This window comes from Taudactylus pleione, unplaced genomic scaffold (assembly GCF_031769625.1).
Source record: "Taudactylus pleione unplaced genomic scaffold, aTauple2 ptg000010l, whole genome shotgun sequence".
Classification (NCBI taxonomy): domain Eukaryota; kingdom Metazoa; phylum Chordata; class Amphibia; order Anura; family Myobatrachidae; genus Taudactylus; species Taudactylus pleione.
This window is the reverse complement of record NW_028284413.1, coordinates 11,283,828-11,355,916: the sequence shown is the minus strand read 5'-3', so window position 1 is coordinate 11,355,916 and position 72,089 is coordinate 11,283,828. Positions and strand designations below refer to the sequence as shown.

The window sequence follows — 72,089 nt, the reverse complement described above, 5'->3', positions numbered from 1 at the left end:
CTCCCTGAGACTCAGGCCATGTCAGAGTACATTACGGAAAACTTAAATAAAGGCTTCATTCGACCTTCCACGTCTCCAGCAGGGGCTGGATTTTTCTTCGTAAAAAAGAAAGATGGTGGCTTGCGCCCGTGTATTGACTACCGGGGTCTTAATGAAATAACTATTAAGAATCGCTACCCTCTTCCTCTCATTACAGAGTTATTTGATAGAGTCAAGGGAGCCACAGTTTTTTCCAAACTTGACCTAAGAGGAGCCTATAATTTAATTCGTATCCGTCCAGGCGATGAATGGAAAACGGCCTTCAACACCAGGGATGGGCACTACGAGTATCTCGTTATGCCCTTCGGCCTCTGTAATGCTCCGGCCGTCTTCCAGTTTTTTGTCAATGAAATCTTCCGGGACCTCTTGTACAAGTGTGTGGTCGTTTACTTAGATGACATTTTGATTTTTTCTCAAGACCTCCAAACTCATCAAGACCAGGTCAAACAAGTCCTTCTGAGGTTGCGGTCCAATCAACTGTTTTGCAAATTAGAGAAGTGTCTGTTTGAGGTCTCAAGTGTACCATTCCTAGATACATTATCTCCGGAACAGGCCTTCAAATGGATTCGTCAAAACTACAAGCCATTCTTGATTGGTCTCTTCCTTCTTCCTTAAAATCCATACAAAGATTCCTAGGATTTGGCAACTACTATCGCAAGTTTGTAAAAGGTTTCTCGACTCTGGTAGCTCCGATTACAGCCCTCACCCGCAAGGGAGCAGATCCAACTATATGGCCCGTCGAAGCTACCTCTGCATTTCAACTTCTTAAGCAAGCTTTCATCTCCGCTCCCATCTTAAAGCAACCAGACTCCACCCGGCCCTTTATCCTGGAGGTGGACGCATCCTCTGAAGGTGTCAGTGCAGTGCTCTCCCAGCGATTTAAAGATGAAAAACTTCATCCCTGTGGTTTCTTTTCCCGGAAGTTTTTGCCTGCAGAGAAGAACTACACCATTGGAGATCAAGAGTTACTCGCCATGAAACTAGCCCTCGAAGAATGGTGATATCTTCTAGAAGGAGCTCATTACCCCATTACCATTTTTACTGACCATAAGAACCTCCTTTATCTTAAATCTGCAAATTGCTTGAACCCTCGTCAAGCCCGGTGGGCAATGTTTTTCTCCAGATTTAACTTCAAAGTCTCCTATCGCCCCGGTTCACAAAACCTCAAAGCCGACGCACTCTCCCGTTCCATGACGAGCAACCCTGATCTACCCATGGAACAGCCCCAACCAATCTTGAATTCAGCTTTCTTCGCCTCTACCCAATTATCTTCTATACCCCCGGTTGGGAAGACTTTCGTCGCTCCGGAACTCCGCAAGAGGTTACTGCATTGGGCTCATGCTTCCCGGTTCTCTGGTCACCTGGGTATGGATAAAACCCTAGAATTTATCCAGCGGTCCTATTGATGGTCTTCGATGAAAAAGGACGTCAGGTCTTATGTGTCTTCATGCATCAAATGTGCCCAACACAAGATACCTCGGCGGGTTCCACACGGTCAACTCCAACCTCTTGCAATTCCATCTAAGCCATGGACTCACCTATCTATGGATTTCATCTCTGATCTTCCTCCATCTCGGGGCCACAACACAATTTGGGTTATCGTGGATCGTTTTTCTAAAATGGCTCATTTCGTACCACTTACTGGGCTTCCGTCTGCACCTCTACTCGCCCAGAGCTTTATAAAAGAGATCTTCAAGCTCCACGGCCTTCCTCAAGAGATCATCTCCGACAGGGGAGTACTGGTCGTAGCGAAGTTCTGGAGGTCACTCTGCTCAGCCCTTCAGGTAAAACTCAAATTTTCTACCGCTTATCATCCCCAGACCAACGGTCAGACCGAAAGGGTCAATCAAGACCTGGAACAGTTCCTGCGCACTTTTGTCTCCTCCTCCCAAGATGACTGGATTGAACTTCTTCCTTGGGCCGAATTTGCCCACAATAATCATTATCACATGTCCACCAGCTCAACTCCTTTTTTTACAGTTTTTGGTCAACATCCTCGAGTGCCAGATTTCCCTCTTCTTCCCACATTAGATGTGCCTGCGGCCAAAATGTCCCTTCAACGGTTCTCCAACATCTGGGAAAAGGTTCGTTCCTCTCTGACTAAAACGTCAGCCCGGTACAAGAGATTTGCTGACCGCCAAAGATGAGCGGTTCCAAATTTCCGACCTGGGGATATGGTCTGGCTCTCTACCCGAAACCGAAGACTCCGAGTACCCTCGATGAAATTTGCTCCGCGATTCATTGGTCCATTCCCAATCATCAAAGTCTTGAATCCTGTGGCTTACAAGTTAAAGCTTCCTCCATTTCTTCGCATTCCAAGTTCTTTCCATATTTATCTTTTAAAACCACTAGTCTTAAACCGATTTCAGAAGGTCCTGCCTAAAGCTTCTAGTGTTCAAACACAGCAGGGAGAGGAGTTCGAAGTTGACAGAATCTTAGATGCCCGTTGTCGATACAACCGTCTTCAATACCTCATCGACTGGAAGAATTATGGTCCGGAGGAACGAATCTGGATAAATGCCTCTGATGTCCATGCACCCCGTCTGGTCAAAGCGTTCCATGTGAAATTTCCTCATAAACCAAGGAAGTGTCCGGTGGCCACTCTTGAAGAAGGGGGTACTGTCACACGCCGGCCTGGAGACCCCAGAATCAGACCCCGTCGCTTACCTGTGCGGGCGCTGACCCGCTCTGTCTTCCGGCTCCCGCGCTGTATGCTCCTTCCTCTTCTCCCAAGGCAGTCTCCGCTGTTGTCCTCTGGAGGGTCCCGCTGCTGTGCTGCTCCCACGATGGCTCCTGCTGACCGCTGGTCCCCGCTGACTACCTCCAGGAAGCGCTGTCCTCTGGTCCATGGGCGCGGCCATCTTGGATTGCCCATGTGACCCCACTACCACCAATGAGGAGCCTTCTCCTTCTCTCTCAGCCTGTCAGCTCCCAGTGTCCACTATAAAAGGATCCCCAATGCTCACACAAGTTGCCAGTGCAACTAGTTTCTTAGTTTAGCTAAGCAAGCCTACCCACGGCTATCCAGCCGCTCCACGTAGCCACTCAGCTACCAACGTCTACCCACGGCTAACCAGCCGCTCCACGTAGCCACTCAGCTACCAACGTCTACCCACGGCTAACCAGCCGCTCCACGTAGCCACTCAGCTACCAACGTCTACCCACAGCTAACCAGCCGCTCCACGTAGCCACTCAGCTACCAACGTCTACCCATGGCTATCCAGCCGCTCCACGTAGCCACTCAGCTACCAACGTCTACCCACGGCTATCCAGCCGCTCCACGTAGCCACTCAGCTACCAACGTCTACCCACGGCTAACCAGCCGCTCCACGTAGCCACTCAGCTACCAACGTCTACCCACGGCTAACCAGCCGCTCCACGTAGCCGCTCAGCTACCAACGTCTACCCACGGGTAACCAGCCGCTCCACGTAGCCGCTCAGCTACCAACGTCTACCCACGGCTATCCAGCCGCTCCACGTAGCCACTCAGCTACCAACGTCTACCCACGGCTATCCAGCCGTTCCACGTAGCCACTCAGCTACCAACGTCTACCCACGGCTATCCAGCCGCTCCACGTAGCCACTCAGCTACCAACGTCTACCCACGGCTAACCAGCCGCTCCACGTAGCCACTCAGCTACCAACGTCTACCCACGGCTAACCAGCCGCTCCACGTAGCCGCTCAGCTACCAACGTCTACCCACGGCTAACCAGCCGCTCCACGTAGCCACTCAGCTACCAATGTCTACCCACGGCTATCCAGCCGCTCCACGTAGCCACTCAGCTACCAACGTCTACCCACGGCTATCCAGCCTCTCCAAGTATCCACTCAGCTACCAACGTCTACCCACGGCTATCCAGCCGCTCCACGTAGCCGCTCAGCTACCAACGTCTACCCACGGCTATCCAGCCGCTCCACGTAGCCGCTCAGCTACCAACGTCTACCCACGGCTATCCAGCCGCTCCACGTAGCCACTCAGCTACCAACGTCTACCCACGGCTATCCAGCCGCTCCACGTAGCCACTCAGCTACCAACGTCTACCCTCGGCTATCCAGCCGCTCCACGTAGCTTCCTAGCTACCTCGTTACTGCCGCATTCCTCAAACTCCTGTCAGTTCGCTGCACCCTCTCATGCGGAGAAACTTCATTAAGCCAAGTCTCCTCCAGCGAGCGTCTGCACCAAGTAATACAGATCCAAGGCCCAGTCCGGGAACACAGCTCCTAAATTCCACGCTTGTGACACAGAGTTTACATTGCCTGCTACATGCAGGCAAATATTTACTCAGATTAATATAATAGTATACTTTTTAACTCCCTTTCCTACCATCCCCACTCATGTATCCCTGATCAGGGTCTTGTTTTGGCTATGCACTGCAGCCTGCCCTGAAGCTGCTCAGAGCCTGCTCACACAGCAAGAGTAAATGGGTTCTGTTAAAGCCTTTGCAAGGAGGAGGAACCAAGGAAGCTGGTAGATGGCGTCTCTCCAGTCTGCGTATGTGCATTTTTATGTCAAAGGGTTGCACACTGAATACCCTTCCCATGGTCTAGCCACCAGGGGACCACCTGTGTGAAGGGCGCAAGGGACACCAAACCCTACCCATCCCCATGGTAGCCACTATGCTGAAACTAGTATGCATGGTAGCTAGTATGCTGCAATCACATACAATAACAGAGTACTGGACTGATTACTATTGTTTTATGTGATTCCAGCATACTAGCTGGGTAGGAGGGTGTTTCGTGGAGTTGTTAGAAGGAGCAGGACCTCGGACAGCTGCCAGCACTGGCTGTAACATATTTTTTTCCTGTACACACTGTCAGCTTCCAGCGGATCCTCTAGGACAATTTTCATGGGGGGGCCTGGAGCTGCAGCTCCAACCGCACCATTATTAATCCGACCCTACATCAATGCTGCTGTAAATAAATTAAAATAAGACTATACTACTATGTGTCACAGCACCGCGTCCCAGCCTGTGCCCAGATACGCCATCCTGACGCAAGTGGGTGGTTGTGACGTGGGTTTTACTCGAGCTGCCACCACGAAGGGTATTTAGAATAGCATTCTTGTGATCACCAGATACTTAAATCATACTTAATAATCCACAATTATTACACAGATGTACCATGGCCTCTCCAGGATCGTGAATTCATAGAGCGGAGAAAATTCTGATACATTTTTAGGATTGAGAAAATATCTCCAGGGTTAAGTTACAAAGAAAAACAGATAAATGAACAAGACAGAGATATAAATGCACAGATTGATGTCAAATAAAAGAAAAGGATAAGAAGTCAGAAGCCTAAATTGTCTTACTCTGAGGTTTAGGCAATCTGCGTGGAGGGAGACCACATTAGTCAGAAGATGGGAGCACTCTTAGCACAAAGCTACTTCCTTGTAGAGTGAACGCAGAGTAGTGTGGGTTGCTGATCTTTAAAGTTCCACACTAACCTTTCCCAAGATCTGTGAAAATGTAAATTAAAACGTCTCCTGGAACCCAATCATCGTATAACTCAATGGCTTAAAAGGTAATTTATGGCAGAAAAGCTGAAGTAACTAAGCTGATAAAATGACATTCTACCAGCCTTACCTGTTTGTGCACAGGGCTTGCACAAGGGCCCCCTACAGTGAAAATCAAACACTATTTCCAAGAAGCTTTGGCCACTTGCTTGAGCAGGTATCTTATGCAATGCAGACACTGAAACTAGCAATTCATACCAAACAGACAATCATGAACCATCGATCAGAACAAATTAAATAGACACTTAGGAGTAAATTTACTAAAGTGAGAGTTTTTAGAAGTGAGTTTTAGAAGAGATGTTGCCCATAGCAACCAGTCAGATTCTAGCTATTATCTTCTAGAAGGTGCTAGTTAAATGTTAAGTAGAATCTGATTGGTTGCTATGGGCAACATCTCTTCTAAAACTCACTTCTAAAAACTCTCACTTTAGTAAATTTACCCCTTAGCGTAAACTGATTAGGTAAACAGTCAAAAATCTTGATCAAAAGCAAGACAACACAATACAATACATATAAATGTATGAATACTATGAAAGAGTTCATACCAGAACAAAGCAGAATAATTAGTATGGTATATCAGCTCCAAACACATCACCCCAAAAAGACAAGTCCAGATCCTTGTAATCTTTCCAAAAGATTTCCACACAGGAGAAACTTCTTATAGTCCCACAGAACGTGTGGTAACCTGGACTTGTTTTTTTGGGGTGAAGTGTTTGGAGCTGAGATAACATACTATTCAGAGCATTCATACATTTACAAGTATTGTGTTATTTTGCTTTTGATCAAGACATTTGACTGTTTACCGTTTGTGCTGTCTATTTGATTTGTTCTGATTTGCATTCATTTTTGGGTAACTTTTAGGGACTACCCTCTGGCACTTGATAGCGGCAACTATTTTGAGGCGCAGGTACCTAGATTTTATTTTTATCTATTCATGAAACATACATTTTGGGGGAACTATAATAATACACATCAGGGTCACGACCAGGTTGTTACTCATAATACCGTTAGCACACTTTACCCAGGGCACACAGAAAGCATACAGTCATGACATGTGACTGAAGAATCGTCATAACACATGGCGATGGTCACACCTCCATCCTAAAAATGGCGCAGAGAGATGTCGATCATCCATTACTACTTCCTGTACCACGGCAACTACCTCGTCTCCTTGTCGGGAGAGTCCATCTGCATTCCCGTTCTCCATCCCCTTTTCGTGTTGAATGGTAAATGTGTACTGCTGCAGAATGAGACTCCATCTCAGCAATTTGTTCAACCTTGTTCAACCAGCTGAGTGGGTTATGGTCAGTAATTACAATAAAGTCTCTCCCATAGAGGTACGGCTGCAACTTTTGCAATGCCCACACAATAGCTAGGCATTTGTTTTCAATAGTGGCATATCATAGGCCACCTCTCGGGGAATAGGAAACAGCAGTTTCTTACTCAAGCAGAGGACTGGGTGCTCATTTCCCTGTCCATCTACTTAACTGAGGACAGCTCCTAGAGCGTAGTTAGAGGCATCAGTAAATTTTGGGGCTTGCAGCACAGGAGACTGAGCTAGGGTGGACTTCAGATGCACTGTACTATGGAGTAGGATCCTTGCCAGGCAGCCTGCATCTTGTTCTGCAGCAGTGGGTTTAGAACCAGGACCTTCTGCCCTACCTCCAGTATGCACTCTATCGCGTGGCAATTGTACCACCTCTTTTGTTTCACCTGCGCAGCTTTCATGTTACCCTGCGCCATCTCCATCAGAGATTGCAGCTTCTCTCTGAACTGTACTACATAGTGTACCACTGACTGTTCAGGGGCGGCTAGCTTACCCTCCCACTCTTGAATAGATGAAAAGAGAAAACAAGGATGTCCTCTTTGTTGGCGCACTAATAAATCCTTATAAAATATAACTTTTATTTTTATTATTAAAAAGATTAAAACTTCATGAAGTGAAATATGTTATAAATATCATCCATGTAAATTTAAAAATAAATTAAATAAATATGGCTTGGTTGTATGTGTCTCTATTATTAGTGGATCATAAATCATTTATTAACCACCAAAAGGATACCACCTAATTAGCTATATTATATTTTAGTCAGTTTAATTAGGAAAACTATTAAGCACTTTCTAATAAAATGACTGGTACACCACACTGGATGCTGCAACAGTTTCAATAACACAACAATCTCTTGAAAGGAAACAATGTTTCAGATTCTCTGTATATTGATTTTACCAGTGTACATGCCGTGAAACACCATGAAATAATACTGGTGTTACAATGATCAATGAGACCAGCATTCAATTACAAGTATGAAAGCTGCTTAAATGAAACATACTGCCTGATTAGCTGGGTTGTAATTTAATAAATTTAATTAGGAAACTGTTGAGCACTTTCAAATACAATAGTTGGTACACTCGACTGAATACTGCAATAATTTCAATATCACGACAATCTCTTTAAAAAGAAACAATATTGCGGATTCTCAGTATATTAATTTTACCAGTATACATACAATAAAACATCTCAGACAATATGTCTTAGCTTTACCCTCTTATGTCAAAGACACCACGGACGTTTTGACCAAATTACATGACTTAATTGTTACTCCTGGGACCTGGTTAGCTACCTATGATGTAGAAAGCCTCTATACCAGTATACATCACAAGAAAGGGATTGAGGCTGCAAAGTACTTTCTAGATATGAGTAGGGACCAGGAACTGAAGCCCTTCCTACTTACATTATTAGAGTTTGTATTAACTAAAAACTTCTTTACTTGTGAAGATAAATTCTACCTCCAGGTTAGAGGCACAGCTATGGGTACAGCTTGTGCACCCACCTATGCTGGCCTCTACCTGGGGTGGTGGGAAAGGGAACACGTTTTTGTGGAAGATCACGAGCAGTATACAGATCACATCCTAATATACTTACGGTATATAGATGATATTTTAGTACTTTGGGATGGTAAGATAAACTAAACAATAATGGTCTTAACTTAAAACTTACAGGGGAAACAAGCCAATCTTCAGTGCACTTTTTGGATTTGACTATTAATATCTTGGAGGATGGTTATATTACTACTGACATATATAGAAAACCGACTGCCACCAATAGTATTCTTCATTTCACAAGTTCCCATCTGCCAGCTACTTTAAAAGGTATACCTAAAGGCGAAATGCTGAGAACCAAAAGAAACTGCTCAGAAAATTATATTTATCATGAAAGAGAAGAACAACTTTGCAAGAGACTAATTCAGAGAGGATATAGCAACCGTTTGATTAAAAGAACTAGGCATGAGGTCAAGTATTACCACAGGAGTTCCCTATTGATCCCTAAAATAAAAACAAATAGGGAGGAACCAGTGAGGTATGTGGGGACATTTAATAACAAATGGCGAGATATAAATTAAATTCTACAAAAACATTGGCCAGTTTTGTTCACGGATTATGACCTGGCCACTTTGCTTCCCACTAAGATCCAAATGAGCTGCAGACGCTCGAAGAATCTCAAGGACATTTTGGTTCAGAGTCATTTAACATCTATCAAGAAGCCAATTTATCCCACTAATGGTTCATTCAGCTGTAAAAACAGTAAAGCATGCCAATATATGCACCTGATGAAATTCTATTATGATAATTCAGGGAAGAAATGGAACATCAATAATTACATTAATTGTAATTCGACTGGAATAGTTTATCAGTTAAAATGTCCTTGTGATATGAAATACGTCGGGAAAACGATCAGACCCTTAAAGGTGAGAATACTGGAGCATGTCAATATTATCAAAAACTCTAGTATTGACAAAGCCAAATTTAAAACCCTTACCCCGATGGCCAAACACTTTTTAAGATTTCATGAGGGAAACCCTAAGGGTTTACAAGTCTTCGGTATGAAACAGATCCAATTGGGTATAAGAGGAGGTGATCTGGATAAGGAATTTCTCAAATTTGAAACAAAAATGATCTTTTTGATGAAGTGTATTCACCACAATGGTCTTAATGAATTCAACAGTTTTTTGCCTTTTCTCTAATTAGATATTTAGAATTAAATTATTATAACTGCTTGGTAATTTATGATCTAGATAGTATGCACTATTTGCCCAGATACTTTTAATATTCTTGATTAATAGCTACACTTTTTTCTTATTTTTCTACATATATGTTATTATAACAATTGTAATTATTATTACTTAATTATATATTATGATATGCACTCTTTATAGATTGGGCAGTGTGTACTATTGGTATTGATATCTATTTATTTAAATGTATTTCTTAGTGTTCTTCCTTTTTAAATTTTTTAATCATGTTAGGTAACAGATATACATCTATCTTTTCCAATCCCCTTATGGCCCAATAATCCATATCTACATGGAAATTGGAGTAGTTGAATATATTAATCTTTATATATTACAGACTTTATCTATAATAGGAGGATAATATGAGCCCTGCTCGGGCTGGCGGGATTGGAAGTGACTGTTTTGAGTCACCCTCCTGTCAGTATGATCCCATGGTTGGATCTATTGGGGTGAGGGGATTGATGTAATGGCCACAGTTAGAATATGTCAGCCTCCGTGAACTCCGTGAAATCCAGTTATCGTAAGACAGTTTCATAACACATCGATCATTCAATGATATATTTAGTTTTATAATATTATAGTTAGTTTATAATTTTTATATAGATGTATCACTTCATTGATCACTTTATTTGCATTTCTTTTATAGTCACTTACATCAATTTTGATGTCATATCATTTTAACATATCCATTTATTCACTTTATTTGCTTCACACTTTGTATCATACTCCTTACCAGACACATTATTTTTTCACTCTATTCCAACAAAAATATTTTTAATTTTCACGTTTTTATTTAATTCACGTTTTATAATAGTTTTTGAGATTATTATTTTTTCTATATTTTAATCTCCACTGAACACGTTTGTCACGACGTGATCACTTTTTTATTCATATTATTTATCTAATCTAGCACATTATCACATATTGTGTTATGTTAAGTAGTCTGTTCTATTTTATTAATATAGCAGAATTTCTGTATCTATTGGTTTCTTTATCAGCTGATCAATAATGTTTGTCTATAGAATTCCGGAGAATATTATTACCGTTTACCACTCTTGAACTGCCTTTTTAAATTATTTATTGTATTGTCGATATTCTTAAGGATAATAATCACCATTTCTTTTATTACCCTTAGTTCTTGTAATATTCTATTGGAGGATGCTCACACGTGTGAGGATCTAGAATGAGAGATGAATGGCCATTCTCTCCAACACCTTCTATTGGCTAATGAAAGCATGTGATCTTAAGGGCCCTTATGATTGGTTCCTCTATGTGAATATTAGACAGCTTCACGGCAAACTCCGGTTGCCTTGACAAAACTCTAGTAGTGAGTGAAACGTATGTCGGCGGCGGAGAGTAGTTTTTACTACTCAGTATAGTGTTCTATAAATATATGTATATCTAAATGGTGAATGTAGCCATTTTCTCCACCAACACCTAAGCTGCACTGATTCATTTATGAACGCTGATCGTTGTACCTAAATATGACTTATGTGTGATACTAGTAGGGAGAGCTGCCTGTATTTCTGAACCTAGCAGGATAATTGCTGCAATATAATTGATTTATTTAGAGACAACAGCCTTCCTTTTCTACCTCACTGAGAGTATGACTGTTATATAAATACAATATATTTACTCTCTATGGTATAGCAATGGAGAAGCTGTATTTTTGTTAAGAGGCGTCTCAGAACATTATTAAACAGCACTGATATATAGGGTATTTATAAACCCATTAATGAGGCCATATATGTAACACACCCTAATTAAATTTTGGGTTTGGTTACTCTCTTGACATTTCACACAAGCATTATAACCGTTTGTGCATCGATTATCAGAACATAGGTACTACTATGTGGAGTCTCATGGGACACATATAGATAAATTTAATTTACTGGTTACTAATTTGAACCCATTATAGTGGTACTTACTTATAATCTATGTATACCAAAAACATTTTTTGTCTATTAAATATTGTTCTGATTCAATCTGATGGAGCTGTATGCTTCATTCTAAGCAGTCTCCACACCTGTGATTGAATCTTAGTGACCATTGCGACACCAGTGTTTTCTTATGGTGTTTTATTGTATGTATACTGGTAAAATTAATATACTGAGAATCCACAATATTGTTTCTTCTTAAAGAGATTGTCGTGATATTGAAATTATTGCAGTAGTCAGTCGAGTGTACCAACTATTGTATTTGAAAGTGCGCGACAGTTTCCTAATTAAATTTATTAAATTACAACCCAGCTAATCAGGCAGTATGTTTCATTTAAGCAGCTTTCATACTTGTAATTGAATGCTGGTCTCATTGATCATTGTAACACCAGTATTATTTCATGGTGTTTCACGGCATGTACACTGGTAAAATCAATATACAGAGAATCTGCAACATTGTTTCCTTTCAAGAGATTGTTGTGTTATTGAAACTGTTGCAGCATCCAGTGTGGTGTACCAGTCATTTTATTAGAAAGTGCTTAATAGTTTTCCTAATTAAACTGACTAAAATATAATATAGCTAATTAGGTGGTATCCTTTTGGTGGTTAATAAATGATTTATGATCCACTAATAATAGAGACACATACAACCAAGCCATATTTAGTTAATTTATTTTTAAATTTACATGGATGATATTTATAACATATTTCATTTCATGAAGTTTTGATCTTTTTAATAATAAAAATAAAAGTTATATTTTATAAGAATTTATTAGTGCGCCAACAAAGAGGACATCCTTGTTTTCTCTTTTCGTCTATTCAATCGTTTAGTGTCCTCAGGCAGCACCCCCAACCGCTTTATCAATAATACAATTGGTGATCTGTTATTTGGGGTTTATTATGAATTAAAGATTAATAAACATATTGACTTGTGCAGAAGTTTCCTATCCCCCATTTCCCTTTTATCATTTACCCTCATACTCTTCCCTGATCAAATCTAAATGGCCATGCACACTGCGCCCATATAGGAGTTCAAAGGGTGAGAATCCGGTTGATTCCTGCGGCACCTCACGGTATGCAAAGAGGAGGTATGGTAGGAACCACAGCCAGTCTCTTCCCTGGGACTCCACTAAGGTCAGCAGCATCTGTTTCAGGGTACTATTGAGGTATTCCACGAAACCATTGATATGTGGGTGGTATGGGGTCGTTATAAGGTGATAAACATGCATCTTTATACAGAGGCTCTGCATTAGGTTTGACATGAACTGGGTACCTTGGTCCATTAACATCTCTTTTGGGAACACCACCTTGGAAAAGATGGCTATAAGGGCATCAGCAACCTTATCTGTCTGGGTGCCACTGCTTTCAGATACCGGGTGGCATAATCTGCCACTGTCAAAATATATTTCTTCCCAGAGCTACTGGGAATAGCTAGGGGCACGACAACGTCTACAGCAACCCATTCAAAATGTTCTGAGATGACTGGCAAGGGCATGAAGGGAGCCCATTTCAAATCATCAGATTTCCCAACCACCTGGCATGCATGGCATGAACAACAGTAGTTAGCTATGACGGTCATCATGCCAGGCCAGTAGAAATTGTGTATTAACCGGGCCTTATTTCTGGCCACACCTAAATGTCCTGCCAGGGAAATTTCATGGGCCACCTTCATCGAGCCATCCTGTAATACTGTGGTACAACCAGTTGCCTCTCAGTAATTACATCTTAATGCCCACTGTTAATGTTTTTCTCTCTGTACAAAAGCCCTGTTCCCCAAAATATTCTATTTGGGTCACCTTCTGCACACACCTGATTAGCACGACCCCTTACAGACTCCAAAGTTGGGTCTGTGTTCTGACATGCTTCAAACAGACTCTGTTGCTCAGCGGAGGGCCGCAGACTGGGAGGCTGACTTACCTACTCAGCTCTCACAGGAGAGAAAGGGGGGGGGAGAAGGGGGATTGCCTTCCAGTGAGCTTTCTTCCACACCTGCAGGGCTTAATACACACTATTTCAGTGCTGCTGCCTCCAGGAGTTAATGTACATGCTTTCCTTAGTGTAGCACTGTGTGTAGACACTGGACCGGCATGTATTACTGGACAGGCGGCTGGCAGTTCAAATCCTGACAGCGCATGCCCGGCAGGGGTGAAGATCCTGACTGCTTCTAAAGGTAAGTAACCCTAATCTTTCCCCCCCTAACCCTCCTTTAGGGGTGCCTAACCCTAACCTCCCCCCAGTGCCTAAACCTAACCCCCCCTTCCCGCTGCCTAAGCCTAAGTCTCCCAGGAGGGTGTCTAACCCTAACCTCCCCCCTGGGGGTGCCTAACCTAAACCTAACCCTCCCGGGGGGGGTGCCTATCCCTAAGTCCCCCCCGGGAGCCCTAAACCTAACCCTCCCCCAGCACGGCTATCTGCGCCCGGCTTACCTTCGATGGGGGTGCCGGGTGTCGGGCTCCCGGCATAGGTAAAATGACAGGCGTCGGGATGCCGACGCCTGTCATTTGTACATTGCCGGGATTAGACAGTCGGGAAGCCAGAGGTTAGGATTGCATCCATCAGCTTCCCGTAGTCACTGCTAAAACCTTGGTTACAGGGCTGCTCATTACATTTATATTTTGCCCTGACTTTGTTACAGTTATGAGTTCATTGGCTAATGGTACATTACTCGGTTTTATGCTAGAACATGCATGATCACATCTTTCAGTCTCTGTCCTGGCAAGCTGAGTTATCAACAACATCTTCCACAGTGCATACTGACCCTTCATTACATACAGGCATCGGTGTTCGCTGTAGAGTAAAATGATTAACATGTGGCTTAACATCAGGGACAACATTATGGTCAATTACATACTGTATGTGGCATACATACTACCTAGATCTGTACCCAGCAATACAGTGGCAGGCAGGTGCGCAAGTACCCCAACATAACGGATTTCACAACCTGCCCCCAATAAACAAACCCCGGCTAGGGGTACCACAGAATGTACTCCGCCCACTCCCTGCACAGACATTGTTCTCCCAGGTAAAATGATCTCGGGGCATACTAAGTCTGGATGTATCAATGTCTCGTCAGCCCAGAGTCACGCATGCCAATTGTTACCTGGTCGTAGACTTGTACTTCTTGCATATTGCCTTGTGGTCGCTTCTGGGGTGCCCCAGCACAAAGGAAAGATGGTACAGACTCCCATGCTGGGCCTCCCATAGGAAGGGACGTTGACTTCTTCTTGGAGGGACAATTGGCACTGATGTGCCCCACCGTGTTGCAAATAAAACACCTGCTGGCCCTCCAGGACGCCTGTCCTTCCAGGCCGGCTGCCCGGACATCCCAAATGATTTATTTGCTGCCAGAGCCCTGGTCGCAATGTACAGCCAAGCTGGCCACTTCTTGCAACGACTTAGGGTCACGATTCATGACCAATTCTTTTACCTCCACGGGGCACAGTGTGGGGACTACTCCTGCAGAATGAGGTCTTTTAGTTTATCAAAGTCCGTTCCTTGCAATCCGTCAATCCACTGATGCAGCATGGTTGACAATTGCACTAACAGTCCAGCACAGGTGTCAGAGGGAGCCCGCTTTGAGTCTCTAAATTTCTGGCCAGTAAGCTTCCGGGGTGAGGTTAAATAGTTTTGCAGTGCTTCCTCAATGGCGCAGTAATCACCATCCAGTTCTTGGGGAAGGTTGGCAATGCCTCCAACACTTTCCCTTTCAGTCCTGGTGTTAAATAGCTGGCCCATACGCTGGGTTCCAGCATAACTTGTCTGCAAGTTCTTTCAAATCCACTCAGGAATGTATCAAGGTCGCCATCCTTCTTCAACACACAATGGTCGTGCTGGGGATTTTTCCTACCTGGTTCACAGATGGCGTTTTGGCCGCAGAGTTTGGCTAGCTCCAGCTGAAATTGCGTTCAGCCTGGCGCTCTGCAGCTACTCGGTCTGCCCTACACTCTGCAGCTTCAGCTTCCCTGTCAGCAGTCGCTTGGTAGTGCTGCACCAGCTGCATGGCTTTTGCTGGGTCTACTTCCTTCATATGCCTGATAGCAGTTTGAAGATAACTCTCCAGTGTAGACTCACTTAACCCAGCAGAGGTGTCTGACCCCCTCTGGGCATTCGTTGTAAAGTCCAGTACAGGCTGAGCCTTTTGCAGCAGGGTTGTCCATTGTCTGGCTACCTTCAGCAGTAAGATCCTGATCAGCCTCCGTGAGTGCTCGGATCAGTCACTGTTTGCTCTGGCTAGCCCAGGCAATGTTTCTTTCCATACACATGACCACAAGGTCATTCCTCCTCAGGTGCCGATACTCATTGTCATTCTGGACCTCATACTCTGAGCATACTCTTGTAAATTACGGTGCTGACTTTCTGAGGAAGCACACATTGCTAATTCAGTTAAGCTGTTACGATAAAAACAAAAAGATCAATCCCACCACGGCCACCAGTTTGTCACAGCACCGCTCCCCAGCCTCCACTCAGATACGCCAACCTGACGCAGGTAGGCGGTTGTGACGTGGGTTTTACTTGAACTGCCACCACGAGTATTAAGAATAGCGCTCTTGTGATCACCAGACACTTAAATCATACTTAAAAATCCACAATTATTACACAGATGTAGCATGGGCCTCTCCAGGCATGTGCATTCATAGAGCAGAGATAATGCTGATACATTTTTAGGATTTATTGAGAAAAGATCTCCAGGGTTAAGTTACAAAGAAAAACAGTTAAATAAACAAAACATACAGATATAAATGCAGAGATTGATTTCAAATAAAAAGATGTCAGAACCCTAAATTGTCTTACTCTGATGTTTAGACGATCTGCGTGTAGGGAGACCACGTTAGGCAGAAGATAGGAGCACTCCTAGCATGAAGCTACTCCCTAGTAGAGTGAACGCAGAGTAGTGTGGGTTGCTGATCCTTATAGTTCCACACTGCCCTCTCCCTCAGCAGCCCCCACCCTTTCCAGGATGAACAGGACTGTTCTTATGTTCTCCCAAGGTCTGTGTAGATGTAAATTAGAATGTCTCCAGGAACCTAAGCATCACATAACTAAATGGCTTAAGAGGTATGTTATGGCAGGAATGCTGAAGTAACTAAGCTGATAAAATGGTCTGTGCAATGGCTTGAACAAGAGCCCCCTATGGCGAAAAGCAAACACGATTTCCAAGGAAGGTTTGGCCACTTGGTTGAGCAGGTAGCTTATGCAATGCAGACACTAATGGTGGGTACACACTGACAGATATGTTGGCCGATCAATTGATCGGCAAATATATCTGGTACCAGTCTGCCAGTGTGTACAAACGATATGTCTGTGAACTACGTCGTTCACAGACATTTCGCGTCGGCTCTGTTGCACAGCTGATTCCCAATATATCTGCAGATATATTGGTGCATCGTGCAGTGTGTATGGCCAAGCTGCCGACGTACGATAGGTTGGCCGTTCAACGCGTCACCTGGGTGGGCCGGGTTATTCAGATTTCCTGGAGTCTGCCTGTGTGGGAGCAGCAGCAGCTTCTGCACTCTGCAGTGTGCATCAGCGTGGGACAGGATCTTGCTGTCAGCGTCCACCGGAGATCTGGGGGAAGGTGAGTACGTAGTTTACAGCCAAGGGGGCCGGGACGCTGTTGGAGGGGAAGCAGATGTCGTGAAGTCCGTTTAGGCTTTAGGGGGAGCCGTGACATGTGGTAGCCAACAGTGGGAGCAGTGAGTAACGTGCGGTAGTCACCAACCCTGCTCCCTGCCAGCAGGAGCTGCGACGTGGGTGAAGGGGTTGGGGGTGTGCCAGAGATTTGAGCTGGGGAGGCAGTGTAGGAGTTGAAGTGACATTCGGGAGGCCCGGTCAGAGAGAGCTGACAGCGGCAGTCGGTAAGTTGTGTGTCCTCCAATCAGCGTCACTGCTTAATCCACTAGTCACCACCAGCAACCCTGCTCCTGTGTCTGGGTGAGAACAAGTGTGAGCCCCTGCCAGCCAGAACTGTGAGCCGGGGTGTGTCTAGAGGACAAAGCGCCCCTTGCAATGAAAGGAACTGACACCCCGGTATGCAGTCGGGAAGCCGGCGGATCTAATCCCGATAGCTGGCTTCCCGACTGCTTAATCCTGGCGATGGTTAAATGACAGGCATCTAAATCTAGATGCCTGTCATTTTACTGACGCCGGGAGACCGGCGCTGGACCTCCCGATCGAAGGGACGCCGGGCGCTGAGCGCGGATACCCACGACGGGGGGGTTTAGTTTAGGGTTCCTGGGGGGGAACCCTAGGTTTAGGCTAGGGGAAGTGAGGGTTAGGCACCCCCGGGGGGAACTTAGGGTTAGGTTCACCCCCCGGGGGACTTAAGTTTAGGCGGCGAAGAAGGGGGCGTTAGGTTTAGGCACTTAGAGGGGGGATTAGGGTTAGGCACTGGGGGGGAAGATTAGGGTTAGGCATTAGGTTAGTCAATACTTACCTTAGGATAATCGGGAGTTCTTCCTCTGCCGGGAAGCTGCTGTCGGGATTCCAACCGCCGGGCATGGGTCCAGTGGTAAATCATACCGATTCCGGCAACCCACCCCCCCTCATATTTTCGAAATAATTATACTGTGAAGGGGCAGGGGGTCACTGATTGCAGCTGGATAGTCTCTGCTCTGGTCCACTTCTGTCAGGAGGGGGAGAGGAGCAGTCATCTGTATTATTATGCCCTACTCCTCATCTGTTACTATGCTTCCCCCATCTCTGCTACTGTGCCTCCTCCCTATCTCTGTTACTGTGCTTTTCCCCCCTCCTCCCCACCTCTGTTACTGTGCCTCCCCATTTGTTACTGTGCCTCCCCCTCCTTCTCCCTATCTGTTACTGTGCCTCCCCATCTGTTACTGTGCCTCCCCCTCCTTCGCCCTATCTGTTACTGTGCCTCCAACTCCTCCCCATCTGTTATTGTGCCTCCCTTCTCCTCCCCATCTCTGTTACTGTGCCTCCCTTCTCCTCCCCATCTCTGATACTGTGCCTCCCCCCTCCTACCCGTCTGTTATTGAGCTTCCCCCGTCCTCCTCCCCATCTGTTACTGTGAGTCCCCTTCCTCCTCCCCATCTCTGTTACTTACCTCCCCCTCCTCCTCCCCATCTCTGTTACTATGCCTCCCCCCTCCTCCCCATCTGTTATTGTGCTTCCCCCATCCTCCTCCCCATCTGTTACTGTGCCTCCCCCTCCTCCTCCCCATCTCTGTTACTGTGCCTCCCCCTCCTCCTCCCCATCTCTGTTACTATGCCTCCCCCTTAACACTTAGTAATTACTTGCACACTTCTATACTTTACACTGCACTGTCACTCTTTTTCCATTTTTCGTGTGATGCCCTGGGGGGGTCCTGCGCTGGACTTAATTTGGGGTGCTCTGCGCCCGGACGTGAACTGTTTAGCATAGGGACTGCTAGTGACAGTGAAGCCTTGACGAGGCCTAGCAGCATCCCATGTATTTGCAAATGCATGCAACTAATATCTCTGAAATTCTATTACCATATAGTGTTCATATATTGTTGCTGGTATGGTTCAGTGTGCTGAGGAACAATAGGGAGTTAAACCACCCTCTCTTTTCTACTTGGTATGACCCCTCCCTTTCATGCACCTGAAAAAGTACTACCAGATTGATTGAGCAGCTGCCATTTTTTTGTTTGTGGTTCTGAGATGCATGAATGAGCCAGCATTAGCAGGGCATGCTGGTTATAGTAGTGCTAGTTGGAGTTCCCAGGGGTGACTCCCAGGTAAGCTGGCTCTCAATTTGGATGCATTTATGTATGTGCCTTTATCATGAGGCCTTACATTTGCCAAAAAATATATATGTGCCTTTATTATGAGACTTTAATTGGCATACATTACATTTGGGGTGAGCGGTTGGGCCTAGGGCCCCCGTGGCTGCTCTGACTGGGCCTCCTGAGGGCATCACCACTTAATACACATAGTTACTTTTCACATCACCTTTTTATGTTTGTTTATTATTCATGTAATTTTTCACATATATTTTAACCCCTTAACACTTAGTAATTACTTGCACACTTCTATACTTTACACTGCACTGTCACTCTTTTTCAATTTTTTGTGTGATGCCCTGGGGGGGTCCGGGGCTGGACGTTATTTTGGGGTGCTCTGCACCCGGACGTGAACTGTTTAGTGTAGGGACTGCTAGTGACAGAGAATCCTTGACGAGGCCTAGCAGCATCCCATGTATTTGCAAATGCATGCAACTAATATCTCTGAAATTCTATTACCATATATTGTTGCTGGTATGGTTCAGTGTGCTGAGGAACAATAGGGGGTTAAACCCCCCTCTCTTTTCTACTTGGTTGGAGAAGCTCTCAGGTAACCCTTTTAGAAATTCTGTATTACAGAGACTGGACCTGTAAACAGATGAAGAAATTAGTATACTTTTTTTTTTAAACCCAGTCTTAATGCCCACTTCAAAATCTAAAAAAAATATTTTTGTGGAATAAAATATTCTCTTTAAAATGGCCGCCTGGGGGTTTCTCCGCTCAGTCTTGTAGTCATCACGTTCGTGTGCTGCAGTGTTGAAATATATATATATATATATATATATATATATATATATATATATATATGCAGCTATATTTATATATATATATATATATATATATATATATAAAAAGTGTTAATAGAAAATCTTTATGCATGTTAACATTTTTAGAGAGATGGGGGATGGACAGGGAGAGAGAAAGGAGGGGGGAACGGACAGGGAGAGAGGGGGGTGCATCCATGTTTGCATACTGTATAAATATAAATGACATTCAAATAAAACAATCTTAAATTACAATTCTATCTTGTTTGTTTTTTTAATTATCTGAAAGTACCGGATCTCTGGCAGATGTGTTTGGGCAGTACACAGGGAGGCCCAACACACTGTGGGGGGAGGGTGGAAGGAGGATGCAGGTACAGTACTGTGACTATCATGAGGCCTGGTCAGCGGTTATGCTAGGTACACACTTAACGATGACACGCCTACGTTTCACCGACCACTCTCCTGTCAACACCCCCAAACGGTCACTTCCTGTCAATCACTCTGCAATGGGTCTGGGTGGTCACTGCGATCACAGTGTGATTGCATTGGAGTCTTCGTGCACTGCGATGCAACAAGCGTCCGCCTTCGTGCGTAATCGCAGTTGCGATCCGTAATGAATCAGGCTCTATGACACAGGTGCTGATACAGCAGCAGAGGATAACAGGAGAATAGAGGCCTGTTTCCTTTCCCTGTGTGCTCTTTAATAGGCCAGCCCACTATGTAAATTACAAGAAGAGTTGGCACATTTCACAAAGACGATCTGCCAGGGTGTACGGAGTAAAAGATTAATTTGCCAATGTCCTCACAACAGATATATCTTTACATGGCAGTGACGGTTGTTCTGTGTGTATGAAAAACCAACATCTGCAGATATATCTTTCAGGTGTGTACCCAGCTTAAATGTAGCAATTCATGCCAAACAGACATTCATGAAATATACATTTTGGGGGAACTATAATAATACACATCATGGTCACGGCCAGGTTGTTACTCATAGTACAGTGAGCACACTTTACCCAGGGCTGTGCAGAAGGACTGGGCACCAAACAGTTAACATCTTGGCAGCCCAGCCCCCTCCATCTGGCTGTGGGCCTCCCACGTCCAGCCAGGCCAGTTTACGTTTGGTGCTGCACCCGACGCCGGTGGTACCAGCGCTGGCAACCTCGACCGGGAACTCCACTATCACAAAAAACCCAAGCAGCAGCCAGGTGCCATGGGGGATAAGGTAAGGCGGCTTCACCTGCTGTCTCTGGAGACTGCCAGCGGGTCTTCGACAACTGGTGGAGATGCTAAGTGGCCATTTTCATTGCACAGCCGGCTGCAGCTAGTCTCTGGAGAGCTGGGCTACTGTCTCCCTGTATACCTCACTTCCTGATCAGGTTGTACAGTTCTGCTCCTTCCAGCTGACTGGATCCAGTCCAGGATGGTCTCTGTATCCGATGCTGCACAGATGCACAGCGATAGGTTCCATCCACAGCCTCCAACCAAGAGCCAGCATGGACTGCCTCCCTGTTGCAGGTAATGTTACAGCTGGTTGACAGACAACCCACGCCACGCTCTTCCAATCCCTCCTATGGGGGCCCACCCTGCCACTGATCTGCAGTCTAATCTGCAGCCACACACTTTGGAACCTCCTTGAATGACTTCCTTCTACTAGTCAGTTCAGGGTTTGGCGCAGGTGTCCGCCTCCTTCCAGCAGATGTTGGATAAGGAAGGTGCTTCCAAATGCAGACTATCCAGGTGGGAACCCACTAGCCCTAGTCTGCTTATGCCTCGGAGGTTTCCTCAGAGCTTGAGGAGATAGGGTCCATTACCTCAAATGTGAAGACCTCCTCTATCAAGGAGGAATCCTCATCTCAAGTAGATGGGTGGTACCCCCATAGTTATGGGGTTACCACTTTAACTAGTTAGGGGATATAGTTACCCTGCAAGCCCCTGTTAGTTTTTTTTTTATAAGATCATATAGCACCTTTGGTCCCATGGGATAATACAGTGAACTTTTGCTGATCTTTCTCCCTCGGACCTTACTGTGCATGTGTAGACAGGAAGGTAGAAAGTGCCCCTTGGTCAGCAACCCATTTTTGGAGTGAAAATCCTGCCCCATTGATAGGCAGCCCTAGTGTCCAGGCAGAGATCCCTGTAGGTGGCCTGTTGCTGGGTTCCCCCTGTCCACTTATAGATGCCAGACTGACAGGGAGGAGAATATGGGAGAGTTTATAAAATACCATCCCCAGGGTAGTCAGAGCTGAGTCTGGGAGGAATTTCTGAAAAAAGGATTGTCTGTGAGGTGTTTCTGTGGAGTGTCCCTGGATGTGTACAAATAGGGGTGCAGTAACCCCTCTCATTTATCCTGGATTACAAATACTGCACCTGGTGCTGTCTGTAAGGAGTGTCAGTGGAGTGCCCTTGGAGCTGTAAACATAAGGATGTTATAACTTTTATGTTTGCCCTGGATTACAATTACCAGACTTCACATTAGCCCGGAAGGCTACCTATCCAATCTGCCAGGAGAGGTGCTCTGATGCTGGATGTGAGTCCCTGGAGGAAGCTTGCCTGGGGATTTGCATAGAGCACCCTGCTTTGGAAGAAGCCCCCTCTGAATAAAGGACTGCCTTCTTAAGTGTCTGTTATCAGGAGGCGCCGCATGTGGAAGTCTGCGCATGCTGGGAGAGAGGAGGAGCTGCCTGGGAAGGAGGTCTCATCGCTCCATCATCGCAGATGAAGCCCCAGCTGAGGAAAAGGTCCCGCCAGTGACAAAAACCCTGCTGGCACCCACACGGGCAAAAGAAATGACAGCCCCAGAGGAAGAGTGCTTCAGGACCCCTCCTGCTGCTGTGTTTGTTTGTCTGCCAGACAGAGCTCCTGTGGAAAGGGATTTTGCACCTGTTGCTCCTTGTAAAATACCTGCCGGAGGTCTGCAGCTGGGAACTCCGGTGCGGTGCCTAGCATCCCGGAGATCCCTGGACATCGTGGGAGGCTGAACAGCCACTGCCAGGGGTGAGATCATACCAGAACCTCCCTATACTCTGTCCCTCCACAGCTCTTATCTTCCCTCCATTAAGGCCCTGCCCCTCTGTACACTATCCTATCTGGGTCCCCTGGGTCTATTGCATTATCCTTTACCTTGTGGCTAACCATGATTAGGCTGGGAGACTAGGTTTTGTGTAAAAGCTGGGACCAGGGGTTAGTCTCCCACACAACTGGGTGTAGAAAGGGGTCATAGTGTCTTAAATTAGGTAAAGTGTGTGTGTAATGTTGAAATAGGGGGGAAGTAAATGATAGATCACCCCCTCTTTTCCCCAAGTATTGTATTGGTGGTCATTTTCTTTCCTGTGAACCTCTGGCTCATGCCCAGGAGGGGACGTGATCTATGGGTGTTGGCTCATGTCCGATGCCACCGTGGGTTGTCCTATGATTATTTTTAAACTAAATGCAATGCTATTGATGTGTATTTGCCTCTGTTTAGTGTTGGCCATTTGTGTCAATTAAGTGGTTGATAGTGGCCCTACGTGGCCCTTTATCTTTTATAGCACTCTGTAGAGCTGTTCACTGCTAGCTGTGTTATTATTGTCAATGCTGATTAATATTTTGCTTGCATGAAATGTTTGAATATTTACTGGTATTGGGGTTAATGTAAATTGTCTCTTATACACTGCTTGGCGCGGTATCCATTTCAAAGTCCATTCATGCTGATGTAATGTATATTACTTGTGCTGTCATCTCATTAGCAAAAGGTGCATGTTTACTGTGAATCTGTTACCTTGTCAATTTCTGTGGTGTAATGTACATTACTTGTTTTATTTAGCCCTGTGTAACCCCGGCTGGCAATTCTGGTGGTAGTAATTTGTGGCATAGGCGTTTAGGGAAACTGTGTTACATTATTGCTGCCGGTGAACTACTGCTAACAGCATAGCCTCAGTGTTGTCCTTATTTTTCTCAAGGCCCAAAAAACTGTATTACATTATTGCTGCTGGTGAACTACTGCTATCAGCATAGCCTCAGTGTTGTCCTTATTTTTTTCTTAAGGCCCAAAGACTGTGTAAATTATTGCAAGTTGCCGGTGAACTACTGCTACCAGCATAGCCTCAGTGTGATCCCTATTTTCTCAAGGCTCAAAGAGTGTGTTAAATTATTGCAAAGTTGGCGGTGAATTACTGCTATCTGCATAAACTGTTAGCCGTTTTCAGCTAGAGAACTACAAGTTCAAGCTTGGCCTGCATGTGTTTTCCCATGTTTTTTTAGCAAAAGTTGAAGCATTAGCACGGACTGTATATCAAAGCTATAGCCTGCTGGTGCATTACTGACCCGAACTCGACCTGCAGGTTTCAAGTACTGTTCTTTCTTTTGCTGGGAGTTAAAGTAAAGTCTGCAGATACTGTGGTTCTTGTTGTTTACACTCGCTTGCCAGCTGGGGTCACCGGTAGAGGACAGGGAGGTAATAAGCAAAGATCTAGATATTAAAAAGTGTAATTTATTTCTTTTAAATCTGTGAATGGTAAACATTTCCTGTGTAAAGTGTTAATCTTTGATTGGTTACAATAAAATTGTGTTGTACCTTCCTTTCGGTCAGGTCACTGTGTCTGCAAAAACAAAAGGGAACATTAGCAAACTTGCCTCTCTGTCACGGTGTGTCCTATATAAGCTACGAAGAACTCGGCCACCTAAGCATTTCTAAACACACCTGAACCCGGTGCTAGTGGTGCAGCAGTCAGTACATCACAGATGTAGCGGCCTTGATTAAGGCAAATTAAACAGGGAGCAGTATTTCAATTACTGCAATGGTGACCTATTGACCCTGTTCTTGTAATGTTTCCATATTTTACATATATCTTGTATAATAAACATTGCATACAAACTTGTCATTATTGTGTTAATACTTACTATGCCACTGAGAGCTATTTTATCCATGTATGCTGGTATACTGGGACATAAATGTCCCCTCATTTACATCCTCTTCCAGGTTGGTGACAAGTGCTTGAGGAAGCTCCTGGTCGGCCATAAATAACAGCAAATCAAAATACCAGAGTCCTAGCTCATCCCCTCATCTGCTCCGGCACCTGATCTTGTGTTCAGTTCTTTCTTGAACACGGGGCCTGATTCAGACCCAGTCGCAAGCGCTGAGCGCTCGCAACCAGGTCGATGGTGGCCCAGAGCGCATGCGCATGACGGAGCCGGCTCCGTCGTGCGCATGCGCGAGACCCGGATAGCGACGGGCAAACCGTCGCTCCGGGTCTCGCATCAAAGGGGGCATGCTGTCGATGTTGAGTGACAGCATGCCCCCTTTGGTGGGCGGGCCGGGGGGGGTGGCTGCCCAGACGGAGGCGTTCTCATGAGAACACCTACCGTCTGGGGGCAGCCTCACTGATATCACAAGTGATGTCAGTGGGAGAGCTTTCGGCTCTGTTAGAGCCGAAAGCTCTCTGGGGCTTGCAGCCACGAGACCCTACCACAAGGGTCTCGTCGCAAGCCCGATGGTCGCGATGGTCTTGACCATCGCGACCATCATCATGGTCGCTCGCATTAGTTGTGGGTGGCAACCCACAGCAATGCGAGCGGCCAGGAGGCCGCTCCATTAAATAAGAAAAAGACGCCCTGATTCAGAGCGAGCGCTCTGTCAGAGTGTCCGGCTCTGAATCAGGACCACAGTGTGGAGGTTTGAGATCTTTGTCCTGCCCCATGCAATGTTGGCAGAAGGGTGACAAGGCTGGCATACCTTCACCAGTTCCTCCAAGGCCCTAGCCCTTATTATCCTATTAGAATAATCCAGTGATTTGGTTTTCCAAAAGCATAGATGAGCTCTGTAGGCTTCTATCATATCATGGATGAAGTATTGACTTGTTTCTGAAGCCATTTCCTCAGTTAAAAAAGATATTAATTTTATTAAAAATGTCAGAAACATAATCTATTCCAATATTCCCTTACACTATTTATGTGACAGTCCTACTTCTTTAATATGTGCAAATCTCTGTAAAGTGTATTTATAGGGGATTTTATATCATAGTTGCTGACTTTCTGGCTGCTCCTTCCGGGAGGGAGCAGCCAGATCGGCAGGGCAGCGGGGGGCATGGCCGAAAAAGGGGGCGTGTCCAGATAGATGCCTGACGTTTGTAGGCATCACAGGGGCGGGGTCATGCAATTGCGTTATTTTGGCCCCGCCCCCGCTACACAATGCCGATAATACAGGCATTGTGAGGCAGGGGGCGGGGCCAAAATGACGCAAATCATTTCACTGGCTGCCCTCGCAGCGGGGGTTAGGAGTAAATTGCGGGGAATGTCGGGGGGGCTTGCCTGCCTTTCCGGGAGGCTCCCGCCCAAATCGGGAGGGTAGGCAACCCTGTTATATATACATTTAGAGGAATTATTCACATGGACAGAATGCATGTGTGCCTCACATAATTCTCATCCTGGGCAGGGTTCCTTCATGTACATGGGATTATATTACAGGGGATTGTATACAAGGGCACTATGCCATTGTGCTGGTTTGCATAACCTCCATATACAGGGGATTATATTACAGGGGATTGTATACAAGGGCACTATGCCATTGTGCTGGTTTACATCACCTCCATGTACAGGGGATTATATTACAGGGGTTTGTATACAAGGGCACTATGCCATTGTGCTGGTTTACATCACCTCCATGTACAGGGGATTATATAAACCTAGTAACGGCTGATGTGTGCCCAGTGTGTGTGATCATTATACCATAACAATATAAACACTTCAAACTTATCTAAGAATAAAGACACAGAGACCGTAATGGATTTTAAAACAGGTCAGCTATTTATTTAAGAAATTAATTTAATTATTTGAAATATTGTATGGTGGCTGGAAGGACGGCACTTACACAGAGCAGCCCAACAATGCAAACTCAACAACAAAAACAGCATTGCGGGCGGAGTCCGCCCTGTGGATGTCAAACACTGCATTTGGGTATTAAGCATAGACCTTCTACCAAACACAATACCATCCTTAGATGGCTGAACTGCCCCTGTAGAGGTGGTACAGTACTTCTCTACAAATAGATAGAAGGTGAGCACACCCAATGCACACACACTACATCCGGGCTGATGATAAGCCGTACTTCCCGCCACACGAAATTATAGCTAACAAACAATGAACCTTGGGGAAGGGAGGGCGGGCAAATGTTCCTAGGACAGAGGCCTCAGGCTTGTAAGCCTGGCCTTAAATAAGCTCAGTCCCTACTTCTCCCACTAAGGATTTCATAGGTTGGGCCCAACACAATGATCACCACCCAGGCCAAAGCCCAGCCTCCTGGTTTAAGTCACTCCTGGCACATACGAGCCCTTCGTTATTCTTACAGGGGATTGTATACAAGGGCACTATGCCATTGTGCTGGTTTGCATCACCTCCATGTACAGGGGATTATATTACAGGGGATTGTATACAAGGGCACTATGCCATTGTGCTGGTTTGTATCACCTCCATGTACAGGGGATTATATTACAGGGGATTGTATACAAGGGCACTATGCCATTGTGCTGGTTTGCATCATCTCCATGTACAGGGGATTATATTACAGGGGATTGTATACAAGGGCACTATGCCATTGTGCTGGTTTGCATCACCTCCATGTACAGGGGATTATATTACAGGGGATTGTATACAAGGGCACTATGCCATTGTGCTGGTTTGCATCACCTCCATGTACAGGGGATTATATTTAGAGCCGTAACTAGACTTTTTGGTGCCCTGTGCCAGAAAAAGCATTGGTGCCCCCCTCATTTTTCAAAGGGATATAATGCACCCAAAAAAGGGCCATGGCTTCATGAGGAAAGGTCAGGGAAGAGATAGGAGAGGCCAGGAGATGCTGGGGATGAAATAAGAGGAAGCTACAAGCAAGAATGATAATAAACAGAGATTTGACAGGCCCAAACAGCGCCCCCTGACCTGTGGTGCGATGGCACTGGCCGCGCTACCCTAGCTACGGCCCTGATTATATTATAGGGGATTGTACACAAGGGCACTATGCCATTGTGCTGGTTTGCATCACCTGCATGTACAGGGGATTATATTAAAGGGGATTGTATACAAGGGCACTATGTCATTGTGCTGGTTTGCATAACCTTCATGTACAGGGGATTATATTACTGGGGATTGTATACAAGGGCACTATGCCATTGTGCTGGTTTGCATCACCTCCATGTACAGGGGATTGTATTCAAGGGCACCAGTGGCGGGCTGGGCCGGGGGGGCAGGGTGCCATGTGCCCCCCGGGCTGCAGGGTCATGCGGGCCGCAGGCCGGTGCAGTCTCTGTCACTGTGACACAGACTGCACCGCGTGTGTAGCGCTGACCGGACGGAGTCCGGTCAGCGCTACACAGCCGCCGAAGCCGGCAGCTGTGTGTTTGCTGTAATCAGCAGCCGCTGAGAGTCTGTCAGACTCTCATCGGCTGCTGCTGCTCCCACTGCGGGAGCCATCTTCCGGCTCCCGCAGTGGGTAATGGGAGAGCCGTCTCATGACGAACGACGTCTCTCCCATAATGCAAAGCGGCCAGAGGAGCAGGTGGAAGCGTCGGGACCAGGAGTGGGAGTTTCAGGTAAGTGTTTTTTTTTTTTTTTATAAAGTCTCTCTCTACTGGGGGCACTACCAGGGGGGGGGATTACTATGGGGGCACTACCAGAGGGGGGGATTTCTATGGTGGCACTACCAGGGGGGGATTACTACTGGGGGCACTACCAGGGGGGTGGATTACTACTGGGGGCACTACAAGGGGGGGACTACTACTACTGGGGGCACTACAAGGGGGGGCTACTACTGTGGGCACTACAAGGGGAGGGACTACTGCTAGGGGCACTGCATAGGGGGGAGGGGACTACTACTAGGAGCACTACATAGGGGGAGGGGACTACCACTGGGGGCACTGCGAGGGACCACTGCTGGGGGCTCTATATAAAGGGCAATACTGGGGGTACTGCATAGGGGGGAGACTACAACTGGGGCCACTATTTAAGGGACATTGCATAAGGGTTACCACTATTGGGGGCACTGCATGGGGGGGTTGACTGCTACTGGGGGCACTGCATAGGGGGTACCACTATTGGGGGCACTATATAAGGGGCTTACTACTGGGGGCACTGAACAGGGGGGACCACTACTGGGGGCACTGCATAGGGGGGGATCACTACTGGGGGCACTACTGGAGGCCTGCATAAGGGTGTTCTCTCCTGTGGCACATGGGGGCACTGCATATGGGCACTATGACAGGGGGCTGCCCATAATCTTTATTTTTACCTTACATTAATCCCATATGGACCCGCCTCCTCCCTGAAACACTTGAGGGGGGGGCGGCGCCGTAGCACGCACATTCTTCGGGCACCCTGGCTACACGCTACTCCTCTGCCAGGGCCGCCTGCATGCATTTGCCCCCCAGGCTAAAAGTTGCCAGCCAGCCCCTGAAGGGCACTATGCCATTGTGCTGGTTTGCATCACCTCCATGTACAGGGGATTATATTACAGGGGATTGTATACAAGGGCACTATGTCATTGTGCTGGTTTGCATAACCTTCATGTACAGGGGATTATATTACAGGGGATTGTATACAAGGGCACTATGCCATTGTGCTGGTTTGCATCACCTCCATGTACAGGGGATTATATTACAGGGGATTGTATTCAAGGGCACCAGTGGCGGGCTGGGCCGGGGGGGCAGGGTGCCATGTGCCCCCCGGGCTGCAGCGTCATGCGGGCCGCAGGCCGGTGCAGTCTGTGTCACTGTGACACAGACTACACCGCGTGTGTAGCGCTGACCGGACGGAGTCCGGTCAGCGCTACACAGCCGCCGAAGCCGGCAGCTGTGTGTTTGCTGTAATCAGCAGCCGCTGAGAGTCTGTCAGACTCTCATCGGCTGCTGCTGCTCCCACTGCGGGAGCCATCTTCCGGCTCCCGCAGTGGGTAATGGGAGAGCCGTCTCATGACGACGTCTCTCCCATAATGCAAAGCGGCCAGAGGAGCAGGTGGAAGCGTCGGGACCAGGAGTGGGAGTTTCAGGTAAGTGTTTTTTTTTTTTTTTTATAAAGTCTCTCTCTACTGGGGGCACTACCAGGGGGGGGATTACTATGGGGGCACTACCAGAGGGGGGGATTTCTATGGTGGCACTACCAGGGGGGGATTACTACTGGGGGCACTACCAGGGGGGTGGATTACTACTGGGGGCACTACAAGGGGGGGACTACTACTACTGGGGGCACTACAAGGGGGGGCTACTACTGTGGGCACTACAAGGGGAGGGACTACTACTAGGGGCACTGCATAGGGGGGAGGGGACTACTACTAGGAGCACTACATAGGGGGAGGGGACTACCACTGGGGGCACTGCGAGGGACCACTGCTGGGGGCTCTATATAAAGGGCAATACTGGGGGTACTGCATAGGGGGGAGACTACAACTGGGGCCACTATTTAAGGGACATTGCATAAGGGTTACCACTATTGGGGGCACTGCATGGGGGGGTTGACTGCTACTGGGGGCACTGCCTAGGGGGTACCACTATTGGGGGCACTATATAAGGGGCTTACTACTGGGGGCACTGAACAGGGGGGACCACTACTGGGGGCACAAGGGGCACTGCATAGGGGGGGATCACTACTGGGGGCACGCATAAGGGTGTTCTCTCCTGTGGCACACGGGGGCACTGCATATGGGCACTACGACAGGGGGCTGCCCCTAATCTTTATTTTTACCTTACATTAATCCCATATGGACCCGCCTCCTCCCTGAAACACTTGAGGGGGGGGCGGCGCCGTAGCACGCACATTCTTCGGGCACCCTGGCTACACGCTACTCCTCTGCCAGGGCCGCCTGCATGCATTTGCCCCCCAGGCTTAAAGTTGCCAGCCAGCCCCTGAAGGGCACTATGCCATTGTGCTAGTTTGCATCACCTCCATGTACAGGGGATTATATTACAGGGGATTGTATACAAGGGCACTATGCCATTGTGCTGGTTTGTATCACCTTCATGTACAGGCCCTGATTATATTACAGGGGATTGTATACAAGGGCACTATGCCATTGTGCTGGTTTACATCACCTCCATGTACAGGGGATTATATTACAGGGGATTGTATACAAGGGCACTATGCCATTGTGCTGGTTTACATCACCTCCATGTACAGGGGATTATATTACAGGGGATTGTATACAAGGGCACTATGCCATTATACTGGTTTGTATCACCTCCATGTACAGGGGATTATATTACAGGGGATTGTATACAAGGGCACTATGCCATTGTGCTGGTTTGCATCATCTCCATGTACAGGCCCTGATTATATTACAGGGGATTGTATACAAGGGCACTATGCCATTGTGCTGGTTTGCATCACCTCCATGTACAGGGGATTATATTACAGGGATTGTATACAAGGGCACTATGGCATTGTGCTGGTTTGCATCACCTCCATATACAGGGGATTATATTACAGGGGATTGTATACAAGGGCACTATGCCATTGTGCTGGTTTGTATCACCTAAATGTACAGGGGATTATATTACAGGGGATTGTATACAAGGGCACTATGCCATTGTGCTGGTTTGCATCATCTCCATGTACAGGGGATTATGTTACAGGGGATTGTATACAAGGGCACTATGCCATTTTGCTGGTTTGCATCATCTCCATGTACAGTGGATTATATTACAGGGGATTGTATACAAGGGCACTATGCCATTGTGCTGGTTTGCATCATCTCCATGTACAGGCCCTGATTATATTACAGGGGATTGTATACAAGAGCACTATGCCATTGTGCTGATATTCATGATCTGCATATCTCGTCATTTATGAATATCTCATAAATTCTATATATCATTAAGAACCTGATACCTTTGAGGAAGAGGTAAAATAAAAACCTTTCAATGCCCTCTATCCACATCATAAAGGTAACCATATAAAAATAGGTACACACTCTGGAGGGATACAGCACTACACTATTTTTGGATTATTTTTCTTGTTTTGCATACACCATATCCCGAGAACCTAAATTTAAGGACAGGGCTTTGTTGCCTTCCCATTGTTGTATAGTTGTGTTGTAGGTATCTTCAGGGGGCCAAGCACAGTTAAAAACTGTGAAATCAGTATTGAATGGTAGGCAAAATTTTGGTGAATATCTAGACCAAATGGCCTATTTATCAACAATTGCCCTGCCCCAAAAAGTAACATTTCTTATCACTGCATACTGTATCATGGCAATAAGGAATGTTTTTTTTCAGGGCTATTTACCATGGAGCCATCTCCGATCAAAGCATGCCCTGGCGATGAGTAAATCTTAAAGTGATAGCTAATGCTTCAACTTTCCTACCTAGTTCAGACCCAGATGCGTGCATGCACAACATTCACTTCTTGCCAGTACAGTGTGAAGTAGTTACAATGGGTATCACGTTTGTCTTCAGGCCACAAGATCTCTCTCGAGCCAAGTTGTTCCACAGAAGTAAAAAGGGTAATGCAATGACATTATCTTACACAGAAAAGCTCTGTTTTTTGGAGCTTGTACAATCAGTAATAAAACAGCACTACTGCAACATCCTCATACATTGTTTTAGGATGCCAGTATGCTATGATTTGTGTGTCACCACCTATAATAGACATTAGTAAATAGCCAATTTACCTAACTAATGTTTCCACATTATTCATGGAGCCAAAGGGCTTGATAAATAAGACCCTAGTCTCTTACATCTACATGCTTAAGTAATTAAGCCAGGATCTGTAAGGATAAATCAATCATGCAATATAAATAATTACATTTACCAGGACTAGAGGTAGGTAAAGATACCAGTTCTGACTTAAGGACTCACATAGAGTTGGCTGTAAATGTAACTCACACTTTTTTTTCCCTGCAAATTGCATGTTATTTACTGTGCATGTGCAACTTAACATTCTTACTCATCTATCCTAAAGGCAACTGGGACACATTTTGCTTTTAAGGCTCATTATGCTTTGAGCGGCAGAATGGAGGTTGGAGGTGGGCATGGAAGTAGAGTACTTATTTTTATTTAGTAACATTTACTTTCACTCTTAGTGTACAAATAGCTATTTGAATCTGTAATTTCAGATAAACTTTGGTTTGGTTGGTTCCATTTTAATGTATATTTCCAAATTCAGGATATGGATGCATTATTTACTGTAATTGAACAAATGTTCCTTTTATTAGGATTTAAAAGTTTAAAATAGTGCTTTAATATATCTTCTGTTTCCCTACCTAATAAGACAATATCATTGATGTATCTCTGACAGGAAACCAAGTTTGCCCCTCTACCTAGTGAATTGGTACCAATTTCTTCTTCTCAGTGTACCATAAAAAGATTTGCATATTTAGTGGCAAACTTGGTACCCATGGCTGTCCTAATCTTTTGTAATTAAAATTCCCCAATTAAAAAAGAAAAAAATATTTTTCAGAATACAATCAATACTTTCTATTAAAAATACATATCTGTTTTTGACTAAAAAATGCATAACAGCTCTCTTTCCTTGGTCATGATCTATAATAGTATAAAGATAGTTCACATCTGCGGATACCAATATCATGTTTTCATCCCACTCCTATCTGGACGAGGCACTTTGACACTAGTATCCTAACCTCCAAAGTGTCAGCTTCCTCCATCGCGGCTAGGAAAGCAATCTGGCTTTGATACTGGCGTACTGACTCAGATTCTAAGAAGGCTCTTCCTTATTCTGGGGACATTCTTTTTGGCACGGAATTGGACACGATTATTGCTATAGTGGCATTATCAATGACAACATTTCTACCTTCTGTAGCAGCCCCTAGGTCACGGGCACCACATTTAGCTACTTTCGTCTGCAAGTAAAGGCCAAGGTCCAGTCTTTCTCCAGGTTCAAGCCCCTAAGCAAACAACCCTGGCTCCCAGGTGCCCCACCTCTAAGCCTGCTGCCTGACGGGACAGGCCTCCAACCTGGGGGAGCCCAGCGTGGGAGGCCAGTTTCTGCTTTTCTCAAAGACCTGGCTGTCGAGCACCTGAGTACGCGGAGTAGTTTCTCAGGGCCACGCTCAAACTTTCAAAAGCGTCCTCCAGCCCAGTTCTTTTCCACGGGCCTTCAAGTTGATCCAAAAAAAGCAAAAGCACTGCTGAAGTCCATTCACTCCCTTTTGGCCTCCAAGGAAGTTACTCCAGCAAGGAACAGGCTTCTTTGCCAACCTCTTCTTGATTCAGAAGCCGAATGGGTCCTTTCGGCCAACACTCTAAAGTCTCTCAACCGCTTCTTGCGGGTCCCCAGGTTCTGCATGGAATCTGTGTTCTATCATTCTGGCGCTGAAACCAGGGGATTTCATGGCCTCCCTGGACATTCAGGATACCTACTTACATGTCCCTATCTGGCTCAGACATCAGCACTTCCTCCGGTTTGAGGACCAGGGGTACCATTACCAATTTCGGGGATTGCCATTTGTCTTTCCACAGCTCGTCATGTCTTAACAAGTCATTGCAGCTCATTTGCATCAGAGGTGTCAGGATTTTCCCTTACCTAGACGATCTTCTTATATTGACCCAGTCTCGATATCCTCGGGGAACACCTTCATCTGGCAACAGATCTTCTCCGATCTCACGGGTGGATCATAAGATAAAGAAGATTTTCTCTAAGTCAGTTTCAGCAGATACTCCACCTGGGGGGCCATACTGGACTCCCCTGTTCAGAGAGTTTTCCTATCAGCGGACAAGCTTCAGGACAAGATGCGCAGGTTCGTGCATCACCGCTGAGTTTCCATTCACTCCTGCATGCGGAACCTGGTCTCACTTGTCTCCACCTTCAACATGGTGGAGTATGCCCAGTTTCATTCCCGGCCACTTCAGAGAGAAGCTCTGACCCGATGGAATAAATCCCATCTACAGATCAAGACAGACCATCATGCTCTCTTGGAAGGTCCGAATCCCCCTCTTGTGGTGGCTCCTGGTATTCCACTTGGGCAAGGGCTGTCCCTTTTGGAATCAGGATTGGGTTCTGCTCACCACCGACACTAGTCTGCGCAGGTGGGAGGCAGTTACCTGCCAGCAGTCTTTTCAGGGTCAGTGGATGGTTCAGGAGAGCCGCCGTCCAATCAACATTCTGGAGCTCTGAGCAGTCTTCTGGGCTCTTTGACTAGAGCAACAGGTCCTCCAGCATTGTCCGGTCCAGGTTGTCTGACAACACAACTGCCATTGCCTACATAAACCATCAGAAAGGCACTCGCAGTTGTTGCGCCATGAAGGAGGCAAGTCCAGCTGGACAGAGTGACATCTACCGCCTCTGGCGGCGGTCTCCATTCCAGGGGTCCACCCAGGCGAGTGGGCTCTTCATCCGGATGTCTTTCAGTTTGTTGGTCATCGCTGGGGCCCACCGAACGTAATCTTGATGGAGTCTAGACACAATCACAAGCTGCCGAGGTAATGTTCTCGCTCCAGGGATCCGGGACCTCTTCTGGTGGATACCTTAGCGGTTCGGCGAGTCTTTCGGTTCATGTACATATTTTCTTCAATCTTGCTTATTCGGCGGGTTCACCGCAAATTGAAAGTGGCAGGCAGCACAGTGATCCTAGTGGCTCCCGATTGTCTGTGGCAAGCTTGGTACGCAGATCTTCAAGGCCTCTCTAATGACGCTGCTCTGTGTCTTACGCTGCGGCCAGATCTACTGTCTCAGGGCCCGTGCTTCCATCCGGATCTGGGATGGCTCTCGATGCATCCATCTTGAGGATCAATGTCTTTTCCAGGTCGGTCATTCATACCATGCTCAATGCGAACCCACCTCAGCTAAGATTTATTACTGGGTTTGAATGTTCAGATTTCAGCCTTCTCAGTACTCTTTCACATACGGATTGCATTGTTGCCTCACATCAGAACTTTCTTTCAGAGAGTCCACCACGTGCAGCCCCAATTTGTTCCTCTGGTGGGTCCTTGTCTTAAGTGCTTAGGGCTCTTCAGTCTTCTCTCCTTGAGCCTTTAGAGTTGGTGGACATTCGGTGGCTCTCCTTCTGGCCATCACAGTGGCCCGGAGAGTGTCGGACTTGAGCACGCAGTCGTGTCGCCCTCCATTTCAGGTCTTTCACTCGGACCGGGCCGTTCTCCTGACGCGGTTAGTCTACCTTCCGGAGGTAGTTTCTCTGTTCCACGTCAACCACGAGATTCCAGATTTTCAGTCACCGGATTCTTTACCGGAGGAGGCCTCTTTGGATGTGGTGATGCCCATCTGTAAGTTTGATTTTCTTTTTGTGCTCTATGGCTTTCACAAACGGGGGTGGTTATCTACAAAGCAGACCTTGGCCCCATTGGCTCAGTTAGATCATCCGCCACGTGTCAGTGGTGGTAGACCTCCCTGCACAGGCCGTGGTGACGGCTCATTCCACCAGGTCATATGTACTTCTCGGGCAACTCGCCAGAGCAGCTTTGCAGGGCGGTCTTCTGTGCACGCATTTATCGGTTTCTATTCCTTTGACACCTTTGCCTCCATGGACGCGGCCTTAGTGCAGCTCAAGAGTGTCCCCTCCTTTATGGGGAATAGCTTCGGGACGTCCCAGCATTCTCCCTGCGTCCTCTATGGAGCGAGGAAGAAAAGGAGATTTATGTTCCACTTCTTACTTGGTTAAATCCTTTTCTTTGAGATCCATAGGGGACACAGGAAGCCCACCCAGATGCACTTGGCTTGTGGGGGTTTGTTCTGTTTCCCATTTCCATCTTTTCGTTATGTTTGGATCTGTGTGCGCCAAGTCTTCCTTCTCCTTTCTCGCTCCTGCCTTGGGCTTGTTAACTTAACTGGCCTGCCTGGGGCTGGGTTATAGGGCAGGAAGCTGGGCTACTGAGATTTCAAAGACATTAACTGTTTGGAGCCCAGACTTTCTGCACAGCCTATACCCATTGTCCCTCTGTCCCCCTATGGATCTTGAAAAAAAGGATTTAAGCAGTTAAGAACATAAATCTCCATATAATGACTAATGTACTCCTACAATTGGCTTCTCAATTAAATAGATTTAATAAAAATATTCAGGTATTACACATTTGATAATTAACCAAACTTCACATCAGTATAAACAGCAATAGATCTCTTTGTGGTGCTGCAATTGTAGACTAGTGGAGATGTCACTGTTACAGTACCTTCAGACCCACATAATGCTGCTAAGGTTCAGGCAAACTGTTACACGGGTACTGGGTGCTCAAAAAACTTAGAAAGAGAACCAATGAACAAGGGTGCCTTTGGAGAGCACACAGGGCTTGAGACATTGTGGTGATTCACTATCCCATTACTCCTGGTTCTCACCTGGACAGAAAATCTCCTCTTTAAAGTGATAAATTGTTTATAAACACAGATTTTATGTAGATATTATTGCAGATTGGATGCATGATTCAATAAACCATTGAAAGTCTACACAATAGAATAGTCAGACTGCTCCTTCCAAAAATATTTTTACACAGTGGTGACTTGCCGAGATCGCCAACCAAGACCAAGAGATTCACCCACTATACTTCAGTCATTTGGCCTACATCTTGCAGCTGACAATTATCTTATGCGGTCAAAACACTGCAGTATACTGGCACTGGAGGTTCATATACAACACCAAATACTGGCTAGTACAAAATGTATTATAAATCCTAAATAATATGTAGTTTTTATTAATTTTTCTGTATTGTGGCAATTCTCCAAATAGCCACAAGAGGACAACATGTTATATCTTTAGTACTTTAATCTTTCTGAATTGAAAAATACTTGCACAACACACAGCCTAAACATGCAACATTTACAACCCGTCTGTTGTCAATTATCAATCTATTGGGTCAGATTAATCAAGGTCTCAGTTATCAGCTATATAAGTGACCACATGAAACCTTAGTATGCCTCTGTAAGCTGTATTATCATATACTAATAATAATAATCACGTTAGGGGCTGATTCTGAGTCGCACCCAGAGTGGCTGTAGTTACGGGCAGCATCGGAAGCCAGATTTACTACCTTATGCTAATGCGAGAATCCATGTATCTAATGCAGCGGTTTGTGCATCTGCATTCAGAAACCTGTGCTGCCTGTTGATGTTACACGGTCATCATCAGCTTTTGCACCAGCAATATTGCTAGCTACAAGAGACCCATCAGAAACAGACTTAGCATCCCTGTACGCATGACAATCACATGGAGCTTTTGATACGCGCCCATAAATCAGGGTGGTTCAGTGCGCTCGCATAGCTTCCACCCAAGAATGCCCAAATACACAGAAAGACATCCCACCAAATGCCATGTGGCTCAGAATAGGACAGGTAAAATTGCAATTGCACAAACACTGTATGCAGGAACTGGCCATTTGCATTTGTGCGCACAGATCCACCCAACCCAGAACCTGCACCTTCGTGCCATGCTTTGCGGCCGAGTGTCAGCAGTAACAAGTACTGAATAACACAACCAATAAAGTAACAATCTTCAAGCATAATGGATATACAAGGCCATTGCTCAAAGAGCTAAAAGAAAACTAAATGTAACAGTTGGGGCAATACTTCAGGGAAACCATTAGGAACTACTATGACGGGTCTGGGAAAGAAACCCTTACACTGTACTTACTCTTAAAAACAAAGAGAGTACAAAAATAAAAAACCTCCATGATCTATAATAGATGTACTACTATAAGTTACTATACAGAAAAGGGCAGGGTAATAAATATACATTTCCTATAGGGAGCTGTCTGTACAAACTTATGCCTTAGAAGATATTACTAGAGGAGTCACAGATAATTACTGGATATAATTAACCACTTACACACTACCACGTCCATAAGCCCCTATTGTAAATCCCCCCCCCCCCCCCCAGTGGCAATTGCTCCCTATTAGCATTTTCCCCCATTTTTGCATGTGCCCTAAAACTCCCTGCTCCTTCCTCCTCCTGAGACCAGTGTGATTTTTCTTTACTATTTTTAAACCCCTCAATGCCCTAGTGCCAATAGAGCCCCCATTTGTATTACCCCTTTCCCACATGCAGAGCACAGTGGAGTGTGTGTCAGTCCCGTTACAGCTAATCTCTGCACTTGCACAAAGTTCCCCTCCTTGCACTTTTGTCTCCGCGCATTCTGGGGCGCAATTTCGCCAGTGATGGCGGCTGTCAGAACCCGCAGCATCAATGCACATGTACAGAACAGATTTCCTGTTTAAAAGCCAGGGAACACATCAGGACGACACAGACACATGGGATACACGCCACGTCAGCTAAAGCCCAGCTGGCAGCAGTCGTATCCCATGGGACCACATCAGTTAAGTGGTTAAATCGACAAAATCATGAGAGGGCTCCTAATCCTGAGACTCACCTCACTTTACAATGATCTAATTTCTGGTAATATACACAAAAAAATTAATGAGTCCGTGAAACATATTCCTCCCTAAACCCAGTACAGGCCACATCGGGTCATTTCATAGAAGCTGATTTCCCAATACTTTCAAAGTCTCAATAAAACAATGACCGATTACAGATCTTCTTACCAGGCCTAATCTCACCTGCATAACTAGGCTGTGTCAACATAAGTAATTGATGTGGATATGCCTAGTAAAAACAAGGTTAAAGATAACAGTCAACCCTGATGCAGAAAAGTGAATAAATATTCAAACACTTCTGCACTGAAAATAAGAGGAAGACGGGATGAAAAAATATGAGATATGGTAAGAACTTACCCTTGTTATCTCTATTTCTACGAAGTCCATAGGGTTCCACAGGATACCTTGGGGTATAGGTGTGACGTCAGTCGCTGGGCACCATAGAGTTAAGCTTTTCAGCCTCCCAGGATGCACTAGGGTCCCCCTCCTATACCCCGCCCCCGAGCCAAGGCACCTCAGTTAGTTATCAAGCCATAGGCCGGAGGAGGAGAAGGAAGAGAGAGAAAAAAGATCTGGACACATACAAGAATCACATTCTCACCAGAGGGAGACGGAAAACCGGTGACCAGAGCAAAGCCCATCTGCAGCACAGGTGCGACAGGGCGGGAATCCTGTGGAACCCTATGGACTTCGTAGAAATAGAGATAACAAGGGTAAGTTCTTACCATATCTCATATTTTCTACTTCAGGGTCCATAGGGTATCCACAGGATACCTTGGGGATGTCCCAAAGCAGTATCCTTTAAGGGTGGGGACGCTCCTGTGCAGAAAGGAGAATCCACCGCCCGAAGGAAGCATCCTGAGAGGCGAATGTGTCAAACCTGTAATACCTCACGAAGGTATGGACAGAGGACCATGTAGCAGCCTTGCAGATCTGGACTGCAGAGGCACCACGTCGAGCTGCCCACGAAGGACCCACAGACCTAGTGGAATGAGCCTTCAGAGAAGGAGGAACCGGTAGGCCTTCATGAAGATAAGCTTCAGAAATAGCCATACGGATCCAGGCTGCCAAAGTTTGCTTTGAAGCAGGCCAACCCTTTTTACGGAAGCCATAGAGGACAAACAAAGCGTCCGACTTCCTAAACGAAGAAGTGCGGTCAACATAAGTCCTTAAGGCCCGCACAACATCCAAAGAGGCCTCACCCACGGAAAGACCCGGTAAGTTAAAGGCCGGAACAACGATTTCCTCGTTAACATGAAACTGGGAAACAACTTTGGGAAGAAACTCGGGCCGAGTGCGGAGCACTGCCCTGTTCCCATGAAAAACCAAGAAAGGGGGTCTACAAGAAAGAGCCCCTAAATCAGAAACACGTCTGGCCGAAGCAATAGCCAGAAGGAAAACAGTCTTAGCTGTTAGCTATTTAAGATCCACTGAGCCCAGTGGTTCAAACGGCGGTCCTTAGAGAGCCCTCAGGACCACAGCCAAATCCCAAGGCACCACAGGTGGAACAAAGGGCGGCTGAATGCGGAGAACACCTTGCATAAAGGTGCGCACATCCGGGATTGTAGCAAACCTACGGTGAAACCAGACAGACAGGGCCGAAACCTGTACCTTCAAAGAAGCAAGGCGAAGCCCATGATCTAGTCCCGGTTGCAGGAAGGCGAGAATCCGAGACAGACGAAACTCCCGCGGTGCATAACCTCTCGGTCGACACCACTGGAAGAACGTATGCCACACGCGATGGTATATCCTCGCGGAAGACGGTTTCCGAGCTCGCAACATGGTACGCACCACAGAGCTGGAAAACCCCCGGGACCTCAGCCGTCAAAGACAGCCGAGTCAGGTCCGGGTGAAGACAAGGACCCTGAGACAGAAAGTCCAGTCGTAGCGGCAACCGCAGAGGACTATCCACGGACAGACCCTGAAGGTCTGAGAACCAGTGCCGTCTGGGCCACGCGGGAGCTATCAACAGGAGCGTCCCTCCTTCTTGTTTGAATTTCCGGATTACCCGTGGAAGGGAGACCGGAGGGAACAGGTATGCGAACCGGAACGTCCACCGGAGGGACAGAGCATCCACCAGAGACGCCCCATCGTCTCTTGTGCGAGACCCGTACACCGGCAACTTGTTGTTGTGCCGGGACGCCATGAGGTCGATCTCTGGAAGACCCCACCTGTCCACCAGCAGTTGAAAAACGTCCGGGTGCAGGGACCATTCCCCCGGATGAACGTCCTGGCGACTTAGAAAGTCCGCCTCCCAATTTAGCACTCCCGGGATGAAGACCGCTGATATGGCCGGAAGATTGCGCTCCGCCCAAACCAGGATCTGAGAGACCTCTACGAGAGCCGCCCGACTGCGAGTTCCTCCTTGCTTGTTTATGTAGGCCACGGTGGTAGCGTTATCCGACTGGACCTGCACCGGGTGACCCTGGAGAAACCAATGTACCTGCTGGAGAGCATTGAAGACCGCACGGATTTCCAAGATATTTATTGGAAGCTCCGCTTCTGTCGGCGTCCACCTGCCCTGGAACAAGTGTGGACCCGAAACTGCTCCCCAGCCCCGAAGACTGGCGTCCGTTGACAACAGGACCCAATTTGGAACCCAGAACGGACGTCCCTTGTTGAGGTGGGTCGTCTGTAACCACCACGCAAGGGACAGGCGAACCTCTGGGGTGATCACAATCGTCTGGGACTTCAGAGACTGAGGCAGCCCGTTCCACTTGGACAGGATCAGGTGCTGCAGAGGTCTGGAGTGAAACTGGGCGTATTCCACCATGTCGAACACCAACACCATGGAGCCCAGTAACCTCATCGCCGAGTGTAGGGACACCCGGCGACTGTGCAGACAACTGCGCACCCTTGACTGTAAAGCAGAGATCTTGTCCTCCGTCACGAAGATCCTTTGCTGTCCCGAGTCCAATAAGGCTCCAAGATGCAGAATCCTCCGAGACGGGATTAGAGTGGACTTCTGCCAGTTGATTAGCCAGCCGTGCCGTTGCAGCAGTGCAATGGTCAGGTCCAAGTGGCGGAGAAGGAGCTCTGGAGATCCTGCCACCAATAACAGGTCGTCCAAGTACGGCAACATGCGGACTCCCTGCAGCCGCAGAGAAACCGCCATGACCGCCATCACCTTGGTGAAAACACGTGGTGCTGTCGCCAGGCCAAAAGGTAACACCCGAAACTGAAAGTGGTCGCTGCAGATTGCAAACCTGAGGAACTGTTGATGGCGCAAAAGAATAGGGACATGCAGGTAAGCGTCCTGTATGTCCAATGACACCATGTAGTCCCCAGGTTCCAGCGCCAGAATGATGGACCGTAGGGTCTCCATCCGAAACTTCGGAACCCGCAAAGACTTGTTGAGTGCTTTGAGGTTGAGAATCGGACGATACGACCCATTGGGTTTCTGTACCAATAAAAGATTTGAATAGAAACCCTGGCCCCTCTGGGAGAATGGAACAGGCACTATAACTCCAGCCTGGAGCATAGTGTGCAATACCTTCCGCAGCTCCGTAGCCTTGTTCCGGTCTGATGGTAGACCCGTGGTGAAGAATCGAGCCGGGGGTCTGTGCCGGAAGGAGAGGGCGTACCCGTGAGAGACCACCTCGAGAACCCAAGTGTCTGTCGTAGTGGCCGACCAACACTGGGCGAACTGCAGCAGGGGGCCTCCCACCCTGGGATCCCCCAAAGGGAGGCCCGGACCGTCAGGCCGCAGGCTTGTCATCTGGCTTGGGGGCCGGACGTCTGGTACTCCATGCCTGCTTCCGGGGCTTGGCCGATTTCTTAGGGCCAGCCTGTCGAGGAAACGACTGTGGTTTGGGCCTTCCCTGGGCCCTAGATGACCGAAAGGACGATGGTCCAGAACCAGAAGGAGCAAGCCGACAGGAGACAAGCCGATTTGGCTGCCGCCAGCGTGGCCACAATCTTATCCAGATCCGGACCGAAGAGAACTTCTCCGGTAAACGGCAACGCCTCCAGACCCTTTTTGGAATCTGCGTCCGCCTTCCAGGATCGCAGCCACAAGGTGCGACGAGCAGCCACTGCTGCTGAAGAAATTCTAGACACCAGAGTACTAATGTCTAGGGCCGCCTCGTTGATATAAGTGGCCGAATCACGGAGATTACCAATCAACTCCGCCTGTTCGGCCGGACAGTCGGAATCAAAAGAAGCCTCTAATGAATCCGCCCAGCGAAAAATTATCCGCGAACAGATAAGCCACCGCCAGACGTCTCTGCGGCTGGTATCGTTTGCCAGGCTGTTTCCACGCCTCCTCTAAATGGTCCACTAACTGACCCGAAAGAGGAAAGACTGTGGCATCGCCCTTCACATCTTTGAAAAAGGCATACTTAGATTTAGCCGCTGGGGGAACTTCGTCCTCAATCACCAAGGCTGTGCGGACCGCCCGAATAAGTCCAGGAATATACACTTTGGACTTAGCATCAGTGTCCTTAGTATGGAGAGTTTCCTGATCGTAAGGATCCAGAATCTCCCCATCATCAGACGTCCCCTCGTCATCCTCATAAGGAGCCGACAGACGCCACCGGCCGTTTATGCGGCCGCATCACAGACTCCCCTTGCAACACATCCGACAAGTGCTGTACAGAACTCGTCAGGGAGTTAACCCACGCTGGCTCCTGAGAAACCGGGAGCGGGGAAATAGGGAGACTGTGGGGTACCACCAATTGTCGTGGGAAACCCTGCATGGGTGACACCACTGACTGCTGGGACAAACCCATCGATGTAAACGCGGGCTGTGGAGCTAACTGACCCACTAAGGCTGTAAGCGCCTGAGCGAAACAAGCCCAGGGCGCCTCCTGGACCTGTGCTGTAACCGTAAAAGGCCGCACCATGGACAAACACTGCCGGCAAAGGCCCTCCGCGCTACCCTCCCCCTCCGCTAACGGTACTTTACACGTAGTACACTGTAGCCGGAGAGGAAAATCACTTTCAGACATGATGGCACCAAGTATGTGACCCCTCTCACCAATTATATATTAAATAGGCGAGAGACCACCCTGCAGCACCGCACCGCAAGGGCTTAGCAGAAAGAACAGGGACAGTAATAAAGCTGACAGTTTAGAAGAAAAGTTACAGGCAGCAGCGCTAGCACAGTCACATACAATGCAAAGAAAATCAATTCCTGCACTAACAGCGTTGATCACTCAACTACGCAGACACAGGGCCTGGTAGGACACAGCGCTACATACACAGACCTGACCACAGCGGAGGAGAGGTATGCAGTGGGACCCAGACCACGATGCTTCCTTCCAGGCTTCCAGCAGCGTTCACCATGCGTTCAGGAGAAGATGGCCGCCGAGGAGCAGAGAGGAGGCTGGCCTGGGGGAGGAGCGCTGCCACAGGACCAGTCGGCAGCGTGCAGAGGGGGCTGTGTGCAGCGGGGGAGGCACCGGCTGTGAGACAGGGAAGGCGCGCTCCCCTGGCATGCATTTAACCCCTGGGACGACGCAGCGCTACCGCTCTGCTGCGGTCCGCTGTCCCAGGGGGTAGTGGAAGCGCAGGTTGGTCGTCTGGCTCCACGCTGCAGCCAGTCCCCAGGGAGCCCCCTGCCTGGGGACTTAGGACCATGTGACCAGCGGGGACCCACCGCGGGACCCCGCTGCTTACCTTTGTCCCCCTTGGATCCGGCCATGGTCCGGAACATCTGGGGTCACCGCTAGCTGTGATCCCAGATGCTCACCAGCATCCCCGGATCGGTACCGGCGTTCTGGTACCGGCGGGGGTGTAGGGAATACAGCATGGACGTCGGGACTGACTGTCCATGCTGTACATCCAGATGTGCAGCCACAGCTGCATAGAAGAAAGCTTCAGGGGCTCTTCTAGCCCCCACTCGGACAGGTGCACCCGACTCCGGCCGAGCACCAAACTAAACTGAGGTGCCTTGGCTCGGGGGCGGGGTATAGGAGGGGGACCCTAGTGCATCCTGGGAGGCTGAAAAGCTTAACTCTATGGTGCCCAGCGACTGACGTCACACCTATACCCCAAGGTATCCTGTGGATACCCTATGGACCCTGAAGTAGAAAGTCTGTTGCAAAAATAGCCAAATATTCATGATCTCAGTAAATAGAACGAAGCTCTGAATAAATAACACTGTTCTATTAAAAGAAAAAAAACAGTTTACTAGAGATGAAAACACGTCAGAGGTAACCATTAGTACGGCTCCGGTGAAAGAGAACCAAAAGAACATTATTTAGGAGCTTCACCAGTGACTGAACGGGTCCTGTTTTTGCTTTTTTTTAACCAGACTTGTTGCGTATTGACACACTGAAAAACGATTTCTACACCAGTGTGTTGGGTAGCCACCTAGTCCTAAAGGTACTGTGACCTAATGATTTTTATTGTGGAACAGATATCTGCCTATGGGACTTGCCATGTTTTAACCGTTTTGATCCCTTTAAAAGGATGCAACTGTGGGACTCAAACGTACAGAAATAGGTTTTATATCCATTGCGGAGATAAAAGGATACCCATGGCAAGACCGATGCTGACTGAGTAGCCCCCTGGGACTAATGCCATTTTTCACCTTCCGGTACAGGGGGCGTTTATGTGTTCAGTGGTTTCCAAGATAGCGCTGTTCTACCACATAGCTTGCTGGGAGTGACATCATTCTGCCCATTTGCATAAAACTCTAATCACTTGATGCAAGATGCAATCTGCACATGCAGTTCAATTGGCCGGAATCTCTATGGCAACGCTGGTCAGCCACACAGCCTCCTATGACTGACGTCACCAGTGTCTGTCTGCATTACGTAGACAAACTTTATTCATCAGACGCAAGAAGGAGTGTGCACATCAGCCAGCTGTGAGGCAAGCCCTGCGGTTTCTCTATACTTTAATGGCATTAGATGTTAGTTTCACAATTGTTGCTTTAATGTTTTGCTCACAGCATATCACTTACCTTGAAAAAGACAGCATTGAAACACGTTGGTTTTAAAAGGATTTAAGTGAGCCATACCCATATAGCAGTCCACCCTTACACCATGTCCATTGACCCAGGACACAACCGTTATACCTGCGTTGGCAGGAATCTGGTATGAACTTGCGTTTTAGGTTAATAAAAAGGTGTTTTGATCTTACTATACCATGGATATTTTGTCTTCTATGTTTTCGGATATCCATACATCACATGGAGGATGGTGACACCATACCATGGAGAAAACCTTTATTGGTGTATTACTGATTACACATATGTAAGGGATGCCTTCTGGTGGTGAAAGGTGTATACTTGAACTGTATTTTTTGGGGGGATATCCAGTGGGGACATTTTAAGCACCTTTATATTATCTACACACAAGTGGGGTGGCAGGCTACATGTGTGAATTAAGATGAGAAAACAAAGCTGTGATAAAACCAGGATCATAGGGATACTGTTATCTGAGGAGATCCACAAGGAGGACTTCTATGAAGGATTCATAAAGAGAGAACTCTGTATATGTTGTTGGGACAATATGTAGCGCAACTGTGATTAACTTTCTGTATATTGCTGAGCTGGTGACTTTCTTGATCATTGCTGTTTATGAGTGCTGCACCAAAGGTTTGAATGATTTAAATTATATTCTGTTCCCACCATTAGTGTGTCTTGAGGACAGCGTTTCACAAGAACTGCATTAGAAGATGGGTAGATTGTGGCCACAACACGATGCACATAGCCAGCAACAATACTCAGGTTGGCTGCAGCACTTAATGCTAAATTGGTATTAAAGCGGGATGTGTACCAAGAAAACATTTCCCACACCATCACCAGCCTGAACCGCTGACAAGGCAGGACGCATTTAGGTTATAGGAACTTCTGACACCACCATCCGCATGTCGCAGCAGATATTCATCAGACCAGGAGACATCTTTACAATCTTAAACCCAAACAATTTTGCTGAGCCTGTGCCCGCTGTAGCTTCTGGTTCCTGTTCCTAGATTACAGATTGGAACCTGGTTGTGGTCATCTGCTGCTATAGCCCCATCAACTTCAAGGTGTGGATGTGCTAAATTCAGAGATGATCTTCTGCAAACTACGGTTGTAATGCATAGCTTTGAGTTAGTCATCTCCCTTTTAGCTTTAACCAGTCTAGCAATAATCCTCAGGACATACCCTACTAGTCAGGCATTTTTTGCCTACCCACCTGCCACTCAAAGGTGGTTTTGTATTTTGAGCTCCATTCTCAGTATACTTTAAGCTGTTGTGCATGAAAATACAAGGAGATCAGCAGTGTATAACATACAGAAAACATCCCAGGATGATAGTCACTTAGATCACATTTCTTCCCCATCCTGGTGTATGGCCTAGGCAACAACTGAACCTCTTAATGTCTAACCTGTCTCCATTATGAAGCCAATTCACTTAGAAGTCAGCTTGAGGAAATTAAGTCATGTGTACATGATGCAGTTGGTTGATTAGAAGGCTCCCAGCCACATTCTGCGCATGCTGTAATTCACATTACTCCTAAGTATTGAGCCCAAGTTCCACTCTGCTATGAGCCCCTAACAGGAAGCACACCACCCCATAACACAGGAACTTCTAACCATCGCTGCCAGTTCACTTATGTACATGATCACACATGCCTCTAAACGGACTGTGTTCGGTCTCACAGGAATCAATGCCAGGCTCGGTTTACATTCTGCTGGTAAAGAAGGCGGCAGTATCCAGTGCCGAGTACCAGCAGAAACCAAGCTTACATGGAGTTTTTGTATTTTCCATACATAACCTTATTAAGCTAGAAACAAATGAAAACATTTCTATTTTGCATACATTGTCCAGTAAACTCAGACATAAAGCAGAATTTGTTTTAATGTCTAAATTTTTTATTACATTTTATTTACAACGGAGAAAGGAGAAATTATGCAAACTGGTAGAAAGTAAATTCAAAAAATAATAAAAAACACTGAAGAGTCTGCTTAGAAGAACCTACAACACAGGCGAGGGGTTTATGGGAAGCTGATGCCACGTTGTAATATCAAAACTGGTCCAATATGCATCGTGATGCTTCAAGACTAGTCGGCTGCTCCAGAATAAACAGACTGCATGGAAATATTAGCGGACATCACTTAATCAGTACACCTACAATTAAATGTAATATGTGAAGTCCTGTAAGGTTAGGTAGACATACCTGCATGAGCATTACAAAATCACTTTAAGATATCAACCTTAAATGAAGGTAACTGCCTCTAGAAATGCATGAGTAAAAAGACAGAATTGGTCGGTGTACGCGCTTCCTTCGGTAAGCTTAGATCGCCAATTCTGAAAGTGCTGTATTGAGATAGGCTCATAATAATTTTTTTTTATGGGACTCCATGCCTCTCCCTTATTTCACATTTGGGCCCTGATCTCAGTCCAAAGCATGGTTTTACATTTCAATTTCCACTATTCTAATTAACAGCAATGTCTCAGGTCTTTTTAATGGGATGTCAGCTGCACAGCTCTAAATCTTGCCTCACCAAATAAATCCCACAATCAACCAGATAAGCAGAACGCAGCATACAAGCAGTCAATGCCCTTCCGGGAATAGCGAGTCCCAACGTCAACCTGCAAAAGAAAAGAGGGATTGGTGAGTGTAGTGACTGACCCTGACATATATAAGGATAAACAATGGCAACCTGTCCTCACCCCAATATATGGAGAGAACGCACCACACATGGAGAGTGGCCTGGAATGTGTCTATTTGATGTTTCGTACTTGTATTACTAAACCAGCAGAGCATTCATTTTAGCACAACATCTAAATAGAATTTCCATCCTCTCCATTGCATTTTAGAAGCTGTCCACTTGCTGTCAGGATATTACCTATTGCTTCCCTAGATCCCAGGGATTGTCTCCTCCATCTGGGATTTGCCACTCCCATGTTATAAGCAGCTAAATAATACATAGCCCTTGAATAAGTTACTCCAAATAAGAGGGGGGGAGCAGAAAAAAAAAAAGGTGGGGTTAGGGAAGAGCAGTGTACAAGACAAGAGAGCCATAGTAATTACTACAAATATGTGAGGGCAGGATGGCCCAGCCTCCAATCAGCGAGGAGCAAAGAATAAAACTGCTCAGAGGTCATGGGAGAATGCTCCATAATGATCTACTCAGAAAACATATGAGGGGAACTGGAAGTACAACAAATTAGGACTGCGCTGTTTAATTTAAACCTTTTATACTATGAAATGGCAGAAATAAACAGTCAGAGTTCCAAGTGTTAATCAATTTAGAATTTAATCACATATAAAACATCTCGCAATCTATTCTATATCAATGCATATAAAGAAATATGCTAATCATTTAAGTATTCCTGCACTCTCTTCACTACAATAATAAAACACTTATAACTATAAAATATTCCTAAAAAATGGTTTATCTCTGAGCTATACCCAGAGTAATATAATTTAGAAGAACATTTTGTTGCAGTTAGACCAGATGTAGATTCCAATAAGCAACTACTAATGGTGCATACACATGGTCAGATGTGTCAGATGAACGATAAAACGATTTTACCAACGATTTGAACGATTTCTGACTGCATTAAAATGAATGGAATCGTCCAAATCTAACTGCAAACACATCAGATGTCAGATATAGTTATCAGACATGCGTTCATCTAACAAACATGTCAGATATGAATGATTTTTAAAATCGTTACTGTACAGATCTGAAGGAAAATCTGACTGTGTATGCACCATTAGTCCGATTTAAGGTAAAGTCCAGATAATTATAACTGTAGATATGGATTGTTTCCACAGTTGAGGTTAAGACAGACAATATAGTTCAAAGTGTCCTGTATATTTACCACACTGCAGGTCTCCACATTCGTTCAGACGGCAGCCAAGGTCGGGCAATGCTGCATCAGCAATCTACAGTGAATATCAGCTCATTTTGCTGCACCTGATATGCCGGAGCTAGTTGAAGACCAGGCAAGTCTGTATAGAAGCTTGCCGTATTAACTTAGTTTAAAGAAAAGTTCAAATTGCTCCAATATGCTGGTTCCACTTGGGGTGCTTGTCAATCTGGGGGTACTAACGTGTTTCGCCCCTTTAACACAAGGGCTCTCTCAAAGACACTGTTTTATTATTGCAGTGAAGAGACCGCAAAAGTACACTTAAGTTACATGGATCAGATCAATTATTCTACGAATGATGTCTAGGGCTTGACATTTGGGGTGAAACCCACCTGATCTGGGTGGACCAGAGATGTAATAACATTCCCAAGAATATTCGCTAAACGTTTTGTGAAGAGTTTAAGATCTACATTAAGTAGGGAGAACGGATAGTAGCTACCACAGTTGGATATCTGCCTGGCTTGGGAATAATCATGATTTTCAACCTGGTGGTAGCGGCCGGATCAAATATAGATCCTTGTAAAATGACGTTGAATAAGTCAGACAATACAGGAGAAAGAGGTTTTTGGAATTTCTTGTGATAGAATGCAGAGTATCCATCTGGCCTGGGGGGACGGTGGAGTATTTAAGAGACTTGATGGAAAGCTCAATTTCCTGAGGTAAAATCTGCATTAAGTTGAAGTTGTCGTGAAGTAGTAAGCGTGGAAGGGGAAGCTTTAAGAGACAGATCATAGAAGGCACCCTGCCCCACATTATGGAAATACAGATGCTATTGTGAGGAATACTGAATGCTTACAATATAATACCAGCCCTGTGGATCAGAGACAGAAGTCACCTGATAGTTACATATGCAAGGTAAACTTTATCCAGAATCTTCAAACGAGCTCTCAAGACCCACTACTTCATCAAGGCCTTCCAGCTCTCATCCTATTTACTTGCTCTTTTCTCCCTGTCACGCCTGTTTGTCTGTCCGTCCCCTTTAGAATGTAGGCTCTCACGAGCAGGGCCCTCTTCATTCTTGTGCTTCTCCTTACTTATACTTTCTTCTACTCCATACTCCCCACAAGGGCATCTAACACTTGATTGCTGACTCCCTGTTGCTTATTCAAGCGTTATAATCTCTAATGCAGCAATGTGTATAAACCATGTCCTTGTCCTGCATTGTATCGTTCTGTAAGTCATTGGTTTCTTTTTCACTTATTTATGTACCTTGTTAGGCGCTGCGGAACACTTGTGGCACCATATAAATACAGGATAATAATGGACTCAAAATAATGTGGCTGTGACACATGTAAAGTGAAAGGAGACCCATCACCAGATGGATAACTTGTTAGCGTCTTTGCCCATCACATAGTTTCAAATAATTAAATATAAAAAAGGGGGATTTCTTAAGCTGGGCATCCACTGTACAATTTTCTGTCAGATATCTGTCCAATCTGGCTGGTTGGAATGAAAATCTGGTAATGTATGGGAGCAAGTGACAATCGTCCATTTGCTCACAAACACTGGAAAATAGCCAAAAATGGTTGTTCAGACAAATTGGTTAAAACACACAAATGTAACCAATTTCAACAGTGACTGATAGTAGAGGGCGGAGGCCCGTGCCCTGTCCCTGCAGCTTGGAAAAAAAAAATTTTGCTTAGTGCTTGAAGTGCAGGTATACCATACCGTTGTATACCGGCACACTTCGAGCACTGGTTTAAAACCATATGATCGACTGTCATTTGCTCCCATACATTAGAAAAAAAAAAAGACACTAGGAGAAAAATAATGGCACTGCAAAAAGACTTCAGCCTATTCCTCAAGGCCTAACAGAAAATCAACACTTAAGCTGGCCACACATCTAAAGATTATCTGTCCAAACAGCCAACTAGTTGATTGGTTGGAATGAAAATCTGGTAATGTATGGGAGTAACTGATGATCAGCAATTTGCTCCTAAATGCCAGAAAACAGATGAAAATGGTCGTCAGACAAGTTTGTTAAATGTTTGATCTGAACAATTTGTTCAAACAGTTTTTGTCCATTTTCCGGCGTTTGGGAGCAAATTGCTGATTGTCATTTGCTTTCATATCTTACCAGATTTTCACTCCAACCAATAAACTAGTTGGCTGGTTGTACAGATAACCTTTAGATGTCTGGCCAGCTTAACACAGTAGATGTGAACAACTGGCGCTGTCTTTTATATAACGAGTGAAGTACTCAAGGAAAAAATACTTATCTCCTGATGATACACACAGTATTTATATCCTTGTGTTGATGGTATTTCACTTGATGTCCCTCTTTTCGTTCGTCCGACCCAGCTCATGTATACATGTATGAAAAATGAAAGTACAAAAAACAAAAGATGTTTCTCCAAGCTGTAGTCTCTTAAATATCTAAAAAATAAAAAACTGTGATGGATAGTCCTCCCCTTATTTACCTGGGGGGCAGGTTTGTCACATCTATTAGTATTCACTACATAGGATGTGTGTAATTTGTGTGTTCCCCTATTGATATTGGATAGAATCGAAGTGCATTCCCCACTAAGTGCGAGAAAAAGGTGTGTGGTGATATTTCAGAAAGGAAGTGTAGCTATGTAACAGAAAGATCCTCCAAACTTCAAGATAACGCACCTAACTTACGCGTGTAAGGCGCAAGTGAAAGCTTGTAAAAGGTTTCATTAGCTCTTAAGTGTATTATTTCTAAAACACAGAATAAAGCGGAGGGCAAATCTTTCAAACATCAGGAAAACACCCAACTTACGTGTGAGAGGGCCAAGCAAAAAGCTTGTACCGGTTTCTTTAGCTTTTTAATACAAAACTTCTAAAACATACAGTCTGTGTTGTATGGTAAATCCCATCTAGGTATCTGTGTTCCACCAGGTACAAAAATAGGAGTCCCAATCAAAGGGTAACAAGATATATTTATTTACTCACAACAATAAAACACCATGTGTGGTGTGTAAGATACATATATATAAAAAAGATGTGTGTAAAATAGTCATAAAATATGCAACAATCAACAAGGGAGTAGGGAACTGCACCTGAACAGAATTATTTTTTTTTGCTGAAAGAGGTATGTGCAAAAAAGGGGATAATGTGGATGCTGGCTCCTATATGTCCCCAGATGGAAACAGAAAAAAGCACATACCTCTTGTTCCAATAGACGGTGCAGGAACAAATCCCTGTATAGCCTCCAGGACCAACGCATTTCGAGATCCAAATCTCTTTATCAAGGTGTGGCTGAGCCATATAATTAAGGGACTACAGCTTGGAGAAACATCTTTTGTTTTTTTGTACTTTCATTTTATACAGCTCCCATACATTACCAGGTTTTCATCCCAACCAGCCAGAATGAACAGATATCTGACAGAAAAATTGTATAGTGTATGCCCAGCTTTAGTGTCCCCATTGATAGAGTGCCCTCTCCAATAAATGGGGACTCCAAGTGAGTGCTCACCTGAGCCAATTTTCTGTATATGTCATCAACATGGCCAGGCTGTCACACTGAGCAGTCAGCTTCAGAGTGCTCTCTATTACCTGCTCTCCCAGAGGAACGGACAACGAAAAGACACTACATAATTTACATAGCACAACATACTAAGCCAATGTACAAGCTGGTGACAACCTATTCTGTACCATACCACCTTGCTGACCACATTTTATCATTGATAAAACTAATACATATTAGGCAATCACGGTTTTGTAACTTGCTGCATTTACCTTCTTTTTATGTCCTTCTCTTACGATTCCTAACTGCAACATCAGCCTGTTTTCTCTGAGCTTATCAGCCGTCTGGTGGTGGTATCTGGAATCTTCAGAGCAGCTTACTGAAGCTCTCAGTAACAGAAGGCAGGGACAGCATCTCCATACCTACACAAATAAAAGGAACCAAAAACTGCAGTGTATACAGGAGAGAAAACAAACCGATCCTTACCCTAGTTACTGAGTTATGGAGCCAGAAACTAGCGAATGTTTAATCACACTTAAGCCATACACCTTAAGGTTTCTGTCCAAACATCCAAATAGTTGGCTACATGGATCTGGTAATGTATGGGAGCAAATTACATTTTGCTTCCAAATGCCAGAATACTGAATAAAATGGATTTTTAGACAAATTGGTTAAATCAAATGGATTTAACCAATTTCTCAGAACGTCAGTTTGTGTCTATTTTACAATATTTGGGAACTAGTGGTTGATTGTCATTTGCGCTCATACATTACCAGATTTTTGTTCAAAGCAGCTAACTAGTTGGATGGTTGGACAGAATCTTAAAGTGTATGGCCTGCTTAAGGGATAAATATAATAACCAGAGCTATGCAACAGCGAGTTTCCGGCAAGTCTGCTCAATGCTTCAACGGGGCAATTATTTCAAGGCAAAACCTAATTTTGCCTTTAAATGATTGCCCCTTTAAAACATCGTACAGACTTGCCGGAAACACCCCAATGTCTGCATCGCGCAGACTACTACATTACTCCTAAGTAAATCACGAGTGTAGTATGGGAGAGAAGCCTATTTATACAAAATACGCCTAAAGGTGTCACTGTCTAAATGTGCTTGTGCTGGCTGGGAACACTAAGATACAGTTTGGAGTTTTATTGCACCTATAGAGCTCATACACACAAGGCACTGAGAAACAATGCTAGTTACAGTATAGACAAGCCTTGTACATCATCCTTCATTTTAACAGTTTGAAATGCATTCACTATGGCATCTCAAATTTAGCCTGCTCCACAGTGTACAATCTACTTATTATTCCACATAGACAACCATTGCATTTTACTGAGCGTTAAATCTTCTTAACTCTACAGGCATTGCAGACATCGCTGTAAAAAAAAAAAAAAAAAAAGGCCTGGTCAAAAATTGTGTATTTAATAGGCTTTGGAACATACGCTAAACTCTTCAAAATTTTTTAGAAAATTCTAAAAGGCCATAGAAAACAAATATGAGAGGGAATTAAAGGATTCCCATTTGCGACTACCATCTGCGGTACACACTTGGCCAACGGATGGGCCAGCCAATTTGGTAAGTATACAGCTGTGCACACACTTACCAATTGGCTGACCGATGTCTGGCCACGGGAACCAGTTGCTGTATCATTGCCGCTGGTCCATGCAGGCAGCATATGGGTTGGTCGCACAGTCACCCATACACACAGGCAGAAGTGCACGATATATCTATCAGATCACCTCTGCTGCACTATCTGAATGATGTAGTTCACTAATTTATCGTGTGTACACACCAGCCAACAGTGAGGACGATATATAATTCTTCTTGAACAATATATCATCCAACGTGTACCCAGCATAAGAGTAAGGATTAGACAAAATATCAGTTTCTGAAAGCTTGCAAACTCTAGAAATTAAGAGCAATAAAGTATTTTTATACAATTTCTAGTTGCTGCTGGAAAATGGACAACTGAGGCTTTAGGAATTTAATAACTACGTGTACACACAAAAAAAAGAAAAAAAAAAGTTTGGCAACATACCCTCAGGGTCAAAGCACTGATCTTTTGTCAAGTGTAGGCCATTTAAAGGATTTCCCTTCCCCCATTCCATCTGGGATAATGACAGATTGAATGCCTGCTCAGTACAGAACAAGCACTTGGTCCTTTCTTGTCGCAGATGGTGTGGGGGAGGGGGGAGGGAGAGGGGTTCAGTGACTGGACAGGGAGAATTCTTTTTGGTCACTGAAGGCTGCACAAAGCCTGTACTTAACAAAGGAAGAGCATTCATCAAAATCTAAATCTATCAAGCATAGAAAAGAGAAAAAAATAAAAAATTCCTATTCTTCGTGATATATGTAGGTCTGGCCACACCGTCTGTGCCAGTCACTGTGACCTCCAAGATCATTGTCCAAGTTAGTCACTCATGAACACAACTAAATTGTACAAAATCACTTCCAGCATCCTTAGGACCCAGGGGCCTGTCCAAAACAGCCTGCCTGCATGTGCCAACATGTCCTATTACAGGCCAATTTTAGGATATCGTGTCCTTTTCAGGCTGGCAATGCTATACCCATGCCAAAATTGGACCAGAATAAGGTTCACAACATGAATCCTTGCTGCTAGTATAAATCCAGTCAGCTTATCTATTACATTAATGTTATGATTAGTAACATGAAGTCCACTCATTACAGATACTTCCAAAGTAGGTTGAAGAGTACAAGTTTACACTGTCTACATTTCAGAAAAGAGGTCACTTTCCCATCTGTGTATTGGTTAGGAGAGGGTGGACAGCTGTCTCTCTCTCTGCGAACTCGAGCAGCCACAGTGAGGTCAGCTCAAGCTGTCTGGAGAGACTCTCTCTGGCACACATGGTCTCACCTCCACTATGGGGAAACAGGGGAACTTTCAGAACAGTGTGCCGGAAACTAATACAAAAGGAATTTAGTTCCTATAGGATTTTAAGGTCTGCTCTAGCTGTTCTTACCATGTTGGTTTCTCATGACGTAGCTCAAGTAGCTGGAAAAAAAAAATATGTACATGATTTAATAGCTGCAATATATCCCATTTAGTCTGCCGGTCTATAAACTGCATCCCCGGCACATGCGGAAGGAACATCCAAAATGAAGAGAGCCATCATTCAACCAAGATGTGCAAAGTATGGCTAGCATACATAACACTACCATGCACCATACCAATGAAAGAGCCTTTGTTATTCTTGAGGATGCCCACTATATTCTTCTTCAAAATAGATTTGAGTTTACAACAGCACACTTATATGGTCCACCCAGGATACTTAATGAGGCATGCCTGACCTTTAGTGATGTCTCTAAACTAGAAATGTGGTTTGCACAGAGGCAGAAAAGCCTAGGAAAATAACACTGCAAATGTCAACCTCCTACTCCTTTTTATCCACCTATAAAATAAAACTGTATGGGGGCGACTCAATTCAGAGTGAGGTGAATAGCGACGGGAAGTTGGTCCTGGAGCCATTTAATTCACCTTGTAGCTTAATCTAAAGTGTCGTCCTCGAAACTGTTAGCGCCGCACTAAACCGGAAAACAGCCTCGCAGCTGGCACTTTAGTTGAATTTCTGCTCACCCCCTCAGGAGGGTGAGAGAAGAAATCCTTTAGTCGACCTAACAGCGCACTGAATTAAATGGCTCCGGGAGCTCCTTCCCGACGCTACCAGCAGCGCGCTGAATTGAATAGGCTCCTTTGTGACCTAAAATACTCCCTCGTTCATCATGTGTCTATCAAGCAACTAATTTTGTAATTACTTATCCTGCAATTAGCAGGTGTTACATGTTTTTTTAAAACTATAGGTCACAAGTGGCTGTTCCACCACAGATCATGTAAGTTTTAGTAATCTAACATTCCAGAGTATCCCATTCACACAACGAACCAGATTCTTAGTACAAGTTTGGAAAAGGGACATGGGGCCCCATTTACAAACGAAATATAACCCCTTTAGCGCTCGCTAAAGGGGTTATACCATCTTGCTGTATTTAGTAAACAGTGGTAATCTTAGATTACCGCTGTTTGTACAGCATCGCTCTCGCCATCTAAAAGATGGCGAGAGCGATGCGGGCCCCAATGCCGGCAATGGAGACCCGGTGGTGCCTTTCCGGCTTCAACGAAGCCTTCCAGGCACTGCCGGGTCTCCCTGTCATGCACATGCGCAGACGGACTGTCACGCATGCGCATGACCCTGGAGCCCCGTCGCTGGCGGTGTTAGGCTGCCAGCAGCCCAGCTGAGGACCTCGTCGAAGACTAGGATTCCGCTGGACTTTGCGGGACCTCGCCGGAGGGGTAAGTATTACTAAATACCAGTGAAATTTTCGTTTATATCACAGTGATACTAAATGAAAATTCCCGCTGGTATTTCCCTTCGTTTGTAAATGGGGCCCATAATGTGTCAAAGAAGTTACTTGGGACATTATGAAGCTATTTGTTGGCATTAAGAGAATATAATGGAGCTATATGGTGGAATGCTGCTACTGGTAAGTGTCTCCCAGACAAACGAGGAGGGTAGTCTACCATGGGGGTAGAGATTATACAGCTCGCAGCAAGAATACAAAATTTCATCCCATCCATACAAACATCAGCAATGAAGAGAGAGGGACACCATACAAAAGCTATGCTACAGAACACACTATGCAACTGTATCTCTCACTGCGAACCCAAGCAGCCACAATGAGGGCAGCCCAAGCTGTCTGGAGAGACTTCCTCTGGCACACATGGCAGAACCTCCCAACTATCGACAATAAAAGGGAGTTACCAGAAGGCCTTGTGCAGAAATCCAAAATAATACAGAAAGATAGGAGTCATAAAAAGCAGTTCTTACCATTGTTGCTTTCTCATTATAGAACGCAAAAACCTAGGGGAAAAGAATAAAGTACAAAAGTAGTTCCAAGGCAACATAACAAAAATCGCACATTACCACTCACTAAATGTTTCTCTCTCTGTGAACCTAAATGGCCACAAGGAGGCCAGCTCAGGCTGTCTGAGGAGATTCACTCTGGCACATATGGAAGGAATACCCAACATGGAGAAGAGGGCTATCACTACACCACCACCACCTACTCAATACATTTTCTTAACATTCCTATATCTGGAGCCCAAAGAGCTACATCATGCAGACGTTTTAAAGGGGCTCCTCTGATACTGTAATAACCTGGCAGCAGAAGGGGTAATGTGATCAGGAGGACTAATCACAAGTTACTATATTCTGATTGCAACTTATGATTGTTCTTCCTGCTTACCCCAACCTCCACTCGTTTCCAGCCACAGTTATGAGAACCAGACGACCCCCAGAAAAACTGCCTGTATGTGGGAGCACGTGGGGCTTCAGTTAGAGGAAAAAAAAAAAAAATCTACTAGATGGTAGTGTAGCTTTAAACCAAAATGTGCATGATGTAGCAACAATATATCTATAAAGAATAAACCATGATATTTCTGTGTGTGAAATAGCAAGAGAGAGAACAATAAAGGATATTTGTTAATTATACAGGCTGCACTGTAACTACCTGGATAAATAAATCTGATGGCGTAAATCTTAATATATCAAAATTACCTATGTATTGGAAAAAGGTTTTTTGGGTTTTGTTTTTTTTTTTTACACTTTTTTCCCTCAACCCTGATAATTAGCAATGAATCTCTCATAGCAATAAATCTAAAAAAAAAATAAAATGTATCCTTCAATATGCTGATCCATTGTAACTATTTACCAGGGCTGCTTCCATGGCTAAAAATCAACTATTTAACTTGAAACACTATCACACAACTGAGAACCCCCTCTGTCCACCACCCAGTAGTCCTCCCAGGAGCACATCACCATACAACCTAGTAGGGATGGACATCGGAAGCCCTGCATTGAATGTTTGCCAGGGTTACTACATCAAGTCACAAGGCAAGGCAATGGCTACTAACAATCGCATCACAACCATCGATAGTTATACTGTGCCCATGCGTAGAAGTTATAAGAGCTTCGCGCATGCACACATAAACAACTGCGTTTACCACTTCTGGGTGTCCGTAACTGTATAGAAGCAGCTAGCCATCAGATGGGCATCGGAAAGCTGCGTCCATAGGCTGGCAAGCATTAAATATACGCAATTTGATGTAAAAAGATACTACCATCAAATCCGAAACATTACTGGTGGTTAACCATCAACTTTCATTCCTACCATCCATGAGTGTACCCAGGAATTCGCCACCCAGCAGCCCCCCTAGAGTGTGCCACCACCTAGCATATTGAAAAAGATAGGATGGATCTTTGCAGCAGTACATTCCAAATCCCTGCTGCCAATGCTAAAACATCCACATCCCTGCACTCAATCCATGCCCTCCAGGTCATGAGGCTTTAGTATAATTAACCCAGTCATGCAATATAGATAGCGCAGGAGATAAAGGGATCAGTCACACAGCATAGACATTACTGCCAGCAGATCACACTTTAAGGCAGAAATCGTGGATGCTGCTGGCAGAGTTTAGCTACAACTAGAGATGTATATGCCGCCGCCGAGGCTTTGTGTTACCTGCTGCTCCCCATGATCCGCGCTGAGTAGCACATGGTGAGAGAGTCACCAGTCCCCACAGCACCACGTGTAACCATCACGCCGGAAGTGACTACTCCCCTTCGCCGGAATCACTGACGTCACCGACACAGGAAACGTGCCGCAATGCACAATGGGATTTGTAGTTCTCAGGTCTAAAGTTTATTTTACTAATTTCTGTAATTCTCACGGATCCTGATCAATTTGTACTAAAAAGTGCAACGGACTTTGATTGTTGTTACGGCAAAGTCAATCAGGATCATAAATGACTTGAGTATGCTGGGGGACTTGTAGTTCCTGTTCCAATATGCTCTGCGAGCCAAGGCTTGTGTACACCCGTTGGGAAGTTAGATAGTTGCCTATTTCTGCTTTACATGATAAATTTGGAGCCCATTTAATATTTACTATGTAGTCCCCGAAAACACCCGTTTTCGGGAAATACTTCTAAATAGTATTGGAAGTGGATAGATCCCCTTCAGTATTTGTACCCTGACGTCATCAGCTACTGTCCAACGTCATTCCCTACCATCCACGTGGGTACGGAGGGGGAATATAATCTTGTGGCGAGTGTAGCGAGCCACTAAGCCCAAAGCGTGGCGAGCGAACAAGTTTCTTTTTTTGATGGACTGTATGGGCAGGGAACCACACTTCCGCCCTCAGGCCACGTCACTTTCAGGTACAGACACTGAAGGGAAAATACACCTTTCCGTTAAGTATCCCCCAGCTGTATATAGAAATTGCATCAGATATCACTGTCCCTCCATTTGCGCCAGCACCGCAACTCCCTAAGGTTTCTATGAGGGATATGATGCTGTCAGATTTACCAAGTCGCTTTCTGGAACTTGGCCCCAGCACCTTAGGTAGCTTATGGGTTACACATCACATAAATAACCGGAAAGTATCCCATAAGAAATAAGAACCCCCCCTGCAATGGCTGCCCCGCATGTGTGGTCTGTAGACTGCGCATGCGCAGGATCCCCAGCACACGAGTGAAGAGAATGCAGACTCCATTATTTCACTCCTGGCACATCGCAGGGACGGCCCCCTTTGGAGCTTTCTACAATTTGTGATTTGGAGCTTTCTACAGTGCGATCATGGGTGCTAATATATAGTGAATATACTCGTCTCAGGCATTACAGATCTGTCCCCGAAAGTAGTTGACATTAGAAATGCCCATATTTTTTATTTGCTATTTTGGCTGGCTGTAACTTGCAAAGTTTTGTTATTCTGTATCTGTATAATGTCCTGAGACCGCTCCAACCGCTATACAACCTCAATACAGGGGGAAAGAGAGAAGACATGGCGGCAAGTGGGTTAAGGCAGGCTGAGGTGACCTAGCAGATGCTGTGACCATATACCATTTCCCTACATGTAATAATGCAATGAAGTAATCAATATGAAGGAGATGCTATGCAACCCTGTCATTATTGGCGCTGCTATACATCTATAGGACCATACTTACCTACTTTTGAAAAAGATTTTCAGGGAAATTGTGAAAGCAACGCCTACGAGCGCGGCGGTAAAGTGGGCGTGTACTGCTACATCTGAGAGGCGTGTCATAAAATTGATTTACATCCAAATGTCGATGGTGATTGACAGCACACCCCCTTTGGTGGGCATGCCGGGGGCGTGGCTGCCCAGACGGAGGCGTTCCCATGGGAACGCCTACCATCTGGGGCCGGCCCCACTGACATCACTAGTGATGTCAGTGGGAGTGCTTTTGGCTCTGATAGAGCCAAAAGCACTCCAGGGCTTACGGCAGACGAGACCCTACCACAAGGGTCTCGTCGCAAGCCCGTTGGCCGCTCGCTATAGCTGTGGGTGGTCACCCACAGCTATGCGTGCGGCCAGGAGGCCACTCTTAAATTCAGAGGGACGGCCCTGAGTCAGAGCGTCCAGCTCTGAATCAGGGCCAGAGTCTGGCTATGACCTCTACCGCCATGCAGACCATGGTGGAAAGTGAGAAACCTGTACGACCAGCTAAGCGTCCTGTGTTGTCATCTCAATCCACACAGTTGTCAGAATCTGAGATGTCATCTGATGACGGGAAGGTGGCTGATACGTCTAACCCCGACTCCCCTCGGCAAGAGGTGGAGCCTAAGTCAAGGATAAATATTCCTGCCTTGGTGCGTGCGGTCAGATCCGTATTGGTTAAAAATAATGACGAAACAGCCCCTAAATCCAAACACCCTCTGTTTAAACAGATAATGGTGTCTTCGGCAGGATTCCCTCTGTCAGATCAGCTGGAGGATCACATGGCTGAGGCCTGGCACTCGCCTGTTAAGAGGTATCAACCTAAGAAACGTTTAACCTCATGTTACCCATTTCTTGAGGCTCCTTGCAAAAAGTGGGAATCACCCCCTGCAGTGGATTCACGCATTACACGGTTAATTAAGAGTGTACCTATGCCTTCCATTTCTTCCTTAAAGGATCCTACGGCTAGGAAGGTGGAAACTTGTCTAAAGTCTATATACTCTCTTTCAGGACCTGTGGCTAGCTCCTGGGTAGCTAAGGCTATAGAGAGTTGGGCCGATACACCCTTACTCCTTGGAAGTTCCAGAGAATCAGGTGTCATTGGTCGGCCATATTAGGGATGCAGCTGCATATATCGGTGAGGCTGCTCTGGATGCTAGTTTACTGACATCCAGGCTCACGGCTGTGTCTTCTCACCATTCCCTGTGGTTACGATATTGGAGCGCAGATGCAGAGTCGAAGAAAGGCCTGGAGGCCTTACCCTATAATGGGGAGATTTTGTTGGGCCCAGAACTGGACAAAATTGTTGACATGTTAGCAAAATCAAAATCTGCAATTCTGCCCTCAGCATCTGCTCCTGCAAAGTCTCGAAGCTCCTTTCGTCCTCAAGAAAAAGCCAAGGGACAGTCCTTTCCTAGGCAGTCCGCTGCCAAGAAAACTGCCAAACCTAAGAAACAAGCCTGGAGCGCAAGACGCCCGGCTTCCAAACAGGAGGATAAACCCGCAGCCTGATGGGGCGGGCCTCCCTCTGGGGGACCCCAGAGTGGGAGGCCGACTTCTTCAGTTCGCCCAGTGCTGGTGTCAAACCACCAAGGATGCTTGGGTAAGAGAAGTGGGTCTCTCAGGGGTATGCCCTCTCATTCCTTCGAAGGCCTCCCCACCAGTTTTTCTGCACAGGCCCTCCTTCAGACAAAACGAAGGCCTTGCAGATCCAGACAGCCATACAGTCCTTGCTGCAAGCAGGAATAATTGTACCAGTTTCACTATCTCAACGAGGGACAGGTTATTATTCTACTTTCTTTCTGGTCCAGAAATCGAATGCGTCTCATCGGCCTATCCTCAGCCTCAAATCTCTGAACAAGTTCCTCAGAGTGGCCAGGTTCAGGATGGAAACCTTACAATCCATCATACTGGCTATGGAACCTTGGGATTACATGGTATCACTGGACATTCAGGATGGATACCTATATGTTCCCGTAACGCTTTCTCACCAGCGTTATCTGCGGTTTGCTATACTGCAACGACACTTCCAGTTTTGGGTGCTGTCCTTTGGCCTATCCATGGCTCCAAGGGTATTTACCAAAATTATGGCTGTCATGGCAGCCCACCTGTGGAGTCATGGTATACGGCTCGTGCCATATCTTGACGACCTCCTCTTGTTGACGAGTTTTCCAGAAGTGCTTCACCACCACCTACAACTGACAGCTGCTTGTCTACAAGCACATGGGTGGTTAATCAATTGGAAAAAGTCCTCCTTAATTCCCTCACAGAGGATGGTTCATTGGGAGCCCTTCTGGACTCTCAGCAGCAGAGAATCTTTCTAAACTCCAGAAAAGATCTCCACACTGCATGCAGATGTCTCCACAGTCGCCAGGTGTCAGTCCACTTGGCAATGCAGGTTCTGGGATCCATAGTGTCCACATTCGACATGGTGGAATATGCTCAGTTCCATTACAGGCCCCTGAAGGGGCTGATCCTCTCCAGGTAGAATGGATTACCCCACCGGATCAGAGCTCAGATGATGGTACTCTCTCCGGAGGTACGTCTGTCCCTCTCTTATTGGCTCCAGACATCTCATCTAACCAAGGGTCGCCCCTTTTGGATCCCGGACTGGATACTCCTAACAACGGACGCCAGTCTCCGGGGATGGAGTGCAGTGACCAGTCCACACTCCTTTCAGGGCCGGTGGACAACAGAAGAGGCATCCCTGCCCATCAACGTTTTGGAACTTTGGGCTGTGTACAAGGCCCTCATGATGGCAAAGCACATTGTTTACGTAAAACCCGCGCAGGTTCAGTCCGACAACGCCACCACAGTGGCTTACATCAACCATCAGGGAGGCACTCTAAGTTGGGCAGCAATTACAGAAGTGTCACGCATTCTGACATGAGCAGAATCTCATCTCTCGGCCACTTTGGCAGTGTTCATTCTGGGAGTTCTCAATTGGGAAGCAGACTTCCTCAGCCATCACAACGTGCATCCAGGGGAATGGTCTCTTTACCAAGAGGTGTTTCAACTCCTAGTAGACAAATGGGGTCTCCCAGAGATGGACCTCATGGCCTCCTGACACAATTACAAGTTACCAGTGTACGGGTCCAAAACAATAGATGCCAAAGCAAGCATGGTGGAAACTCTGTCAGTAAAATGGACCTTCCGGTTTGCGTACCTATTTCCTCCAGTCTCTCTGCTTCCTCGAGTTCTTCAGAAGTTCAAGCATGATGGAGGCCCAGACCTCATTGGTACTCTCTCTCCATTGACACTCCGTTCCTGCTGCCTCAACATCTGGACCTGTTGTCTAAGGGTCCTTGCCTTTACCCGGACCTGGATCGTCTGTCTTTGTCAGTGCGGCTCTTGAGACATACCTCCTAAGGTCCAAAGGATTCTCTAGCTCTGTCATCAACACGATACTTAGAGCGCGTAAACCTGCCTTCGCCAGGATCTACCACAGAGTGTGGCATACATATTTCCAGTGGTGTCATATAAAAGATTACGACCCTCAGGTGTTTCGAATTTCCAGAATACTGGCATTCCTTCAAGCTGGGTTGGACCTCGGCCTACGCCTGGCCTCGTTGAAAGTGCATGTGTCTGCACTGTCAGTGTGGTTCCAACATATTGCCCCGCTTCCGCATATCCGTACCTTCCTCCAGTGGGTCCTCCGGATTCAACCTCCCTTTGTACCACCAGTGGCTCCTTGGGATTTGGCAGTAGCTCTTCGGGCCCTCCAGAGTCCTCCATTTGAACCACTAGATTCAGTGGCTCTTAAGTGGTTAACAATGAAGACTCTTTTTCTTCTGGCTATTGCATCGGCCAGGATAGTGCCAGAATTAGGAGCGTCCTCCTTTTCTGATATTTCACCAGGACAGGGCGGTGCTTCGTACTCGCCCCGAGTTCCTTCCTAAGGTTGTGTCTAGTTTCCATATTAATCAGGAAATTATAGTACCGGCCTTCCTATCACTGGATCTTTCGCCAGGTGAGGCCTCATTGGATGTGGTCCGCGCCCTCAGGATTAATGGGACCATACCAGTTCTCTTCGGAAATCAGATTCCTTGTTTGTGCTCTATGGTTTACACAAGAAGGGATGGCCAGCCAATAAACAAACATTGGCTAGATGGCTTCGTATGACTATCTCAGAAGCTTACACTCAAGCATCACTGCCAGATGGTGTAATGGTTAACATTACTGCCTCACAGCACTGAGGTCGTGGGCTCGATTCCCACCACGGCCCTAACTGTGTGGAGTTTGTATACTGTATTCTCCCGATGCTTGCGTGGGTTTCCTTCCACACCCAAAGAATATACTGGTAGGTTAATTTTGCTCCCATCAAAATTAACCCTAGTGTCAATGTGTGTGTACATGTGATATGGAATATAGATTGAAAGCTCAACTGGGACTGATGTGAATGGCCAAATATTCTCTCTGTAAAGCACTGCGTAATATGTGTGCGCTATATAAATAACTGGTAATAAATAATAATCGCGCCTCAGAATGCATGCGCCTAAAGTAAATGTGTGAGGCACAAATATGCTAATCTCTTGAGTGTGCAGTGATAAGCTGCAGCAAGGAGGACTGATAATCAGTCTCCCTTGCCCTATGCTCTGTTCTGCAATAAGGCGAGTGGCCGGGGCTAGGCCTCGGGGGAAAGGTGGTAACGGGGGGGGGGGGTCATATATGGATATAGTAAAAATAAAAATGTACATATACAGTGGTACATGGGGAGAGGGGAAACTAACTGGGGGCCCATTGCCATTGGGGCTCTGCTATGGGGATCTATTATCACTAAGGAGATGGGGGTTGATAATACTGGGGATCTTTTGCTTCTAGGGTGGGCTATTTCTGATGGGGGGTGAGAAGTGATATAACAATGGAAAAATATTTAAATATATTTTAAAAAATACTTTTTAAACTTTTTGGAATAAAAAAAACGGACAATTTCTGAGCAGTTTTGGTGAAGGGGTGAAAAAAATGTGGATTGTAATGTTTAGTCGAGATATCAGTATTTTGATACTGGACAAAAGGAGAATTAAATAGTGGGCCTGATTCAGAGATGTACACTAATGCAATTACAACTGCATTCTCTCACGGATCGTAGTTGCTAAAATATGCTAATGCCTTCCACAGCATATAGACACCCACTGCTGCCTTCTCATATCCATCCGACGACATGCATCAGCGTAAACATCGATAACATCTATGCAGTTCGGCAGCCATGCAACATATACGGTAAGTCTGACCAGCCGCAAACACTGCAGCACTTATGGCACGCAGTGAGATCTCATGCATCAATGGAAATCGCAATGGCTAATATATGCATGCCAGTGACGTGCGGTGCCTCCCCAGTCAGGTAAATGGCTGGGGAGGCACTGGATAGTATCAGAGCCAGATTTAAACATACATATATGAACCGAGGGTTCATGCAGTGGTGGTGCAAGGTTTCTTGGCACCCTAGACATAGCTTCAGCCTTGCACCCCCCCTCGGATAGCTAAACAAGCCCTTAAACAGTGCCCCCAGTAGTGGTCCCCTCCAATGCAGTGCCCCCAGTAGTGGTCCCCACCTATGCAGTGCCCCCAGTAGTAATCCCCCCCTCTGCAGTGCCCTTTATATAGTGTCGCCAGTAGTAATCCCCCCTTTTCAGTGCCCCAGTAGAAAAGTAGTAATCCCTCTATGCAGTACCCCCAGTAGTCCCCTCTATGCAGTGCCCCTTATATAGTGCCCCAGTAGTAGTGCCCCTTATATAGTGCCCCCAGTAGTAATCTCCCCCTATGCAGTGCCCCCAGTAGTGGTCCATCCGATGCAGTGCCCCCAGTAGTAGTTACCCCCCCCAGCAGTGCCAGACAAAGATACACATGGAAGAAAAAAAAAAAACACCTGAGTCCCCGCTCTTGCACCCGCCATTATCCGCTCCTTCGTTCTCCTGGGCCGGCCCACTCTGCATTATGGGAGAGATGTCATGACGTCTCTCCCATCACCCACTGCGGGAGCTGGCTGATGGAGCTCATGAGTGAGCTCTGGGCCTGGGTTCATGTGGGTCCAGCAGTATATACGTAGTGCTGGAAATTTGGTGAGTTTTGATCAGGGATGTTTGTGGAAAATATAGACAGGGGAGGCAGTGCCTCACCTGCCATAGACTTTTTACTTCAAAGTCTTGACTATGAAAATGATTAGAATGATACAAAGAAGATATTTATAATATTTTCTTCAAAGGTTTGACTATAAATATGATAACAAAAAATTAGAGTATACCTGACTTTGACAGGAAAGGCTCTGCAAACCTGCCTCACCTAACCGCACGTCACTGATGCATGTTCATGAAATGGCATTTAAATAGTCAAATACATCTGTGTTTGCTTAGCCTACCCCCATTACTTTCCCCAAACGCTGACTACCTGTCTCACACTTTGGGAATGAATCCTCTGTGTGGGTGTAATTGCAAATGCATGCGCAATGGCTGACAATAGCTCGATCTGTGTAAAAATTGGCATTGCGTACCAAGTGCAGAGATTTGGGAAAAGGACCGAGGTGAGGTCAGTGATGTAGAACATTGCAAGCTCTCCTCTGTGGTGAGGGAAAACAAGCGAATATTGTTCTTAGTGAGAAACTACTGCAGAAAATGTATTTCTATGCACATGAACTGGACGCAACCGGCACAATCATTGCTACTTGATAAGTAACAGTGACGTTACATAAATATCTGCTTTGCATTATTCTAATCTCTACAGTTAGAGAGCACTGCCACCCGCTGACAATAGGAAAGCACAGAAACGGGGGACGAGGCCATAAAAAATAGGGCCTATAGAAGTGCCTCATTGACAAGGATGTGCTTTCAGCCCACATGAAAGCACTCCCCTGTCAGGCAGAAGTGATTGGACAGCGGATCCATCACTAGATCCGCTGTTATCACTGGGTGGGTAGCGGGCGTATACGGCAGGGGAACAGCAGAGGAGCGGGCGTCAGTGGGACCCGGCGGAGATAGCTGGCATGGCGGCAGGTCTGGATCAGAGAGGATCCAGTCCCTGCCATCCATTCTGCAGAGTTCGGCAGCAATTCCAATGTAAAAAATTACGCCATTGAATTCTAGATGACCGTCGTGATCCAATCATGGCTCGCCACGCCATCACACTGCCCCCTCTGTCTGGCTTATATAAGCCAGCACGAGGCAGTGGCTGGCAGTCTGCTGGCGGGGAAGGAGCTAGCAAGCGGCCATGCAAAAGAGCTTAAAGGTTTCTGCCTCTCAGGTGATGACAGCAGATAATAAACTTTTATTAAAATATTAAGTTTCTTGTATTTTTTTTTTTTTTATATTTTCTTTACAGGTGTACTACAGGTGCCAGCGGGCCCTTAATGTCCAGGCATGTAGGCACTTGTGGTTCTCCAAGTGCTGGCATGCTAGGGCAGGCTTGCTGGGATCTGTAGGTCGCTTGTAAAGAACAATATTATCATACCATGAACCCCGCACCCACCGCCACCAAGGGTGCGGGGCACAGCACTGAGCTTTTAGCCCAGTGCTGGTTGTTGCTCAGGAGGGGGGGGGGGGGGACACAATAAAATTTTTTGGAATCCTCACTTTCTGAGGAATTCCAGAAAATTTGATGGCACGCGGACCCCACACTGAGTGTACCCCCTGCTATGGCATTATCCCCCTGGCTGGTTCAGTCTGGTGCTGGGTACTGTTAAATAGCAGGAATCCTACACTGTTTTTTTTTTTTTTTAAAGGGGGGGGTTGTTAGTCAGCCAGTGCCTCCCCAGCCACTGACCTCACTGCACGTCACTTATAATAAGCAATTAATTTGCTTTTCAATTAACTGCATCAGCCAATCAGAGGTTTTTCCAGTTATAGCACAGGCTCCTGTTGCTTGAACTCCAAGCATACGGAAGCAGCGTCCGCATTCTGGACGCGATGTAGATAAGCGACGTGGTATTGGGGATATAAAATGGGGCAAGTTAGATGAATAGCCTTTGTTGCAAGCAAATGTGCCAGATGGTTGAGCAGAGGGGGCTGGGACATGGCCCAGACAATACAGGGTTGAAATAACTCACAAAAGAGAGGAGGTCCTGTATGGGAGGAGGAGAAGTGGGAGGAATCAAGATCAACAAAAGGAAATGACACAGGAAAATGCTTTTTGTCTTGCTAAGAAATATTGCCACCCTCCCTTCCCACTAAAACCTAAAATGTTTCTTTTTTGGCAGTTGGGCGTCCAGGGAAACGCAATTGCAAACTTAAGATAATCAAGGTACGTTGTCAATGACGTGATGGGAGGATGATATGTCCTCCGGGGCCGTGTAGTGATTAGACACGTTTCCTGGAATGGATTGTCTCATGACGGGCAGAAGACACCTGTGTCAGGGTATGACCCCCTTTTGTTGGATGGTGAGCATGAAGGCTCCTCCCAAGCTGACAATAGCAGGGGCACTAGGTCCAAACTTGGAGCGTCACCCAGCTAGTGAGGAGGAGTGACTGAGGAGGTCTTGGCTTCACGGGTCAATAGGATTGGAGAACCCAGTCCGTTGGAACTGGGTGGGCTCAGATGGGCCCACCCGTGAGGGTGTGGGTAGGAGTACCCACCCCAATTACCAAAATGAATAATATGTTTGCAATTGCTTTTCCTGGGCCACCAACTTTATGAAAGTGTTAAATAAATTGGATCTTCTTCTGCCAGCTATAGTGTGTTGTGTATTTATTCAATAGGAATGGGGTCAGAGATGGCTACATAAGAGTACTGTACATAAAAGATGCTACCAGGAAGTAGGCACAAGGGAATCCCTCATACCTAAGCGGCTTATTGATTAGGCAAGAATGGGCGGCCATCAGTCAGTATGTGGCCCAGAATTTGATTGACAGCATGCCAGGGGGAATTGCAGAGGTCTTGAAAAAGAAGGGTCAATACTGCAAATATTGACTCTGCATAAACTTAATGTAATTGTCAATAAAAGCCTTTGACACTTATGAAATGCTTGTAATTTTACTTCAGTATTCAGTACCATAGTAACATCTGACAAAAAGGTCTAAAAACACACTGACGCAGCAAACTTTGTGAAAAGCAATACTTGTGTCATTTTCAAAACTTTTGGCCATGACTGTAATATTTGTGTGGTCTTCTTTCAGGCATATGAGAGAGATCAATCGGGTCAAGGTGACAAGAGTAACCCCAGTAGGCTCAATAATAACAGACATGGTATACAGAATCAAGTCAATGCGCACACCAGAATTTGCAGGTGGACAATGTAGATTGCATGTTACCAACCCCGCATACATCAGACGGAATAATAAAAAAAGAGAAACAATGTCCTCACATGCGCTCCTGGAGAAATATCCAACTTCTCATAAAGTTCAAAAGTCAATAACGTGCATTTCCTTTACGATGTGGGATAAACTTGCGGTAACTATTTTCTTCCAAATTGCTCCTCACCCAAGATTTTTGAGGTGATCATAAAAGAAAGGGCAATTGTATAGTATATATCCGCAAATAAAGGTAGTTTATCTTCACAATAAGTAGTTCAGCTTGGGACTAAAGGATCCCTCCCTACTAAGTAGATTATAGATAAATATACGTAATGCGTACCGTATTGCACACAGGTACTATATATTCCACCCATAAAGGTATCTTTTTAGGTAAATTCCTGCAGAACTCCAGCATTAATACAAATAGAAGAAGTAGCAGCGCTATGATATCACTGAGTATACATGGATGGACATAAAGACACTGTAATAAAAGATTAAAAAAAGATTAAACATGTATCACTAATAACATATGAGCAATAAGCCTCTTCCAAATGACTATTCAATTTGAACAGCACTGCCCATTCCTATATATGCTTCCGGATAATAGATGCAAGATGATATCAATCTCAATTTGAGAAAAACGTATTTGTCCAGTGGATATAAAGTTACCAAGTCCTTACACCAGTAGAGAGATGGTCCTATTGGCATACAGTTCCATATGCTGCACTCGGAGCCTCAGATGTCCATGGTGTGAAATGGGTGTTTAAATCCAAATCCACAGATATTTCCAAAAAGAGTTCCAATTGTTTTAATTACCGGAAAGCTGGTCCAGGCTAGTTATGATGTCCAGTAGAAGTCACAAGGTCACTTTTTGGATAGAGGCCAAGGCACCTGATGCGTTTCGCATGATTACAATTAGCCATCAAATTAAGTCATATATTCTTAAAAACAATGTCATTCTAACATGGAGGCAGATCTATAAACACTTTATATTCAATTATTATTAAGAAGTACACTCTTTAAATTTTCCCCGATAGGTAATACATTAAATCTTACCTTTTATTCCCGATCCACGGAGCTAACTCCGATCACGTGATGTAAATATAACATCACGTTTCCTGAATAAGATCAGTCTAAAGATTTGTATAAATATGTTACTATGGAGGTTTCTTCCTCCTACTATCTTATTGGGTGGTGAGATCATGTGCCTATTGACACGTCACTAAG

The 72,089-nt window shown here is 45.8% G+C and overlaps 2 long non-coding RNA genes across 3 annotated transcripts; one reads left to right on the top strand and one right to left on the bottom strand.

Moving 5' to 3' along the window:
• Window positions 1-48,460: 48,460 nt before the first annotated feature.
• On the bottom strand, window positions 48,461-60,253 carry LOC148542699 (uncharacterized). Of its 2 annotated transcripts, XR_015877702.1 has the most exons (6): window positions 60,154-60,253; window positions 58,461-58,493; window positions 56,601-56,632; window positions 54,974-54,995; window positions 53,891-54,040; window positions 48,461-48,901 (listed from the first exon to the last, which is right to left on the bottom strand). It is a non-coding gene; the product is annotated as an uncharacterized LOC148542699 (long non-coding RNA). The 2 variants fall into 2 exon arrangements; XR_015877703.1 differs by lacking the exon at window positions 54,974-54,995.
• A 9-nt stretch (window positions 60,254-60,262) lies between these two features.
• LOC148542698 (uncharacterized) lies at window positions 60,263-71,024 on the top strand. Its single transcript, XR_015877704.1, has 3 exons — window positions 60,263-60,324; window positions 66,763-66,864; window positions 70,746-71,024. It is a non-coding gene; the product is annotated as an uncharacterized LOC148542698 (long non-coding RNA).
• Window positions 71,025-72,089: the final 1,065 nt, after the last annotated feature.